Raw genomic sequence first — 72,089 nt, forward strand, 5'->3', positions numbered from 1 at the left:
ATGGCCCTACAATATATTTTTCAAATATAGCATGATAGGTCCACTTTAAGCAAAATATGTCACATTATATAATGACTGGTACATAGTTATCAATTTGAGAAAAAGGCCTTCAAAGTTTTCTCTTCTCTGGAATCCATCGGTCTTGATTGATTGTTAGCGGAGCAAATTATCAAAATAGTACGGAGGGAAGATATTTTGGTTTGGATTACTGGTCTGGGGGAAGCTCGCGAGTGTGCGTGTGTGTGTTTGTGTATTTTTGCGTATTGTATTTGTTTCCCGGGGAAAACACTCACGAGAAACACCGGCTGTTATGCCTGCTGTGACGTTAAGCTACTCCGTTCTCCGCTTGTAATTATGCCGTTACAAGCTTCAAAGTTGTATTTATCATCTGAATTTGCCGAAACAAGTTAAATATTCTTAAAGCCAAGACTTTGTTTATTTGAAATCAGATGAGAACAAACTGTAACGGACCCTGCCGTGTTATCTATGATTACTATATGCCTTACATTCATAATTTCAGCGGAGGGAGGGGAAGCGGCGCTGCGGAACAGCAGAGTGGCGAGGGAGAGCTGTCATCTTCCCTTTACAAGCTTCAAAAATGTATTTATAGTGTGATTTTGGAAATAAAAGTTTCATATTCTGAAAGCCAAGACTTTGTTTATTTAAAATCAAATAAAACACCCGAAAATCCACGTTTATTTTGAAATGAGCCCTTGCAACCTCCGACTGATTTCGATAGAGCGGGTCACATATTGTACTTTTAGAATCCAGAGGCCTGTACTAGGAAGCCGGTTCAACATAACCTGGATATGTTTGAGTTAGCCGGTTGGCCTAATCCAAAACATACGCGCTGTCGCTAAACGGTCCTACGACATGGGATTGCTCAAGCCAGCCGTGTCCAATCTAGTTAGGTGCGCGTACACATAAAAGGGGCGGGGTTAGCTACATTTGACCAATCACGGTTCTCCAGCCTGCGTTTAGATCCCAAGAGGCACAAACGACGTCTGGTAACCATCCCCCCCTCGGTGGAGGGCAACCTCCGGTTCTGGGGTCCCCGGATCACCTCCGGAGGGGGTCTCCACTGGGACGGGTGACCTCCTACATCACAATGTTCACGGACGCATCCAGAACAGGATGGGGAGGGACCTGCCTGAAGAGAGCTATAGGTGGGCGCTGGTCTCTTAACAGAAACACGGCACAGCAACCTCCTAGAGCTAGGGCAGTAGTGTTGGTCCTCCAGCATTTCAAGCCCCTAATTCAGGGGAGACATGTACTGGTCAGGAGCGACAACAGCACCACAGTGGCATACATCAACAAGCAGGGGGGAGTCCGCTCCACCGCCTTGTTGACCACAGCGGAGAAACTGTGGTTATGAGTTTCAGAGGTGGTGTCATCTCTGAGAGCCCTCCACATCCCGGGACTGGAGATTAGGGGGGCCCACCTCATGTCGAGGGACGGCCCCCTGCCAGGCGAGTGGCCGCTTCACCCGGAGGTGGTGAAGCAGGTCTGGGCCCAGTTCGGGAGAGCAGAGGTGGATCTGTTCGCCAGCCGGCGCAACAGCCACTGTGTGCTGTGGTTCTCCATGGCTCTGGGCGACGATCCGCCCTTGGGGGTGGACGCGTTCGCACACGAGCCATGGCCAAGAAATATGCTCTACGCCTTTCCACCGCTGCGTGTCATTCTCCCTCTGAGGCGAGAACGTCTGTCAGTCATCCTAGTGGCTCCGGATCGCGTCGGGGCGCCGTGGTACTCAGAGATGACACAGATGAAGGTGGGCAATGTCTCAAGAGGCAGGTGCAATCGGGGCATTACCCACTCTGGGCCTACCTCTCCAGGCTTGGCTCCTGAGAGGGACAGGATGAGTGTCCGACAGAGTTATTCAGTCTATCCAGGCAGCTAGAGTGGGATCCACCACAGCCTGTCACAGGCCAAAGTGGCTGGGATTCCTGCGATGGTGTGAGGAGTGGAGAATAGAGCCCCTATCTTGTGAGTTGGGCTCTATTTTGTTCTACTTACAGTTACTGGTGGACAGAGGGCTTGCTCATTCCACAGTGGAAGTGTATGCAGCAGCCATTTCGTCCTGCCATGAGAGATTTGGAGGCAGGTCAGCCTTTAGTCAGCCACTGATGTAGCAGTTTTTACAGGGCGTCAGGAGGCTGCGCCCAGTAGTGCGCGTCTCCGTTAGTGCTCGAGGCTCTGGTCACAGAACCATTTGAGCCTCTGGAGCTCTCCTCCCTGAAAGCACTGTCGTGGAAGACAGCATTGCTACTTGCCTTAAAGTCAGCCAAGAGAGTGTCCGAGATAACCGCTCTATCGGTGCACCCGAGTTGCTTGCTGATCCGGGGTGACCAGAGCGGGGCGACACTCAGGCCGAACCCCTCCTTTGTGCCCAAGAGCCTAAGGAGTGCGTTCAGGTCGAGGGCTATTCAGTTAGAGGGCTTTAGTCTTCCACCCCATAGTGGGGCCAGGGAAGCTAAACTGCACCTCCCCTGCCCGGTGCGTGCGCTAGCATGTTATGTGGAGCGCACCGCTGCCTTTAGACGCACTGAACAGCTGTTTGTGTGCTTTGGGGGCGGGGTGACCGGGAAAGCTCTGTCCAAGAAACGCCAGGCAGGATGGCTCTGTGAGTGCATCGCACATGCCTACGGACAGGCGGAGAGAGCCTGCCCCGCGGGGGTCCGTGCACACTCGGGCTGTGGCTGTGTCAACAGCCTTATTCAACGGCGTTAGTTTTTTTTTCTCCAATGGGGGGAACTGACAGAAAAAGTTTGAGAACCACTGTTTTAACCTAAGCATTTATCTTTTATTAAATTCAACCTAAAACAAACATAATGTACCTAACTTGTGCCACATGTAGAGTAACAAAGGTCAATATTTTCCTAACCCCACATTGCCTTAAACTAACCAAGAAGAAGATAGCCTGCATGTCGAAAAATCTGAATTAGTAGTGAGTAGGCTACAAAAGGGTGTGCATTACAAAGGGTCGCAACGGGCCCTGACCTTGCCGCCGGATTTGACGAGTTGGTAATGAAAATGTGCACTGATGGACATATGCTGCAAAACCTTTGTGTTTTCTTGTAGGTTTGAAGAAAACACCCGAAACTTTCTCCGTGCCTTCTCTACTTCAGCTTGTTAGTCCCTCAGCGTGCTCTCAATCTAATGCAGGTCAGCCATTGTTCATCTCCTCTGTTACGTTCCCACAGGACAACTATGCCCAAAGATCCAAGCAAAGAAAAAAAACCTGCCCACTCAGCAATCAGTGTGTCTCTGTGGGAGTCTGTCTCTCTAGCTGTGGGAAAGAGATAGAGAAGTGAAATATGTTTTGTATATAGATAGAAAACATTGTTATACTTTACACAATAAAACAATATCTAAACCAATGCTTTTTTTGCCAACACTTATGTACACTGTATATTAGTATTGACTCATTTTTAATGTTCAAAAACCTGGAAAACACTTTAAATTGCTAAAGTAAATGTGCTTTCTGCCAACCACAGCATCACTCCCTGCTGTTTTCACCTAGCTGCACACCGGTTAATAGCGGCTTTATCAAGGATTAGCATTTAGCATAATTAGCTTAGGGTTAGCTTTAGCGTAATAAAAGCACTAAAATGTTATTTGATGTTCTGTTTGTATCATTTTGGTCATCAGTGTCTCCAGACTGAAAATGTTTAACCATCTGACTAGAGGGTAAACCAGTGCAAATCATAACCAGAATAACAAATTAACACCTGTTTAAGCAACTTTTTTAACACACCTCCAAATCTAGCCTTATCATGAGTAGCTGTCGCTAAAACAACATTGATGATTCATTTTGGGTGTACAATGTTCCCAGATAAGCCATTTGAAGGTTAACCATTCTTCTTCAGTCCAAATAATTATTAATATTCTATAAAGATTCTGTCCCACTGTACTTTACATTCATTCTTATCTGTAATGAATCAGTACTTAAGGTATCTTTTTTATGAATAAAAAAACCGGTATCCAATTAAGTTCATTTCATTTTGCTTTGAATTATATATCTACTTTATATAACCTGTGAAATATATTCTTAACCAGTTTAAGAATGACGAATGTTTGGAGTAGTGGTCCCACACATGAATATGGCCTTGAGATGTCAAGTGTATTGTTCTTTCACTGTAAGTCAAGTAGTGTTCTGTTTCATCTGCAGGTTCCACAGGAACTGGTGAGTCACTTGAACTGGTTCTCAATCAGAATAAGTACAAACTATTTTCTATTAGTATTTATTGGTATGAAATCATATGCATTATCAATTGATAATCACCTCTAAATACAAGCCACATGTGGCCGATTCCATTCTTCCATATATCATTTGTGTCATGTTGGTATTATGTCCTTATGCGTCATTTTGTCCTCATGACATGAAAAATGTAACTGAAAAACACATCATGATGTCTACATTTTTAAATGCCAATGGTGATATATTACTACTGTGTCATACATACTTTTCCTGAGCATGACAAAGGAAGATTTTTTCTATCATCATTTCGCTATATTTATTTGTATTGAAGGCAAGGCAATTTAATTTATATAGCACTTTTCAGCACGTGACGATTCAAAGTGCTTTACAAAATAAAAACAAGACATTTAAGAACAAATACAGCATAAATACATTATTAAATGGCATTTAAAAACTGGCATAAAAAGAGATAAGATAATGAAAAAAATAAATAAACAGCAGGTACAGGTACAGTATACATGACTAAAAGGCATACTGTAGTGTGAGTATGAGCAGCTCAATTAAAAGCAGCGGCAAATAGATGCGTTTTTAGTCTGGCTTCGAAAATAGGAAGTGTTTCGGCGGACGTGCACGATTTGGCCAGTTTGTTCCAGATTGTTGGGGCATAATAACTAAAAGCTGCTTTTCCATGTTTAGTGGTTATTCTCGGAACAGAGAGCAGACCCAGAAGACCTGAGACTCCTGGATGCTTCATAGCGATGGAGGAGGTCGTCTATATACCTCGGTCCTAAGCCATTTAGTGATTTAAAAACTAGCAGTAGTATTTTAAAATCAATTATTTGGCAGACTGGAAGCCAGTGTAATGATCTCAGAACAGGAGTGATGTGATCCACTTTTCTAGTGTCAGTGAGGACTCGAGCAGCAGCGTTCTGAATCAGCTGCAGCTTTCTGATAGATGTTTTAGTGAGCCCTGTTGAATTGAAGACATTGAAATGACCATGATGTTAACAAGCTGGCATGCTTGTGGCAAGTCAATCAAATCTATATGCAATTAGACCATCTTAAAACAACAGTAATTTAATGAATAACAAAAAAAGAATTAGAGATGCAAAACTTCACCAAACTAAAAACAATGCATAAAAAGAACACAGACAAAAATAAATAAATCTACATCTGAATAGAGGGCTTCAGTTATTAAATGTACTTTAGAAAACCAATAAAAAAAGGATCATGAATTTCAATCAAAGGATCTGCATTTGAAATATTGCTTTTCTAAACAAAAAGTAAACTCACTCTTCATTTCACAGATGATTAATTTGGATCCTTTTGAGGAAAAGGCTACATTGTTGCTGTACTCCTTTTAGTGAAAATAACAGAGGATAATTCACATTTACTAAATATGTAAAATAACATTACAAATTAGACATTTCATGTATCGTTGTCTTGTTTGAATGTGTATAGAGAATACAGCTTCTGAAGAAGTTCAGTTCATTTATGATGAGCGAGCCAAAGAGAGACAAAGAGGGTATTCAAGCCAATAAAACATTTCTTACTCTGACATTTGAGTAATTATTCTGGCATTGAATCTGTAATAAAAAATAGAAAAAAACAACCACTCATCCCGAGTGGCTTCAGTATTCAAGGCTATTCTTTGAAATAGCAGTTCATGTTTAAACAGTTAACAGTTGTATACGTCACTTTTTCTGGCCTTGTCATTATGCACTCTTATTGGGTGTACCCCTGTGCTTTGACGCCTGGTGGCTTCCCTTTGGTCTGAATTAGTCATAAGACAGGCCAAAGCACAGTCCGAAGAAGGCAAACTCTAGATTGTATACAAGGCAGACAGGCAAGGGGTTTGTGGTTGTGCTACTTTTGCTGTTGTCTGACCTGCATTCTTTAAAATTAGTACACTAATCATTATCTATTCATAGAACCACTTTGGATTCAACACTTCCTCCTTCAAAATTGTGTTCCATACAACAACATGGCATCGCATTCTAATTTACGTTTAAAGGGAAGTGTGTTTTCCTCTTGGTTAAATTAATCCCACAAGGATTAATATACATTTGGCCGAAATACACACATGCATAAATTAATCGGTGTCAGAGCGAAGGGGATACCATGTTATCGCGCCCAATAATTCAGTGGTTTTCTCAAGGAAAACTTGGCAGTACCCAGGATGTGAACTAGCAACCCTCCAGCCACCAGTCAGCAAAAGGTTTATTTTTTTATTTGGTCCGGACTGGGACTCGAACCGGTGACTGGTCAGTGACCATACTGTAACCAAGACAAGTCCCTACGGACTGAGCTACTGCCGCCCAACGTAATTTTTGTATTTTACTTGACGTCATTTTAATTTTATCATTTAGTCAACGTTTACTTTTCTCTTCACAAAGGACACGACAAGCAGTCTTCTGGATCATATTTGCTTTTCAAACCCATTGCCATTCCAAATCGTCACAAATATCCTGTGTCAGAACCCCTTGGTTACGCATTGAGTAACCATATGCGTCAAACAATGACGTTTGAGTGCTTGGTTAACGTTGAGAATCTAAACAAAACGTCTGATTTATGCTAAAGCAACAGAACTACTTGGTTAGGTTAACTAAAAGATTGTGACTTGGGTTGAAAGTATCTAGTTACTTTACCTTACTTTAAATGGCTCAACATTGAGTATTTCCCCAGCCTTGTTGGTGAAAGTCGTGAGTTTGTTTGACCAATCCATAAAACCTAACCTCCCTACGTGGACCTATATATTAGAAGTGTGTTTTTGATACTTCAATTCTAACTTTAATCTCGGAAATAATTTATTTCTCTCGTACAGTAATTGACAATGCAGTTATGGTGTATGGGAATATAACTTTAAAGGGTGTGTGCACATGTAGGTTGGCATGCATGCACGTATATGAGTTTGAACTGTCCAACTCAAACGACCTTCACGACATGTCGGAGCACACAGTCCAGATCAAACAAACGGACAGCAGAGCAGCACCCTTGCCCATTTCCCCTCTCCGACCACAAACTCATACAATTCACCATTGCCCCCCCCCACCTGAAACCCCTGCCCACCCAGAAACATCACCTTCCGTAATCTACACTCCATTGACCATAACCATCTCTCCGAACTGCTATCATCTAATCTCCCCCTGGACGCAACCCTCAGCTCACCTGATGATCTGCTCAACCACCTCAACTCCACCCTACTCACCTCCCTCAACACTTTAGCCCCCCTCAAAAATAAAACTGTTACTTTCAAGACCTCCTCACCCTGGTTCACACCCGCACTGCGTAAAATGAAGCAGCGAGGCCGCCAACTTGAACGTCTTTCAAAGAAATCATCCCTCACAGTCCATTACATAAGCTACAAACTCCATCTCATTGCAAACAAAGATGCTCTTATTGCCGCTAAATCTGCCTACCTCTCCAACATCTTCATTGACCCCTCCCGTAACCCCAGGACCCTCTTCTCCACAGTTAACAAGCTTTTCAAACCCCGTGCTGATAACCTCCCTACTTCTACTTCCGCTACTTGCAGCTCATTCCTCCAGTTTTTCGCAGACAAAATTAACGCCATTAACCACTCCTTCTCAGCTCCATCTGATATACAAGCATCTCCCCCAACCTCCACCGCTACCACTTCTCCCCCCATCTCCCTTGACCTCCTGACTCCTCCTCCCCAGCGCCGCCTCTCCCAGTTCAACCTGGTGACCCCACTTGAAATACTCCATCTGATCGGTTTCCTCAAATCCCACAACCTGCTCCCTTGACCCTCTACCCCACTCCTCTCCTGAAGTCCTGCCTCCCCGTCCTCTGCCCCTATCTTGCTAACCTTTTCAACTCCTCGCTGTCCCATGGAACCGTCCCCTCTGCCTTCAAAACTGCTGCCGTTACTCCAATCCTCAAAAAACCTGGTCTTGATCCCTCCTCCCTCACTAATTACCGCCCTATCTCCAACCTACCATTCCTCTCAAAAACTCTTGAATGCATTGTAGCCAAACAAATTCACTGCCATCTCCAAACCAACCAGCTTTATGAACCCCTTCAGTCTGGATTTTGTCCTCACCACAGTACAGAAACTGTCAAAGTCCTCAATGACCTCCTCACCTCTGCTGACACTGGTTCCCTCAATATTCTCATCCTCCTCGACCTGAGTGCAGCCTTCGATACCGTGAGCCACAACATCCTGCTCACCCGACTCAGGGACATTGGTATTGAAGGTATTGCACTCAGATGGCTCCAGTCCTACCTCACTGAACGATCCCACTTCATCTCCCTCCCAAACCATTCCTCTGCCACAGCTTCAGTCACCCAAGGCGTTCCTCAAGGATCAGTACTTGGCCCCCTCCTCTTCATCATTTACATCCTCCCCCTCGGTCAGATACTCCGCCACTTCAACCTCGACTTCCACTGCTATGCTGATGACACTCAGATCTACCTCAGCACCAAATCCCTCCATGACCCACCCCTTACCCACATCGACTCCTGTCTGACAGCTATAAAAACTTGGATGTAACATAACCTCCTCAAACTGAACAGCAACAAAACAGAACTCCTCCTAATCGGCTCCAAATCCACCCTCAGCAAGGTCACTAACATAACTCTCACCATCGATGGCACCATTGTTTCCCCCTCCAATCAGGCACGCAACCTTGGCGTAATCTTTGACCCCACCCTCTCCCTCGAACCTCACATCCGCCAAACAGTCAAAACCTCATTTTTCCACCTCCGCAATATTGCAAAAATCCTACCCTCTCTCACCCGCCCTGCAGCCGAACGACTAATCCATGCCATCATTTCCTCCCGCCTCGACTACTGCAACTCACTTCTTTACGGCATCAGCACTACATCCCTCAACAGACTCCAACGGGTTCAAAATGCAGCTGCACGTCTCCTCACGCATACCAAATCATGGCATCACATCACCCCAGTCCTCAAAGACCTCCACTGGCTTCCTGTCTCCCATCGCATCAACTACAAAATTCTGGTCCTCACCTACAAAGCCCTCCACCATCTGGCCCCCCCTTATCTCACAAACCTTCTCACTCCTTATCAACCTCCACGGTCCATCAGATCCTCCGTAGCCGGACTCCTATCCATTCCCACATCCACACTCTGCAGCTTTGGAGACAGAGCATTCTCAGTGGCAGCTCCTAGGCTCTGGAATTCCCTCCCCCAAGATCTCCGTGACTCTGAGTCCCTCACAGTCTTTCAGTCCCGCCTCAAAACACATATTTTCAACTCTGTCTACTCATAAGCCCCCCCTCCTCTCAATCAACTTCCTCTTGACTGCCTTTTTATTTTTTACTTACTTGTTTGCCTGTCCTTGTTTGTCTACCCTCCCTCATACTGTAAAGCGTCTTTGAGTTGTGAAAAGCGCTATATAAATAAAATGCATTATTATTATTATTATTAATACATAAACCATCACTATAATACATATTAGTATTAACTAATCTCTAATTCATAACTCTCCAATAGAAAACTGCTTAAATACACAGGATGGAGAAAGGAAGGAGGAAGGGGAATATGATGAGTACTCGGAGAAAGAACAAGAAAAAAAGAAGATGTGAGAGGAGCACATACTTCTCAGATCTGCACCAACATGGACAGGGTTGTGAGACTTCATGGACAGTTCAGCTAAATTGGCTCTCGGTTGGAAGAGAACAGACAGTGTATTCATCTCACAAGAGGGAAGCAAGCCAATATGGCCATTAACTTGATATTTCCCTCACAACAATTAGCTCTCATACAGTGTCCGCTCATTTTTCAGTGCGTTCGACTTTCAATTTAGTCCTGTATATAAATAAGCAATGATTAAAGCAACATCATTTCATAACTGGTTTATAGAAGGAACACTCACTGGGGTCATTTCAACATTGCATTTCATATAGCATTATTTATCCTTTTCTAGTTATTCATTTTTAATCCCCAGGCACAAAGAAAAGATGTATGCTTGTTGCCAACCATAATCCACTGAACTTTTACTGTTTATGTGGATTTCACTAAGGACTATACATTCTGCAAATACCTCGCCAAATACCAGCAGTGGTCCTGGCTGGCAATTATAGTTCCAATTTTCTTCTGATAGTAGAATAATTGTATTCTTAAAACATGTATTATTGTTTTCTGCTGTGTCTAGGCAGGAGAGATAAGCAGCATAAGGAAGACACAAACAACCAGTGATAACACATGCACAGTGTTCTTATGTTAACCTTGCCGCAGTCTCTCACCAGTGACAAGCATGACTCACACCTGCGTCTTCTCTCATTGGTCAGTGACAATTCATGACTAACCTGTCCTCTGAGGACATTTGACAGCAGCTATTGATGGGCATGAATATGGGACAAAGGGTGTGTGTGTGTGTGTGTGTGTGTGTGATGATTCAGGCCAAAGAATGCCTAACCTCCTCTGCTCTACATTTCAATAAAACACGACCCAGTTGAAATAGTACAAATATTTTGTATCACCTTTATCAAATGTTTAAATACGCAGCCAAGCTATTATCTAGTGCTAATTTTAGGTGGATTTAGAATAAATCTCCAGAGACCTAAACATGTATTTGAATGTTTTCCTTTCACAATGCAAAAAAAAGAGATAAGCATAAGAGCCAAAACCTTGTTTTATTTGTATTGTCTTGATGAAGTGTTGTGTTTGTAGCCAATTAAATTGACATGCATGTGCTCAACCAATCAAAATCTGGGCCACTACATTTATGAATCATGATCTTCTTTAATATAGATTGTTGTAAAAATTATAAGATCAAAATATGTCACTTCAAATGATATTTAAGAACTATTTTACCTCAAAATTGTCTCTATCATGATTGGACATAATTAGAAATCTTAAAATAAAAAAACATGCTACATACAAAATACATATCAGAAAGGTAATTATTCCTAGAAAAAACAGTGTGCAAACAGTAAGGAGAATTCACTTTCAAGAGATTAATTGTTTTGTTAGTATCAAATTGCAAACTAATAATTGTGAATTTTTCCATTGTTTTGGAATTGACTTTATTTGGATTTGTCAACATTGTTTGGGCTGTATGCAATCTGAAAGATATATCTGCACCACTCAAGGCAGCACAATTGGTACACAAATAATGTATTTCAGATATATTTTTAAGTCTGTATTGATTTAAAAAGATTCAGTCCAGGATACCCCAAAACCCTTGCTCAAACATGTTCGGATATGTCTTTGTATTCACCTCTAATCACATTGTGATTTACAGTAGACCAGCAATCTTCTAGAAGCCACTTATCCAACTCACTATTGCACAACATAATTACATTTCCCTATCATTTAATGAAATGCTAATCTTTGGACAAGAATTAACATAGATCTGAGCCTTTGTTAAATTAATGCTATGAGCTCACCTCTGTGTCTTTATAGAGAGCAGAGCACAAATGCCAGTCCAGTGTAGCACAATCTCATCTATCTAAGGAGGAAATATCTGATATTACTTTCTTACCCTGCAATATTAAATATCCCCATTCCGACTTTTACATTTTTAATCAGCTACATTGAAGAAGTCAGTTAGACAAGCTCTTGGCCAGTAATATCTTCAGATTTACACGCGCAGGCCCATATTAGCAGCAGGTCATGCTTTAAATGATGCATCATAATTAATGCAGTGTCATGAAGAGGGCTTCTTCATTATGAAGCAATAATGCAGATTGACTCTTCCTCCACACTGTACCATGTCATATTCAGGTAATATAATAGCCTTTAACCTTTTTATTCCTCGTATAATTAACATTTTCCCACTCAAATGCGAAGGTGGATTAACCCTTTCACATTGCCTTTTCAGTTCATGAAAATGAATCGTACAATTTAGCTTGCTTAAAAATGGTTACAGCACAAACGTATGACGATTGCCAAAATCAAGAGTTTTAAAACTGTAGTCAACAAAGCAATGTGAGATGTCACAGTGACAACATCCACTTCTTATATAGACTCTGTTTGGATCACATGCAGTCACTCAAATGCAGATATTTACATTTCGTAGGAGAAAAGCTTTGAGTTTGAATTTGAGCGTCAACGACGGCGCTTCAAACTGTAGTCCGACAACAAAGTTACTTTCTGCACTTCCTGTATCCATTCAATTTTAGATTCCAATCATGGAGTCTATACTGTACATGACCATGAGACTATTTTATTCAATATGCCCGTCTCGTATCAAAAACAATACATCTACGATGAGAAAAGATTCATAATGTGTTTATGAGCGTTAACCACACAATCTATTCCCTGTGCAGGTTCAGTAGAGCTGTCCTTCAGTGAGCCTATAGTGACAATTAATGCAAATCGGCCTTGGTATGCTAATCAGGCATCTATTTTCAACAAATTGCTTATTTACTTACATAAAGACTTTTGATTTCCGTTCTTAAAATCTAACTGTCACATTTTGTTGCCTAAAAATGTCTTGTTCCGTTGTACTCAACTACATCTTCCTCTCTCAGTTCTGGTTTCAAGAGGACTTAAATGGCCTAAAAAAAAGATGGAAAATGCAAAACTCAAGGCTTCAAAACTGTAGTCCACCGACCAATGGGTACTGTCACAGTGACTTTCTCAACTCCCTGTATCCAGTCTATTTTAGATCCTATTCAATCAGACCAAACATGACCATGAGACTATATTTCTCAACATATTGCATCTTGTATCAAAAATAGTTTGTTACATCTCTGAGGAGAAAAGATTCATAACTGTTCTTCATACATTTATTTTGTTCTTGAGTGTCAACCACACAATCAATTCCCTGGGTCAAGGTTTAGTAGTGCTGTCTTTCAGTGAGCCTATAAAGACTAAACATCACTGAAATCGGCCATGATGTCTATTTTCCTCAACTTGCTCGTTGACCTTCATAAAGACTATAGATTTCAGTTATGGAAACTAATTGTCACATTTTGTTTGCCTATAAATGTCTTGTCAGTTCAGGTTCCAAGACACAATACATGGGGATGATAGTGACCAACAAGAAAGATGGCAGCTTCCAAAATGCCAAACTCAAGGCTTTAAAACTGTATTCCACTAACCAATTGGTGATGTCAGTGACTTTTTTTCCACTTCTTATGTTCAGTGTTTTTTAGATCCCAATCAGTGAATACATGACCATGAGACTGTTTTCTACCACACCGTGCATCAAAAATAGATTCAGCTACATCTCGAAGGAGAGAAATGCACACTCTGAACCACACAATGTATTCTCTGTGTGCAGGTTTCGTAATGCTGTCCTTCACTGTGCCCATAGAGACTAACCATCAATGCAAATCGTCCCTCGTTCTGCAAAGCGGGCTTCTATTTTCAACAATTCACAAAATTGTCAACTGGAAAAAGGTGTATTTGTGTGTCAGTGGGAATGTAGGCTACATTTTAAAGTAGTCATCTTCATGCCACTTTTAATAATAGTAAAAAACGCTTCGGAGAGCCATTTTGGCGAGATGTGGAGTCAGCGGAGTCGGTGTGAAACGCGGGGAGGGAGGTCTGAGACTGGCGATGTAGGAAGTTGGGATGTCACTCTTGGTTGTGCTGCCAAGTCAGCCGGTGCTTTCTTCTACACACTACAGCGAACACAACACAATCACACACACACACGTTTTCCTGCACCCTCTTTCTCAGTCACACACTTCAAACACCAGCCTCTCTGGGTGTGAAATAACTTATTTGCTGGCAGACTTCACATTGTGTAGTAATTGCACACCTTCATCTCTTTTTCTTTTCTCCCCCCATTACTGCTTGCCATTTTCAGTCATTCTCCACTTGTGTCGTCCCTAAATAGATCATCAACATAAAATGTATCTAAACTGCTGAGGATCTGCTGTGCAAAATGCTTAATTTACCTACATTCTTGTACATGTACCAACACTTGTTTTACTATAGAGTGCCTGACACTGTCATATTCTTGTATAGAAATGTAGTATATTTAAAAGCAGAGAACAGTGTTTGATTTGTTTAAGCAGCCCATGCATATGTTTCATGTAATATCAGAGTAATTGTAACTGAGTTCTTGACTTTCTTGAAAATAGCTGGGAAATGTGGGCGTCAAAGACATCCTTTCCTGCTTTCTCGTGATTTCTTTATGCACAGATATATGTCTAAAGGAAAACACTACATTCAGGTGGCAGTTGACATCAGAAAAATGTAATCGAATATATTTGGATGTGCATTGCTTTAAAAAAGTTTCCTGCAGATCAAGTATTCCCATTTCATTTTACCCCTGCTGATACAGCGCACATTAACTTTTCAATCTTCCTTTTTTATCTTGGGAAGTAGCCTCTTTATAAATGTGTTGTGCAGCGGCAGAAATGTTAAGAGAGTTTCATTTCTATGTTCTTTTATGGTTGTTTTGTCACTCACCATTTACCTGTCATACCAGGTTTCCTGATTATCCTCCTGTGTGTCTCCCGTGCTCATCAGCACCAGCCCCTCCCCTGATTATTTCCACCTGTGTCTTGTCGTTGTGTGTTTAAATTCCCTTGTCTCATGCCTAGGTCTCTATGCCTTACACTGGCTCCCTATAGAACACAGGATATCATTTAAAATTATTCTTCTCGCCTACAAAGCCCTTAATGGGCAGGCGCCATCTTACCTTAAAGAACTCATTATACCCTACTGTCCTACTAGGGCATTGCGTTCCAAGAATGCAGGGTTGTTGGTTGTTCCTAGAGTCTCTAAAAGTACAATGGGAGCCAGAGCCTTTTCTTATCAAGCTCCACATTTGTGGAATCATCTAACTCTCCACATAACAACAGCTGCCTTTCTCTTCACACAAGTAGCAACGCCGACAGATGCTGGAGACCCAATTACAAACACTTTCAGTTTCATAAGGGTGAAGGACTGCTGGCATGGGGGATTGGCTGTTAGAGTAAGTGTTAGTGTGTAGGGTTTATCTGGGGAATGGAGAAATCTTGCGAAGAGAGCAAGATTTAGACTGTGGATGTTTGATATACTGCAAAATATTTATCTGACTTTATCTCTGATAGTTTCTTATACTTAAGTGTCAATTTAAGGTTCTTAGAAATAATCTCTCTCCTGCTTTTGCTGACCACATGGCACTTCCTCCGGTCGTCAGAGTAAGAGAAAAAATAAATGGAAAAAGGTGTTTTTCTTCTGGCTTGAACTGTTGAAAACATTTTTACACGACATGATGGGTAAGAGAAGTTGTTTGGGGATGGAAGCTTTATTTGTTAGAGTGAAAACTATATAGCTTTCGCTGCACACGCTGTTGGAGCAGAAAACACTGTATCCAAAGCTGGATGGTCGCAGCGAGTAGAACTTCAATTTCCTCATCATTTTCTATTCCTGCTTTGATGCCATATCTCCTAGAGACGTTTCCATTCTCTCTCTGCATCTCCCTCGATGAGTCCAGGCTCGCCTCTAGAGCATCACGTGAAATCTTCCACTGCTCCTCTTCACTCCTTCTCGCCACAGGCTGTAGTTCAAGCTCGCCATTTTTCGCTGACACTTCCAAGGAAGCCGTCTTTTCTGTTTGAGCTACTTTTGGAGTTGGCTTACCTCCATCTGCCTGTTTCCCAGCAGGCCAATCTGCTCCTTCAGAGACTTTATCTCAGTAATTGCAGAGTTCAGGGCATCACGTAGTCCCTGCACAACTGATCAGCTTCACTGCCAGGCTACTGTACTGTTTTGTGCCAATCAAGTACAGCATTGCCCCAAATGCCTGAATAATAGAAACATAGAGTTATTGGCTATAAATACAGGCTTGTGTTGAGGTTCGATACAGTGAGAAACACAACTTGTATTTTATACACTGATGAATTTATAAAAGTCTCAAGTTAGCACTCGCATGTTGGCACAGCAACAATTTAGATTAATGCATGTTCTATGGAAAGTTTTTTTTAATTTGTATTAAAAGTTATCTTCCTTACCCAGCTACTAAATTACCAGAGCTATGCTTTCACAACCTTTTCAGATTTTTTATTGATTTTGCTTGGTTTAAAGTTTGGGTTATTTTTTTTATGGAACTTCGGTAAAGTTTGGGTCATGGTTTTCAATCATGCCCACGCACAGCACATGCTGTCTAGTTGCGAGGTACATATCATTTTTTGGCAGAAAAAGTGATATGTTTTGGCCTCCTGGGAGAAAAAAACAGATGGAACATTATCAACCGAAAAATCCTTCCTACGATTTAAAAACTATTCCTTACTGATATTTGTTTTAATCAAAAGATCTCAGGGGACCTCTCTATGATATAAGACATTTTATGAAATTAAAGGGCCTTTTGAAAAATAATTGAATAGGATTTATTGCAGCTTTAGACAAAATATGAAGAAAAGGTAGACTTGGAAAAGTGTTCGCCAACAAATGAAGCTCAGCGCAAGTTCTTTCAGGAAGAGTGGTATATATTGATTCACTCCACAGCTGCATATAATCAGCTCATCACGGGCGTTCTCTTTACCTCTTACATTTCACCTCAATCTCCAGCAGCCAATCACCGTGCTGCAGACAAACTTTAAAAATTCTCCTCTCTCCTGCAAGTCAGCTGTGATTTCAAGTGTTCATGCTGCGGCCCAATGATGCCCTGATAAAAGACCCTGCAGTGTTGGCCAACTCTCTAAATGAGTATTTCATAAATACTGCTCTGGACACTACTAAGCTGTTCTCGCGATCTGAGGTCTCACCTAGCCCGATTGTGGATGCACACCCCGTTTTTGACCTGGAGGAAATCACAGAGGTGGAGGTAACACATATAATCTTAGGGTTAAGAGGTTCTAAGGCTAGGGATGCAGATGATTTAGACACCAACTTTCTAAAAACACATTGACGGTCTAATGCAACCAATTACTATGTTAGTAAATCAATCTATCATCCTGGAAGGTGGCCACGGTGACACCGATCTTTAAATCTGGGTGTTTTGTGCTTTCTGTCTCCCTGCTGCGCAGGTGCACCTGGTCTGCCCCTGGCTCCTCCTCTGCGCAGGTGTTTCTAGTTGGCACTCAGCCAAGCTACAGTATAAGGAGAGACTGGAGGAGAGGGATCATTCCCTATCCCTATGCCGGAAGACTCTGTCCGTGGACAATCTCTCTCTGCTGTTTCGGATCAGTAGACCCCTTTTGTTAATGTGTCAATATGTGTACTCTGGAGGACCTGGTAGTATAGGTTTTCGCGGCTTTATTTTACCCGTAGTTTTTTTGTTGGATCTCTGGGTAGGGGAGGGAAGCTCTGGGTTCTACGGCCCGTGGTGTGGCTGGCCCATGCCCCCTTCTTCCTTTGTTTGTTTTTGCCAGTCCTCCAGACCTTGTTCATTTGCCGGTTGGCCCATGTGAGTAACGGCTGTGCTTCAAAATAAATGATCGCCGTTAAGTGCTGCGTGTTTTGTGTGTTTTCTTTTTATGTTGTGGATCTCCCCACGCGCCACTAATACGGAGTAGGGGGCGGGCCGTAACACTGTCCAATTACAGACCAATCAGCATCCTCCCGTGTCTCTAAGGTAGCTGAGAAATGGATGTCAAAACTAATCACCAAACATTTAGACAAAGGTTTTGCTCCACTCCACCCAATGCAGTTTGGTTTTCGTGCTCACCACTCCACTGAGACAGCTAACTTTCTTTGTGGAAAAGGTTAAATGTATGTTGGACACGAGCCCATATGTAGGTGCTGTTTCTTCCTTGATCTCAGGAAGGCTTTTGACACTGTTGACCACCAAGTGCTCCTTACAAAGCTGACGTATTTCAATTTTTCGGCAGATTCAATACAGTGGTTTGAGTCTTACTTATCGAAGAGAAAACTGTATGTTTTGGTCAACAGAGCCAAATCCCCCTACCTTGTGAACCCTGTTGGGGTTCCACAAGCTTCCATTCTTGGACCATTACTGTTTTCTCTGTACATTAATGACTTGCCTAATGTATGTCCTGAGTTGAATGTGCAAATGTATGCCGATGATGCGGTCATCTTTGTACACGGGAAGAACACTGACATTATCTCATCCTGTCTCTCAAATGCTTTGGACAAGGTTCAACACTGGCTGAACAACATTTGCTTACAGTTAAATGCAAAAAAAACAGTATGCATGATGTTCAGTAAACGACCAGTCAAAATCGAAGGATCCAATGTGTTTTTAAATGAAGCAGAATTAGAACTAGTCTCCCACTTCAAGTATCTTGGAGTCATAATGGACTCGACTTTTAAGAAACATATTAAGAAAGTATCCAATACCATTAAATTCAACTTGCAACATTTTAAACAAATTATACCTTTCTTAATTAACTGTCAATGCTGCAAAGTCATACCTCCACTGTATGATTCTATCCCACATTGAATACTGTTTGACAAACTGGTTGTTTGCTTGTGCCACAAACTTGAAACCCATAGAATAGCTGTACAAGAGAGCTATATCAAGGTGTTTGACAGAAAGCCAAATTCATACCACCACTGTGCCATCCTTGAAAAGCACAATTTCTTGAGTTGACAATTTTAAGTCTTTTAAAATTATGTTTTTTTTATAAATGTTTACATGGACATAATTTTCAGTTTCATTGACCTCCCACAGTTAGCTTTAAAATCTTCAAAAATGTAGATATGCTCCCAAATACTATTTATATCAAGCTAAGGAATTGATTTACACAACACTTAATTTACACTACAATACTCCATTGATGTTGTTATGATCTACTGAAGAAATAATTGTTCTGTTTCTTGTTTAAGCCATGTGAAAATCAATGCACATCATTATCAAAAAACATATTTCTCTATTTGATGTTTTTGAGCCACCAGAGAGACCAACACGACAATACAGATTAATTAGGCTGCTTATTTATACATTTGACTATTAACATGTAAAAAAACATTTTATCTTAACTCTCTCACTAGCTCAGACTGTTCAGTTAATAGCTGAGTCATATGTGTGAGGGAGGACCACTGCGTTGGTTGGATAAAAGGGTGTAGTCATGGGAAGAGAAGGAAATGTAAAGTAATGTGCCTTTTTTCTTCATCCTCGTGGAATTTTCCAATGTGAAAAATAATTCCAAGTTAAATGAGGCTGTTATAATGTGATGTCACTTTAAATATTTTGTCTATAATGAAGATCTACGAGGCTGAAATAAGAGGATTTAACAAACTGTATTTTACATAAGAGATTATAGGAAACGAATAATAGACATGAGTGAAAAGTCCAAGAAAGCAGCATTCCTAACTTTTACCATTCAAAAGGGCCAAACATATTCCTCTGCCAGAAAACATCTGAAATAGTTCAAACTTCTACTTTAAAAATGTATTAATTTGCTTTGCGTTTCCCCACACTCCTTTTTCCCTTTTAATGAGCAAAGAGATGATGATAGCAAAGGCTAGAAAGCAGAACGAGGTGGAGTCTATCAAACATACTGTAGCTGTGCTCGCTAACTTCACACACTTTATCCTGCTCGACTGAATGGAGTGGAGTGTTATTGCCCATGACAGGAGTCGGTTTCAGATGGAAATCACTTAAAAGGCACGAATCTGTTGAGGTTTGTGCCGGGTGAAAAATATCTAATACGTCTCGCTCCTCTTTCCCTATTGCTCTGAAGTCAAACCTTTTTTGTTTTTGTTGCATGCTCAATCTCCTCACCTTTTTCTTCTTTTTCATCCCCTTTTCAAAAAGTGGAAAGCACTCATGCAACATCATCCTCTTCATCACCGTCATTATCCTCATTGTCATCCTCTTTTTGGGTACATTCACAGCAGATTTTAATTGGCAACTTGAAGTAGCATCAGAAGTTGTTCGCTTCTCCCAAGTATGGCAATCCGCACCTCTTTCTCCAGTGCCAGTCGTGTCATTGCGGCTTAACGTGAGTAATTTGCCATTGAAGATCTCTCAACAAACGAGCGGTGTTCTATCTCTGAGTGTCTGAAAGTGAAGGTGTCACTGTGTGTGTAGCACTCCTGCTCCGGATTAGAAGCCTAGGTCGGGAACTGAGAGGACATGATGAAACACCACATGCTTTCTGTTCTATTCTAGCTGATAAAGCACAGGAATTGGTTGGGAAAAGTGACTTCCCTGGCACTTCTTGTACAGATCACAATCTTTTTCAGAGGCCTAGTTACAGAGTGCATGGAGAGCAGCTGCTTTGATATTTTAATGTTTGACTAACTTGCGCACTTGCTGAATATTTCTTAAGAAACTTGGAAAGGTTATGCAAGGACTCCTGGCACAAAAGTGACTAAATGTTAGCGCTTCATTAATTAAAATGACATATTTTCCCATTATCACAAAAAGTGTATTTATTTCTAATTTCCTAAAACATTCATAAATGAAATTGGCACAAGCAGACCTGGAAGCTTTACGCCAGGGCATGATGAAGATGCAGGCGCTTGCCTCAGTAAGTCCCTGGATCACTGTCAAATAAATTCCTACTACTTGACATTCCTCCATCTTTCATTTAAGCCCCAAACGGATGGCATTCATTTTTCACATATGTTCTGTTGCTCAGCCAACCATTACCTCCTCCCACTCAAATGTCCCTCTCATCCCAGTTTCTGTGTGATACATGTGCAAAGTAACTTGTAACGCTTGTATGAGCAGACATCAAAGAAAATTTTAACCTGAGCTAGACTTTACCATAAGGTAGAATCATACCTCATGTTGAGTTTCTATGCTTCAACAACATTGGAAATATGCTACATCTTGTTTTTTTTTTAATTAGATGTTGAAAACCACCAGCTTATAAAACATTTTGCAATTCCTTAGCATTTTTATTTCCTGGTAGTTTGACAAATACGAATAAAAACACCATCCACCCACGCCAACCGTTCCTTCGCATTCACATAATTTGCCACAAAAGTTGAACCTTTACTTCTATGAGTCACAACTTGGCCGTGTCAAAACACAAATACGCACACACTTAGTTTTGTTCCCATTATGTAAGAGCATGGGTATTCAATGCTTGGTTGTCCTCAGAGTTATTGCAGGTAGGCCGCCAAATATATTTTGTTTTCAAAAGTTATTATTTCCCTTAAATGATTAGTTTAGACCCCCCCACTTTTACTATGCGGAAAGTCCGTGAATCGTATCCACTCGCCGCACTTTGTTGAGCGCTGTGTCAGTGCTTCATATCAAATCCATTCCACTTGTTTATTGAGAGAATGCCCAAATCAATGAAACTCCGTACCATGTTTTCACTGCTACTTTGTACCAAGTCAGATTCTCACATAGCGCGCGCATGTTCAAGGAGTGTTGTCATAGTTGGACAGCTCAGATATATTGTATGAAGTGATGCCGGTAGCGGAGGTAAGGCACACACACCAAATGTTCAGGAAATGGTTAATACAGCGAAAATCAAAGCTGACGATCTCTTGGTTTGATATGTTTTCTCCCCCAGACAACATGGACATAAGAACATTGTTTTCGAAGAAGAGGAAAGTAAGTAATGAGCTGGTGGCAGTTAATCAGTTAACAGTGATGGCGGCAAAAGCGTCTCACATCTGGAGAGGAGTTTCGTCTTTATGTCATGATAGAGAGATTCAAATACTGAATAGTTTAGATGAGAAAAGGCATCGAAATGCCAAGTTACTAGTAAGTATCATGTAAACAGGGAACATGAATAACCCGATCTCTCTGTGCTCATGTAAACACCATATCCCCAATATGATCATAACCGGGATAATACTCATAAACGGCTTACTGATGTCCATGTAGAGACGCATTCAGTGTGTTTTACTTGACTGGAGCCTCAGTTCGATAAGAGATTATTTTTTTAACTTCGGTACTCTCTCTCAAAATGATAATGTGCATTATGTTTTAATTATACTTCTTATCATTCAGAAGCGTTTTGTGTGTGTTTATGTTTTACTGAGTGCTTATAGGCAATTTCCATCCCAGTATTCCGTTAACTATTTTCTGTGCACATTACATAGACTATCTAATATTCTACTGCTTGGGACTTTGAGTCTTCAAAATGTCGAATGTCACAGACTGGGACTTACTTTAGAGTCAGTTGTATTTACATTCAGTATGACTTGTTATGATTCAATGTGAAAGAGTATACTGCTCAATAAATAATTATCACTTCACCACCTCTCTTGACATCTAGGCGCTTGAGAGTGAGTCAGAGGCAGAATACAGGGACAGTGGAGAGAGGTCCATTGCTGAGGTGAGTGATGAAAGGGAAATGACAGTTTAGAGTAAATTGTGATGTGGACTCTCATCCCAGAATTGTAAGGAAATCAGTGGGGATATTGAACAGGAAACATTTCAGTCAAGGGGCATCATATGACCAATATAGACAGAAGAGCAACATTTAAGTCAATGATACCATTCCTAGGTGAACTTAACATCCATATGGAGTCAGAACAGTCTCAAACATTGTAGCCCCCCCTAGTAAATATATGCAATAAACCGTTCCAACAAGGTCTTTTCCCAATTAAATGAAAATCGAAGGTGATTCCGGTTTTCAAATCTGGTGATAAATCTAGTTTTAATAATTATAGACCCATTTCTTTACTACCACAATTCTCAAAAATCCTGGAAAAACTCTTTAACAACCGTCTGGAGTCATTCCTCAGCAAATTTAATATACTATGCCCCAGCCAATATGGATTTCAGAAAAATCACTCTACTTCTTCAGCAGTAATTGAACTGGTTGAAGAAATTACCAACAACATTGAGAGAAAAAATAAATACAGCTGGTATATTCATTGACCTTAAAAAGGCTTTTGATACTGTGAACCATACCATACTGCTACACAAATTAGAACATTATGGCATAAGGGGTCAAGCCAAATAATGGGTCAAGAGTTATCTGATAAATAGGCTACAATATGTGGACATAGACGAGGCAAAATCAAACAATCTTCCTATAACATGTGGAGTCCCTCAAGCATCAATTTTAGGTCCAAAACTGTTCCTGATTTATATTAATGACATTATCAACACCTCAGACCTGTTCAAATTCATTTTGTTTGCCGATGATACCACCATTCTCTGCTCCCATCATAATCTTGGTGATCTTGTTAAAATTGTGAATGCAGAATTAGAAATACTATGTAACTGGTTTGCAGTTAATACATTATCCCTTAATGTGGCCAAAACAAACTACATGTTATTCAATACAAAGTCTGAGAGTAGAAATTACTGTATTATACAGATTTGCAATACTGAGATAGAGAAAGTTGGTGCATATTACTGCTCCGAAATATGGGGAAACACGTACTCAACAAATCTACAAAAAATAATAACATCTAAAAAAAAAAGCATTACGAATAGTCTGTGGTGTTGGTAAATATGAACACACAACTCCCATATTTAAAAAAACTCAATCTATTCAAATTTGTTGATATAGTTAAGCTTAAAACAGTACTGATTATGCACAACATTTACCATAACAAAATACCTACTAACATTCAAAAGCAGTTCCAAACCACAGTCAGGAAATACCCAACCAGGCATCCTAACTGGTTGTACAAGCCCTCAAATCACACAGCTTATCCATAATCGGAGTTAGAAGGTGGAATGGACTTCACCCAGACATTTCAAGTATTACTAGTCATCAACAATTCAAAACTAAAGTAAAAACAATTATATTTGCAGATTACTCCAGCTAACAAGTATTTGATATTCCCAGTATTACTTATATATGGATTTACTTTTTTCTTGCCCTAACTTTTTCTTTTTTTTTTTTTTTCTCCAGTTTTTACATTACATTACATTGCATTTAGCTGACGCTTTTATCCAAAGCCACTTACAATAAGTGCGTTCGACCAACAAAATACAAACTTGAAGAAAACAGAATCATATAAGCACATCAGGCTTCATAGAGCAAAAACATTTCAAGTGCTACTCAACTGGCTTTAGATAAGCCAGCCCTTTATTAGTATATAAGTGCTTTGTTAATAGTTCTATCGCTCGAAGTGGAGTCGAAAGAGATGAGTTTTCAGTCTGCGCCGGAAGGTGTGTAAGCTATCTGCTGTCCTGATGTCAATGGGGAGCTCATTCCACCATTTTGGAGCCAGGATAGCAAACCCACGTGTTTTTGCTGATGGGAACTTGGGTCCCCTTCGCAGCGAGGGTGCAGCGAGCCGTTTGGTTGATGCAGAGCGGAGTGCACGTGCTGGGGTGTACGGTTTAACCATGTCCTGGATGTAGGAAGGGCCAGATCCATTCGCAGCATCGTACGCAAGTACCATTGTCTTGAAGTGGATTCTAGCAGTTATCGGAAGCCAGTGAAGGGAGCGGAGGAGCGGCGTGGTGTGGGAGAATTTAGGAAGGTTGAAGACCAGGCCAGCAGCTGCATTCTGGATGAGCTGCAGAGGTCGGATGGCACATGCAGTTTTCATTAGTTTTCTTTATTTCTTTGTACTCCTTAATTTCTATATGTTTTTGACGAAACAAATGCCATTATTATATTGATGCTAATGATGATGCACGGGAGGGCTACTCCCCATAAGCTATGCTTCAGCCCTCCCGCTTCTACTAATTTTGTTCATTTGTGTGTATGAATTATACGTTTTTGTTTTTGTATGATTTTAGTAGAATAAATAAAAATAATAATAATAATAATTAATAAATGCTCACAGAAGGATTTATATATAAATGACTCTCCACAACAATATCTCTCAATGCACTCACAAATATGTATTGTTGTATATAAATGTACAAAAAAAAAAATGGGCATTTAAACTGCTTTTTATTAATTCAAAGACGGCTCTGAATTAATAATCAAATATGTTTCCTTTCTTTACTACTAGATGAAATTACAAAATGTACCCATCATTTTCCTCATAGTATAGCCACATAAAAGTATCAAACCACCTGTTAAAATGCACCAGAATACAGGAAATCTATTTTTTTCTAATGTCCCCCCCACATTCAGGATGCTTCCTACGCCCATGCCTGAGACACAGTTTCGTGAATATTGTTGTTTTTTGCCCCGCGGGGGCACCGGGCTTAACAGGTTAATCCACATGATTCCTAAATACATGTGATTATATTTGAAAATAAATACAATTATAAACTTGATGGGCCTTAACGTCTATCACTGTGTATATCACCATTCAAACATGTTTAAAAAAGTTTAAGAAACCCCATCCCGCTCAGTAAACACTGTGAAATCTTGACTTTATTTGATCATTTTGAAATAATAAAGTAACGTTCGTATTTTGCCTTTTCATTAATATAATGTTGAACGTTGAAAACAAAGCAATTTGGCAGGTTTAGACATAATATGAAAAAATTACCTGATACGCATTTCTTGGTCACAATCAGTTAATTCCGTGAACGGCTGAATGTTGTGTCATGGCGAATGTTGTGTCATGGTAAATGTTGCGGCCGCAAGGCATTGTGGGACAGCATTTTCTCCTTCCCTTTCATAAAGGAAGGTCCAGTGTTTCCTAAACTAAAGGAGAATATTGTTACGACCCGCCCTCTACCAAGTGGTAGTGGCTCGTGGGGAGACCCGCAACATAAAATAAAACAAAACACACCAAACACGCAGCACTTAACAGCGATCATTTACACTGAACAAAAATATAAATGCAACACTTTTGTTTTTGCTCCCATTTTTCATGAGATGAACTCAAAGATCTAAAACAATTTCTATATACACAAAATAACCATTTCTCTCATTATTACTGTAAACCTTTGAATAAAGTAGTTAATCTACTATTAGTAGTTTGTTTAAACGCATTACTTATGTTGTTTTTTTCATTAACATAAAATAAATATCACGTACCCCCTGCAGTACTCCAACGTACCCCTAGGGGTCCGCGTACCCCCATTTGAGAACCACTGCCGTAAAGCATAACAATTTGCAACAACATGACCTATTTTCTTGTAGAAATAACACACTGGGCTATCCCAGGTCCCCAATTCACCTCTCCCGGCTTTTCCTCAACATTTCCTGGCCTGCTGGACTGCCATGGCACGTTAGTGGAGACTGGGATTTCCCTGATATTGTTGTCCACAAACCGGGCCTGCGATTAGCTCAAGATGCTGTTTGTTACATGCATCCAACTTCCCCCGAGTTAGATCACTAACAAACTCCTCCAAGTCAAAATCCATATCTATACGTTGAAACTCACCCTAAAACCAGTAACCAACTATTTAGGCAACTCTACACTGCACACAAACAAACAAAACATATGCTGTCAAGGGCCATTATACAAAAAAAAAACACTACTCACCACACCGGCACCCGCCCGAGACAGCCATCCCGGACGAGTCCCCATAAGTTATATCTCTCACAGGCTCCGCCCTCTACTGGACTCTAGGGGTACTATCTTATCCCGCGAGCATTCTCCCACTGAGACTTCTATAGACGTAGCCGGCCTTGGGCGGGCCTACCTGAATGCGTGCGCATCACACCGTATAAAAGGAGGCCTCGCCTCCTGACTATCATCCTTTTCTCTTCAGCAGCGGAAATGATTCCACGAGAGACGTTTGAAAGAAGAAGAAAGAGTTATCATACCTCCAGGGAGTCGCCACTTCTAGAGACCCGGGCCTGTCCTTCGTGCCCTGGCTGAAATAGCGGGCGCCGATCCCCACCACCTTTGCTTCGAGTGGTTGTGGGACCAGGATATGGCCGAGGCGGTGCCATTCACGTTCGCCATTCCTTCCGGGTCTGGTGTCCATGGAAGTCCACCGCCCAGGGCTGTACTCTCCCTGGATGATGATCATGGCGGCGGGTGTGTGGGCTACTCACTCATTGCTAGAGATGCGTATAAGTAGCTTGGTCGACGCCGCGTGGCACTTTCCAAAGAGGATCGTGTTGATCTCCTGGGAGCCCCCATGTTTACGGAAGGGCTCTTTGGATCGATCTCCTTGCTCACGGGATGAGGAGTAGTCGCAGCGTGGCTGCTTCTTGCCCATTCCCAGAGGAAGAAACACTGTCCTACACTCCCCGCCCCTGCTGTAAACCCCAGTATAGGGAGCCAGCAGGTGGCCACCACTCACGTGTGCACGTGAGTGGAATAAACCGAGTGCTGTCAAGGCACTGTGCGGGTTCAAGAGACGCTATTGCCGGCGTGCTGTTGTCAGATAACACACCTAGCCTGGTATAATAGCTCCGATTAATGCATTTCACCGTTGCAATGGGAAATACAGCGTTAATACGTGGGCGCGCGGCCCTCGTGAGAGTGGACCCCCGCAAGAGAACGGTGGTTTACGTTTGTAAACTCTAGTTCTGGAGTGAGGTGTGTGTGTGGGAAAAATGCATTCAGTAAAGACTATTGCATGTATCCCAGAGTAAGAGTTATTTCTCTCCACAATTCTACTTTTCCCTAATGTCCGTTTCAAAGAGACGGCATTGTGACGGCGCGCGCGGCCCCCCTCCCCCGAGGGCGGGCCACGGTGCGTTCAAAGACCTCAGTAGAGAGGTGAGACGAGGGGAGAGGTGCCCGCGGCGCCCTCCACCTCTTCGGCCCACCCCGTGGAACCAGCGTGCCGGCACTCACGGGGACGGGCTTTCCGTCTTTACGGATCTGACTGGCGGGGGGAGAAAATCTCTCCGCCCGGGAAGAGGGGGCGAATCCCGCCTCCTCCCTGTATAATGTACAGATCACTACGTTTTCTAATAATAATGAGGTTGATCTGTATCCAAATCTAAGTGTCTTTTGTTTCCACAAAGGCTACACTTACACACAATGTTAACCGTACAAATTCCCCATTCGCTGCCCCAGCTGTAGCTCCTGTAAAGGAGGTGGCTAGTGGGCATGCGCAGAGAGGGATGAACCGCAGGGAGTGCTATCTAAAGGAGAGCGCTATGCGGGTACAGGGACATTATGGCCGGCGTATTGCTGTCAGAGAACACACTACGCCTAGAGCAAAGACTCCAATGCAGTTTACCCGTAGTGGTAAAGGCTGCATTATGGCGGAGCCCGCACTCACACAAGAGCGCGTGGCGGTGCGTTCAGGGACCTTAGTAAAACACACTACGCCTATAAAGACTCCGATTAATGCTGTTTACCGTAGTGGTGAGAACAGCATTAGGGTGGAGCGCGTGCTCACACAAGAGCGCGGTGCGTTCAGGGTCCTCAGTAAATAATCGGCCCTTTTTCTGTGTCAACCCTCCATGGGCAAATATTCCCTTCGCGGGGAGTTTTTGCGGCAGAACGGGTCACCAGAGAGTATCACAGCTTCATAGCTGCTGCCCCACAGCTGAGGGCCTGTCCATTAACACAATGTTCTGGGGAATGGAAACTCAGCTGTGTGCTAACAAGGTGGAGGGACAGGAGGACGCTGAAACGGGGCTATTCACTCCAGTTTTGCAGCGTCCCACTGTACCACATGTCTATACACTGTACCACTGTATCACATTGACCACTGTCTTGTGGGTGTCCAACACTCACCTCTTTTTATGGGCATGCGAGAGGTAAATCTGTTCTCCCAGGAGGAATTGTGTTTCCTCTCAGCAGAGATTCAGGCTCTGGTGCAGAAACAGGCTGTGTCTGTTGTGCACCCTCAGCACAGATAAAAGGGTCTTTATTCCATACTTCCTGGTTCTCAGGAGGACAGGGGAATTCAGACCTATTCTAGATCTCCGCGGCCTGAATCGCCACATTTCCTGCAGGAAATTCCGCATGTTAACTATGAAACAGTTACTGGGGTTTGTGCAGCCAGGCGATTGGTTCACCACCATCGAACTGAAAGACGCGTACTTCCATGTAGAAATTGCTCCAGAGTACAGAAAGTGTCTGCGTTTTGCCTTCCAGGAAATAGCCTACGAGTACAACAGGCTGCCGTTCGGCTATTCCCTATCCCCATGCACATTCAGCAAATGTGTGGCCACAGCGCTTCAACCGCTGCGCGCCCACGGCATGAGAGTTTTCTTTTACTAAACGACCTCATAGTCATGGCTGGGTCCCGGGAAAAGGCAATGTTTTGCACAGCACAATTGATCACACACCTAACCAAATTAGGCTTTGCGATCAATTGAAAAAAAGAGCACCCCCATACCTCACCAACAGGCGTTGTAGTTGGGAGTGGTGCTCGATGCAGGCGCGCTATGCGCCACCCTGTCGGAGAGCAGAAGTGCGTCCTTTCTCCGGGCAGTTCACAGGCTGCGACAGGGGGCGACAGTGACAGCTTTAACTGTCATGCAGACTCTGGGTCTCATGGCGGCTACTCACATTGTGGTCACGCTGGGGTTACTGCATATGCGCCGCCTGCAGAGGTGGTTCTCCAGACTGCGTTTGGATCCCAAGAGGCACAAACAGCGGCTGATGACCATCAAAAACCTCCGGTTTTGGGGGTCCCCGGATCACCTCCGGAGGGGGTCTCCACTGGGACGGGTGATCTCCTACATCACAGTGTTCACGGACACATCCAGAACAGGATGGGGAGGGACCTGCCTGAAGCGGAGTCCGCTCCGCCGCCTTGTTGACCACAGCGGAGAGGCTGTGGTTATGGGCTTCAGAGGTGGTGTTAGCCCTGAGAGCCCTCCATATCCCGGGACTGGAGAACAGGGGGGCCCACCTCATGTCGAGGGGCGGCCCCCTGCCAGGCGAACGGACGCTTCACCCGGAGGTGGTGAAGCAGATCTGGGCCCAGTTCGGGAGAGAGCGGAAGTGGATCTGTTCGCCAGCCGGCGCAACAACCACTGTGCCCTGTGGTTCTCCATGGCCCTGGGCGACGACCCGCCCTTGGGGGTGGACGTGTTTGCACACGAGCCATGGCCAAGGAAGCTGCTATACGCCTTTCCACCGCTGCTTCTCATTCTCCTTCTCCTGGGGAGGGTGAGGCGAGAACGTCTGTCAGTCATCCTAGTGGCTCCGGACCGCGTCGGGGCGCCGTGGTACTCAGAAATGACACAGATGAAGGTGGGCCAGCCCTGGGCGGTTCCCCAGTTCTGGGGGGCGATGTCTCAAGAGGCAGGTGCAATCGGGGCGTTACCCACTCTCGGCCGTCCTCTCCAGGTTTGGCTCCTGAGAGGGACAGGCTGAGACAGGGTGGATTGTCTGACAGTGTTATTCAGTCGATCCAGGCAGCTAGAACTGGATCCACCACAGCCTGTTACAGGCCAAGGTGGCTAGGATTCCAGCGATGGTGTGAGGAGCTGAGAATAGAGCCCCTATCTTGTGAGTTAGGCTCTATTTGTTTCCTTCTTACAGTTACTGGTGGACAGAGGACTAGCTCATTCTACTATAAAAGTGTATGCAGCAGCCATCTCGTCCTGCCATGAGGGATTTGGCGGCAGGTCAGCTTTTAGTCAACCACTGATGTCGCGGTTTTTACAGGGGGTCAGGAGGCTGCGCCCAGTAGTGCACGCCTCCACCCCACAGTGGGACCTGCCCCTAGTGCTAGAGTCTCTGGCCTCGGGGCCGTTTGAGCCTCTGGAGCTCTCCTCTCTGAAAGCATTGTCATGGAAAACAGCTTTGCTTCTTGCCTTAACGTCAGCCAAAAGGGTGTCCGAGTTAACTGCTCTGTCGGTGCACCCGAGCTGTTTACTGATTCGGGGTGACCGGAGCGGCGCGACACTCAGACCGAACCCCTCCTTTGTGCCCAAAAGCTAAGGAGTGCGTTCAGGTCGAGGGCTATTCAGTTAGGGGGTTTTTAGTCTCCCCCCCCCATGGTGGGGCCAGGGAAGCTAAACTGCACCTCCTCTGCCCGGTGCGTGCGCTAGCATGTTATGTGGAGCGCACGGCCTTAGATGCACCGAACAGCTGTTTGTGTGTGTGGGGGGCGGTGTGATCGGGAAAGCTCTGTCCAAGAAACGCCTGGCAGGCTAGCTCTGCGAGTGCATTGCACATGCCTACGGACAGGCAGGGAGAGCCTGCCCTACGGGGGTTTGTGCGCACTCCACACAGGCTGTGGCTGCGTCGACAGCCTTATTCAACGGTGTGAGTGTGGAGGATATATGCACAGCGGCGTCTTGGTCGACGCCAGGCCCCTTCATAAGGTTTTATCTCTTGGACATGTCGGGCTCTTTCTCCTCGTCTGTGCTTGCGGGGGCAACACAGGACTGGTAGGGGGGGGGGTTGTGGGTCAGTTGGCATCTGACCCCCTCCCCGGACGTAATGCGCCTTCGCTGTTCTCGGGCCCTCTGAGGGTCCCGGGATGGGCGAGGGGCGCACTGGGCCCTTACAGGGCTGGAGGGCTGCTCTCCTCCTGCGGAGAGGCAGGAGGGGGGTAGCCCTCCACACTTTAGTCCACACACTCTGCACGGGGTCAGTGTTTGAGTGTGGGGCATGGGCTCTGGCGCTCTCCCTGTTATCCTTAGGGATTCAGGGAAGCAGGCGTGTAGTAAGCACATTCAGGGCCGAGGGGGCTCTCCCCACAATTGTTCAATTGTTATGATGTAAAGACTGATATTGTTCTATAATCGGCTGAAACTGTTAAGTCATGATGTGAAACGGTTAACAAAGAAAAAGGGACACTCAAGCTGCTGCTACACTTTATTTTATTTTATCTAAAATTAAGCACTTTAAGATGCACATATTTTTAAAAGCTATTTTATTTATTTTCTCTATTTTATTTGTAAATGCAGCCCGAGAGGAACATTACACATATCCACAGTATTTAAGTAATGTTAATTGACAATAAATATTGTTGTTTTTGAATTGTACTTTCTTTATATGATTGGCAGTCAGTTGTTGATTACATGCAGACGTTGATAAAGCTACAGGACACTTCAATATATATCACACTAATTCATGAAGCAAGTTAGACATTTTGATGTTCCGGACCTTTGCATGGGGAGATTTTCTCTAACTGGACCTCGTTGAATTTTAGTTGAATACCCCTGCCTTATAGTATTGTTATGTGGGTATTGTCCACAGTAATGACATTTACATGTCTAATATGTGTATTATGTAATTGTAAAGCGCTTTGAGCACCTGTAAATATATAGTATTATTATTATTGTGTGGATCACAGATGTCCCTGCGGCACTGCAAAAACAGAGTGTAGTGACTACAGGAGCAGTGAGAAAGAATGGTTGCTTTAATGTTACTTCTTTTTAGGCCAATTGTTTTACCCTACAAAATCATTGCTCCTACACAATACATCAGAAGTGCATACCCTGCACTCTGCCTTTGGGTATTCTTTAGGGAATGCAGAAACTGCAGTATCTAGCAACAAAATGTGTTATTTTAGCTTTTTTCCCCATTTTAACTAGTTTAAGAAGATAAGCTATCATTATGCTAAGCATAGCAGAATTTGGTTTCATCATGATATGATTAAGCTGCTGATAAATTGCCAATTCTCCAAAGTTGATATTGATGGGATCTTGACTTACCCTGAAGGGGTTCTTTTATCATGATGCCTCGTTGCACATTATACTGATTACATGGCTCCATACTAAATAAAAAAACAATGTGACTCACATTATTGATTAATATTGATGACTTCATTGATTAAAAATGAAGATATTTCTTACACTAAGAAATTCATAGTTTGTTCCACTGTCCACCAATCTGCGGCAACAGCAGCAGCGTAACTTAAAATGACTGCTGCTCTGATTGAGGTTTTCTGTCACTGTCCAGTGTTTTCCCACAGGAGGGGGTCACTAACAAACTCCTCCAAGTCAAGTACACCGAAGTGTACGGTGGCCCGAAGCCACGACACCGAAGTTTACGGTGGCCCGAAGCCACGACACCGAAGTGTACGGTGGCCCGAAGCCACGACACCGAAGTGTACGGTGGCCCGAGTCCACGCCTGACTTCGCAGGATATACATTTTACACTGACACATTTGAGCAAGGGCCTGGAATTTGGATACCTGCGTGCAGGAGATGAAGCCCGTTACAGGTAGGTGCAGCGTGAGACGAGACATTGTTCCCTGTGGGCGGGGGCCCACGGACTAGGACAGGAATGCAGTTTGAAATCCGATACCATGATGAGACCTGTATACGTGTAGATGTGTTATGAACCACCACCAGTTATATGCATAGATACCATAGTTAGGGTCTGAGAGATCTTTGGGAAGCCCGTACGGCGCTGATGTCCGGACGAATTAAGGTTGTGAAGGCGGAGGAGGACCACCGTCCTAGTTGTTGTAGGGATGAGGTAGAGAGACCTTGATTAGCAGCAGAGGTGGCTGCACCTATCCTGAAGGAATGCCCCGGGTATGATATAGGTGATAGGCCGGATTTAATGAGAACTTGCTTGAGGTAGAAATTGACGGGGCCATGACCCTGCGAACCACTCTCCCTGGAAGAAACCCCCAAAACCCATGAATGGGCGGCATCCGTGAAGAACCTCATTGAGTCAGAGGAACGCACGAGGTCATCGTAAAAGAAAGTAACTCCGTTCCAGTGGGCGAGCAGGAGGGACCAGAACCGTAGGTCTGAGCGGCAGCCTTCGTCTAAGAAAATGCAGTCATGGAGGTTGTCGACCGCTGATGCTGCGTCCAGGAGGCGGGAGATGAACGAGCGCCCCTGGGGGATGACGTGCATGGCGAACTTGAGGTGTCCGAGAAGGGAGAGCAACTGTTGTTTTGTGATAACTTGTTGCTCGCAGTATGACTTGGTGATGTCCCGGATGCGCTGCAATTTGTCGGAGGGGAGAGACGCCTTCATGTCTATGGAGTCGAGGATGATGCCTAAGAACTCTAAGCGTGTGTCGGGACCTAACGTTTCTCTTTGGAGAGAGGGACACCTCACTCCTGAAGCAGTGTTTAAGCTTGGCCAGTGAGATCCCTGAGCTGTCCTGTGGCGGGTCTATGGGGAGGAAGTCGTCCGGTTGGTGAAGGACGGAGGGGATTCTGACGATGTTCAGCAGGATCCAGTAGAGCGCTTCCGAGAAGGAATTGAAGATGCGGGGGCTGCTTCTGCACCCGAAGGTCAGGCGAACGGCGAAAATAGAGTTTGGACTCCCACTTAATACCGAACAAATTCCACTGAGACGGATGAATGGGGATGATTTGAAGGCATCGGTAATGTCCGCTTTGGAGAGCCGAGCTCCGTGCCCTGTGAACTTGATCATCATTATTGCATTATCCACTGAGGCATGGTGAAGGGAGAACTGATCTGGAGGGATGATGCTCTTGACGCTGCAGAATGGGCCGGAGCAGGGAGCGGATAGATCGAAAATCAGCCTTTTATTTACGTGTGGCTATTCCGATGGGATTTGAACGGAACACTGAGAAGGGGCAGGAGCTAAAAGGACCGATTATATATCCTTTGAGAAGTTCTTTGTCGATGAGCTGGGAAACTATGCTGGGTTCTTTAGCGGCTGACTGTAAGTTTCTTGCTACGAAAGTCACTGTGGGAGATGGGAGGACCCCTACCCTGAAGCCTTGGGAGAGCCCTGACGGGAGATAGTCAACAAACACGGAATCTGGGTGAGTAGATAGCGCAGCTGCTAGCAGAGGGATGTTAATGGGAGTGGAGGGGTGATATTCCAGAATTATTTTTTTTTTTGATGTTTCTGGCGCAGAGCCACTGTGACGGCCCGTCCACACGGTGGCGTGCGTTAAAGCTTCCAAACGCTTCTGCCCATTCACTTTGAATGGGGTGACGTCACTTTTAGCAGAACTGTATATTGGGAAGCGACGTGAAGCGTTTGCTGGCGTTGCTCGCTTCAAAAAGTTGAGCAATGTTCAACTTTTGGCGCCTCGGCAGAAGCGTCAGCCAATGAAATCCCGTTTATGCAAATCTGCCAGTACAAGCGCTAGCCAATCAGACCGCGTGTATGCTGGGAGAGACTACGCAGGTAATTCCTCATATTCCAAAAATTTGAGGGAAAATTCATTATAGCGGTAGTGAATCACCCGGTGCTGTATGATCAGTCTCTGTTAATCTACCGGGATACAAACCAGAGGAGCGAGGCATGGAGGGAGGTGGCAGAGACAGTGGGTGAAACTGGTAGGTTTTCGCCTGTTGGGGATTATTTTATTTTTTTTCCAGTTTACTTCGTTTTAACATTGCTATTGCTTTGTATGTCGGGGGCAAGAGATTCATGTGATTGGTTGTTGCTGCTGTGCGGACCAGTAGCGTAGGCAGAAATGTACTTTAGGGTGGGCCTGTAAAAATATAGGGTGGGCCAGATTTTTCTTCTGCGCATCACAAACTAACAACATTCCCGCCGGTACCGGTGGCAGATTACTTTTAGAATACTTCCTGTTCTTCTCTTTTTTCTTTCCTCTTCTTTTTATCTTTTCTTTTTCTTCTTCTTTAGAACTTTCTTTTCCATAACAGATGGGTATGTTTTGGTGAACGGGAGAGATGTATTTTACTGTTTTAATGGCTTATGAAGAGCACAAACACAACATTTTAGTGTCATTCTGGACAGCTCCCTCTCATCTGTACCGCACATAAAAAGAAAAACTCACCCAGACTGCATTCTTTGTACTGTCTTACAACCTTTCCTTGGAATAGTTTATGCATTGTAAGGTGTCCTTGGGTGCTTTGAAAGGCGCCCCTAAATAGAATGCATTATCATTATTATCTGAAACGATGTAATAACTTTTAAAACTTTTCCCAGTTACTTGCCCCATGCATTCGGCAGCAGCAGGCCATTCAGTTAGATTTGATCCCGTTATAAATGTCATCATTTCGACAATAAATAAATGCTACATAAACGTTATCTTCCACGTTTTATCTAAACATCTCCGTTTCTACCTTCCAATATATATTGAAAGAGAACTCTCTATCTCTCATCTGCGTGCGGGGCGGGGCCTCACGGACACGCTGCATCTCTCGCTCACAGATACGCTGCAGCGCTGTGCAGTGTGCACACGGTTCTGCCGGTAATGAATATTACATATTGTGAGGAAACTTTCCACCAATAATTCCAATAAGTATTCACTTCAGGTTTACGAAAGTAACTGCACTCAGATTACTCGTTTTTCAAATGTAACACCAGTTGAATATACTGATTTTTTTTCTGATTACGTAACACTGTTACATGTACTCCGTTACAACCCAACCCTGTGTAAGGGTGAGTGCAAACATTTTCGTTAAAACTAGTACCTGAGTGCAACGGAAGTTGAAGCTCCTGTGGCGGAGTCTTCCAGGGCCTGGAGGCAAGCATCGATATGGAGCTAGCCAGGGATTGCAGGGAGCCGGCCGCGCTACTCTCCATAAGGGGTGTGACACTCCCTGCCTGGCGAGCCTGACAAGGGGTGGATTTTGGAGGGGGACGGGATCCTGGAGGGCTCGACTTCCTGCCCTTTTTTTTACCTCCGCGGCTGCGGCCTCGTCCTGCTCTCTGGGGAGCTGACTGGAGCTGCTGCCCCGGACTGGGGAGCTATGCTGGAGACCTGGTCCGAGAGCTCTCACAGCTGAGAGAGAGTGAGGCCTGGGGCTGTGGGAAAGCCCTGCTGCAGGAGCCGGGCGATGAGGAAGTCTGCCTCTGTTGATAAGCCGCTGTGGGGAGCCGAACCGGGATCGGAGACTTCCAGAGAAGGTTCGTGTTCCGAATTGTCCGAGTTGGACATCTTGAGCTAGTTGTTTCTTACGGTTTTTCTCACGAGAAGGAGTATTGTAGTGCTACCATTGCGTGTGATCATCTGCAATGACAACTGACAGGGAGGAAGAGCAGGCATTTAAGGAATTTAGCATGTGCAGCAATTGGCTGCTGAGGGGTGATGCCCTCGTATTTAATGAGGGGGGAAGGGTGCCATAGAGTGACGTGTAAGTGACTCGTGTTAGGTCTTCCTTATTGAACTTGCGCTAAAGCTTTCATGGGCTGAATCTAATCAGCCCTAACTATAAGCTTTATCAAAAAGGAAGGTCTTAAGCGCACTCGGATAGGCTGTCTGCCGCCCGAACACAAACTGGAAGCTGATTCCACAAATATGGAGCTTGATAAGAAAAGGCTCTGGCTCCCATTGTACTTTTAGAGACTCTAGGAACAACCAACAACCCTGCTGTCACAATCTTAAGGAGAACCCAAATGCAGCACTCGAGAAACCAAGGGGAATTGGTAATAAACTTTATTGGAGATTCCACTGGATCTGAGGAATACCAACCGAGCAGTTTAATGCACCGGAGGACAGCGGGCAGAAGGTGAGTCAGGGACAGGCAGAGAGTCAGGGAGTAAGCGAGGCGGTCAGCGTAGATACAGGCAGGATCAGGGAACAGACAGAGCAGGCAGATCGAGGACAGGCAGGGTCGGAACCGGGTAGGCAATCTGGTATCAAACGCGGGAAAGACAAGCATGAGGCAAAGTACAATCTGGCAAAGAGTGTGTGTAAGGTGCAGGTTTAAATACTGGCAGAAGCTAATGGGTGCAGAAGAGAAAGAGAGTGAGCTAACGAGTGGGTGTGGAAAACAGGTGAGACAGGTGAATGGAAAACTACTGGTGAATGATGGAGCAGACTATGACAGAACCCCCCCCATTAATGGACGGCTCCTGACGTCCCTAAATGCTAATCTACAGAGGAGGGTGGGAGGTGGGATTAATACTCATCTGAAAAATTTATTTCGGCCTCCCTCTCCTGCCCCCTGTGGGAATCTGCGTCCTCATCAGAAGCCGGCCCCTCGCTGTCCTCCTCTGAAGAGCTGACGGTAAGAGGAGAGACTCTCCCTGTGTCTCTGCCCGTCGACGTGACAGTCTTAGATGGTTGCTCGGGATTACGCCGATGGAACTCCCTGATGAGCCGGGGGTCCAACACATGACGAGCTGGAACCCAAGCCCTCTCCTCAGGGCCGTAACCCTTCCAGTCCACCAGGTACTGGACTCCTCTTCCTCTGCGACGGGAACGAATAATTCGTCGGAGAGTGTACGTAGGCCCGCCGTCAATCATCTGGGGGGGTGGTGGGGGAGGGACCGCAGGAACCAAGGCACTCTCTCGGACAGGTTTGATCCTGGAAACGTGGAAGGTGGGATGGATCCGCAGAGTCCGAGGCAGTCTTAGCCTTACTGCTGCGGGATTGATTATCCTGACAATCTCAAAAGGTCCAATGAATCTAGATGCAAGCTTCTTCGAATCCACCCGTAAAGGAATATCCCGGGAGGAAAGCCATACCTTTTGGCCCATCTGGTAGACAGGTGCTTTGGAACGTCGGCGGTTGGCAGAGGAGGCGTACCGGTTGGCCGAACAAACGAGAGTTCTCCGGGCTTGATTCCAGGTCCGTCGACAACGACGGATGAAAGCCTGGACGGACGGACAGGTAACCTCCCTCTCCAGGGCCGGAAACAGAGGTGGTTGAAACCCGTAAGCACACTGAAATGGGGACAGCTTGGTGGCCGAACTGACCAGCGTGTTGTGGGCGTACTCGACCCAGAGCAGTTGTTTAGCCCAGGCCGCTGGGTGCTTGGAGACTATACAGCGTAAGGTCGTCTCCATCTCCTGGTTCTTTCTTTCTGTCTGACCGTTGGATTGCGGATGGAAACCGGATGACAGACTGACCGTGGCCCCAAGGAGCGTGCAGAATTCCCTCCAGAACACCGAGGTAAATTGAGGACCACAATCGGAAACCACATCAGTCGGCAGCCCATGGAGCCGGAACACATGGAGCAGGACCAGCTCCGCCGTCTCTTTAGCTGAGGGGAGCTTGGGTATCGGCACAAAATGAGCCATCTTACTGAATCGGTCTACCACCGTCAAGATGGCAGTGTGTCCGTTGGACGGTGGCAGACCAGTAACAAAGTCCAGAGAAATGTGAGACCAGGGGCGATGAGGGATAGGCAGAGGTCGTAGGAGACCAGCAGGAGCTTGGTGAGAAGACTTGTTTTGATTGCAAACAGGGCAGGCCTTAACAAATTCCCTGGTGTCCTCCTTAAGTGTTGCCCACCAGAACCTTTGCTGGACTACCTCCCATGTACGTTGGATCCCAGGATGGCAGGTGAGTCTGGAGTTATGAGCCAACTGGATAACATCAGACCTCAACGTCTGCGGAACGAACAGGCGGTTCGGAGGACAGGCACTGGGTCCCGGCTGGTCCTGCTGGACGGCCTTGACCCTCTCCTCCACCTCCCAGATGAGGGCGGCGACGAGCTGAGGAGTCGGAAGGATGGTGTCCAAGCCCCTGGGAATGTTACCTCCCTCTCCAAACTGACGAGAAAGAGCGTCAGCCTTAATGTTCCGAGAACCAGGGCGGTAGGAGAGGGATAAATTGAACCGAGTGAAGAAAAGGGCCCATCTAGCCTGTCGGGAATTCAGTCTGCGGGCCGACCGGATGTACTCCAAATTCTTGTGGTCGGTCCACACCAGGAAAGGTTGACTGGTCCCCTCGAACCAGTGACGCCACTCCTTCAGAGCCAACTTCACTGCTAGCAGCTCCCGGTTTCCCACATCATAATTTATTTCCGCTGGAGTCAAACGCCTTGAAAAGAAAGCACAGGGATGGAGTTTTTGGCTGTCCATTGCTCGCTGAGACAGGATGGCTCCCACCCCCATATCAGAAGCATCCACCTCCAAAACAAACTGTCTTACAGGATCGGGTAATCGGAGGATGGGGGCGGAGGTGAACCTGGCCTTAAGGTTCTGGAACGCCTCCTCAGCCGAGGAGGATCACTGGAACATAACCTTAGAGGAGGTCACGGCTGTGAGAGGAGCGGCCAAGGTACTGTATCCACGAATGAACCTCCGGTAGAAGTTGGCGAACCCGAGGAACTGTTGTAGCCGCTTCCGGGATTCTGGAACCGGCCAGGAAGTGACTGCATCAACCTTGGAAGGATCCATCTCGATGCTCCCCTGTCCCACGATGTATCCCAGAAAAGAGACGGAGGATGTGTGAAACTCGCACTTCTCCGTTTTAACAAACAGCGAATTCTCGAGCAATCTCCTGAGAACCGCCTGGACGTGGTGCACGCGTTCTTTCAGCGTCTTGGAAAATATCAGGATGTCATCCAAGTACACAAACACGTGTTGGTCCAACATGTCTCGGAGCACGTCATTTACCAACGCCTGGAATACTGCAGGGGCGTTGGTAAGCCCAAAAGGCATGACTAGGTACTCGTAGTGCCCCGAGGTGGTGTTGAAGGCGGTCTTCCACTCATCCCCCTCGCGAATACGTACCAAGTGGTACGCGTTACGCAAGTCCAGCTTGGTGAATATGGTTGCCCCCTGCAGCAACTCGAATGCAGAAGAGATAAGAGGCAGTGGGTATCGATTCTTGATCGTAATGTCATTAATACCCCGAAAGTCGATACATGGCCTTAGGTTCTTGTCCTTCTTCTCCACAAAGAAGAACCCTGCGCCAGCAGGTGATGAGGACGGGCGAATAATCACAGCCGCCAGAGAGTCATTGATATAAGTCTCCATGGAAACTCTTTCCGGAGCAGACAGGGAGTACAATCGACCCCTGGGAGGGCTGGTGCCGGGATGCAGGTCGATGGCACAGTCGTAGGGCCGGTGTGGTGGTAAGGAAGTAGCCCTCGACTTGCTGAATACTTCCTTGAAGTCCAGATATTCCGGTGGAACCCCTGTAACATCTGGAACTTGGCTGGGGTTCACCGAACGCTGAGGCGCGGCAGCCTGTTTCAGGCAGATCAGATGACAAGATGGACTCCAACCCAAAATGGCTCCAGTCTCCCAGTCAATGTTAGGGTTGTGGCGGCGGAGCCATGGATAACCCAGGATCAGCGGAATATGTGGAGACCGGAGAACATGAAACTGAATAGTTTCATGATGGTTCCCAGACAGGAGCATGTGAACGGGTACAGTCTGATGAGTCACTGTCCCCAGCAGGTGACCGTCTAAGGCGTTGGCTGGAACTGGGCGAGACAAAAGAACCCGGTCTATCCCCAACTGCAGCATAGGCTCTTCATCCATAATACTTGCGTCCGAACCAGAGTCAATAAAAACAGCAAGAGCCTGAGAGCTATCCGGTAATAGCAACCTGGCGTGGCTCAATGGTCTCTGAGCGGGAACAAATCCAGGGGTTTGGCTCACCAGTATGTTCCCCATTACTGCTGAGCCTTTTACCGGGCAGTGAGAAACAAAATGGCCGGCCCGGCCGCAGTAGAGACACATTTTACGACGTCTGCGATGCTCACGTTCCTCCAAAGTGAGGTTGGTGCGACCCATATGCATGGGCTCATCCCCCCCCTGGTTGCGGCTCTGGAGTGAGGTGAGGAGTCGCAGCCCAGGCATATTGAACTCCCTCCGATCGTCGCTCCCGTCTCCGTGTCTGGATGCGCCGATCCATGCGGGAAGTCAGTTCAATCAACCCATCCAGTGAATTGGGCAGATCAAACGACACCAGCTCGTCTTTAATGTAATCCGCCAAACCACGCAGATAGGCGTCGCACTGGGCTGCAGAATTCCAGTTGCTGAGGCGGCTCTGGGTGCGAAACTCAATGGCATAATCCACCACAGATCCATTACCCTGGCTCAGGTTCAGTAGTCCTCCTGCAGCGTCTGGACCCACAGACACGGGTCCAAACACCTTGCGCAGCTCCGCAGAAAAAGCGGGGAACGAAGAGCAGGCGGGTGTTTGTTGCTCCCATTCCGCTGTGCCCCACAGTCGGGCTTTCCCAGTCAAATGATTGACCGTGAACACCACACGAGCAGCTTCAGAAGCGAAAGTGTGTGGCTGCAGCGCAAATAGGATAGAACAGTTCGTAAGAAACGGGCTGCAGCCCTCCGGTTCCCCGGCGTAGCGCTCCGGAGTTCCCACCCGAGGCTCCGGGGTAAATCCCATCAGAGGTGATGCTGAAGCGGGTGTCGACGGCATAGGAAGAGGCGCTGGAGCGGCCACTCCTGCCACTAGCTGCTACACAGTAGCCGTTAGCTGCTGTAGCTGCGCAGATAAACAGGTTAGCGTTTGGTCATGTGAAGAGTTAGCATGATGAGCCTCGGTGGCCAGGGCGGCTATCGAGGCTTCCTGCCTCTGGAGAGCGTCATCAACTCTCTTGAAACGGTCCTTAGGTGAAGAGGAGTGCGCTGGGTCCATGTTCTGGCCAGATTGTTCTGTCACAATCTTAAGGAGAACCCAAATGCAGCACTCGAGAAACCAAGGGGAATTGGTAATAAACTTTATTGGAGATTCCACTGGATCTGAGGAATACCAACCGAGCAGTTTAACGCACCGGAGGACAGCGGGCAGAAGGTGAGTCAGGGACAGGCAGAGAGTCAGGGAGTAAGCGAGGCAGTCAGCGTAGATACAGGCAGGATCAGGGAACAGGCAGAGCAGGCAGATCGAGGACAGGCAGGGTCGGAACCGGGTAGGCAATCTGGTATCAAACGCGGGAAAGACAAGCATGAGGCAAAGTACAATCTGGCAAAGAGTGTGTGTAAGGTGCGGGTTTAAATACTGGCAGAAGCTAATGGGTGCAGAAGAGAAAGAGAGTCAGCTAACGAGTGGGTGTGGAAAACAGGTGAGACAGGTGAATGGAAAACTACTGGTGAATGATGGAGCAGAATATGACACCTGCATTCTTGGAACGCAATGCCCTAGTAGGACAGTAGGGTATAATGAGTTCTTTAAGGTAAGATGGCACCTGCCCATTAACCTGTTAAACCCTGAGCCTGTTTTTCAGGTTTCAGGCTCGAAAATGACATTCCCAGAACAAATGACTATAACTTCACTTCTAAAAGGTTTATATGAATAATTGTTGTTATCAAAGCAAGGTTACATATGTGAGTTGGATGTAGAAGTGTCAGAATCAATATAGATTTTTCTGTGTCAGAGTAAATTCAGATGGAACATAGCAAAAAAATGTAAATTCCTGTCTCCGCCTAAAGAAAACCCATTACTTATAGTGAAGACCAACCTTGAATGATGGGTTAGTAGCCTAAAAGCTTTAGGAATCCAAAGTATAATATATACCCTGTACCCTGTATCAAGATTGAGGCAAAACAAGTGACATTTGACATTTTTAGAGAGGTTTATGAAAATAAAGTCCAGGCGGAATAAGCTTTGGGCACATTTGGTTCCATCAGTGCCATTTGACCTTTTTCAGGTACCAGACTATAAAAATCATTGTATTACATTGAATCATCACTATAGGTATTCATTCCACCCAAAAAAAAAAAAATAATATTTGTTTTTAAATAATTTTTAAAAATATATATTTGTGTGTGTGTGAGTATGTGTACTAGGTGTGTGTAAATGTAGGTGTGTGTGTGTGTATGTGTAGGTATGTATAAGTGTAGCTGTGTGGGTATGTGTAGGTGTGTGTAGCTGTGTGGGTATGTGTAGGTGTGTATGTGTAAGTGTAGCTGTGTGTATGTAACTGTACCAACGCACTATACAATAAAACCACACTGTAGGTCATTGTGTGTAAGTGTACTTGCACAATAAAAAAAAACAGAAACATAGGTAACATTTGACTCCAACTGGGGCAGATTTATTTCAAACATTTTACCAACACACTATAGGCATGTAAAAACAAACATTTTACCAATGTACTATACAATAAAACCACACTGTAGGTTTGTAAAAACAACAAATATTTTACCAACACACTATACAATAAAATCACACTAGGTATATAAAAACAACACGTAATTTTTTTTAAAATAAACACTCGCAAAACGTTATACCTACCTGAACTTTATACCTACCTGAATGTTCCAGTATTTAGGTCGTGCCACTCCCTGAAACAGTTCTTTTTGACAGTGAAGCACAGAGGGACCTGGCACTTCCTGCAGTACACAGGTGTCTTCACCCTTTTGAGTCCAGCATCTAGGCCCCTCCTGCAGTTCTTCCTGACCTTGGTGGCATCTTCCCCATAATACTCGGACATGCATGTGAGTGATGGAGGAGGAGGAGGGGGCGGTGGAGGTGCAGGGCCTTCTGCAGGGCCTTCAGCAAACTCCAACAATTCTGCAGCAAGCTGCTCCCTGAAAGTCTTCTGGGTGTGTGGCTTTGTCCTGCTGGGGTCACTCCTCATCTAACAAATGTGGAAAAACAAAGAGATTAGATTAATTCACTTGCTTATAGGATAATATTGGACTATAAATGAATAATATTACACCAAATAAATAAGTAAACACATGTATATTCATTCACTGGCCATTCATTTAGAAAATGTAACTCCAAAAAGACAAGTAACACTATTTAGCATTTTGGCTAATCATTCCTGTTGGCTAAGCTAACACTGTGATGCAGTTCCACCAAACACAAAAGTAATATATAAAAAGGATAATATTGGACTATAAATGAATAATATTACACCAAATAAACAAGTAAACACATATATATATATATTCATTCACTGGCCATTCATTTAGAAAATGTAACTCCAAAAAGACAAGTAACACTATTTAGCATTTTGCCTAATCATTCCTGTAGCTTCTTGGCTAAGCTAGCACTGTGACGCAGTTCCACCAAACACAAGTAATATATAAAAACAGAGAGATTACATACCTTTCCCGTGGTGGAAGTTCAACATCAGAGTCACTACTGTCCGGATCCAGGTCTGGCTGGAGGAGATCTTCATCATCCGACGAAGAGTCATCTGGTATGAGCTATCATCAGCTAGCATCTCTAGCCCCTGCTCGCCTCGGTGGTGAAGCTCTCCCTTCTGGCTGGGTAATGCGTAATGGAGCCGGAGCGGGCGTAGTTTATACTACGCAGGATCATATCTTTGGAACCCATTGGTCGATTTGGGTGATTGACACCTTTTCTGAACCGTTAGAGCCAATAGAATCGAGTGACAGTTAGTAAGTCCCGCTAAACATTTACGTCAAGTAGAGAGAGGTTTGCGTAAACAGCACGTGAGACAGCATTAGCTCGGGACTGCGAAACTTTATACCTACTCTGCTGCCATGAATGTAATGATAGATTATCAGGAACAATTCTAAAGTGACTAATCGACATTGGATTAACCTTAAGAAGTGTTTTTATTCCCTTTAACACGAGCTTTGATCACAAAACAGCAACGGTAAGACATAGCCTAATTATTGTTATGGTTTTGAAAACTGTTGTTTTTTTTCTTCTCTGTTCTGGTTGATATCTCAGTGAGTTTGTGTCTTACAGTGATGATAGTTATAACAAAAATAATCTGTGGAGTATCAGCTTTCAGATGATATGTAGTTTTTGCAGAAAATATTAAGTTTTAAAGATCGTTTTTGCTAGTTAGCACCGGAAGTAGCATCTGCCCGTTTTAGCTAAGGGCTAATGCTAACGCTTCTTGTGAGACTTGTGTTTTGTTTCGGTAAAAATGGTTCATATAGTCAGTTAGCTGAGATTCTTCTCGTTAATCTGGTATAACACATTAATAGGTTTTTAAATATTAAGATGCCCTGAGACACAGTGTCGTGAAAAAAAAACAGGGTCCCCGCCGGGTTAAGGGCTTTGTAGGCGAGAAGAAGAATTTTAAATTATATCCTGTGTTCTATAGGGAGCCAGTGTAAGGCAGCCAGAACAGGAGTAATGTGGTCCCTTTTCCTAACTCTGGTTAGTACACGAGCTGCAGCATTTTGAATCAGCTGAAGCGACTTGACTGACTTATTGGTACACCCTGATAATAAGGAGTTACAATAATCCAGCCTTGAAGTAACACATTCTATATCTTTATAGAATAATTATCAGTAAACATCATAGCATGCATTTTGTTTAGCATTTAAACGGGATGATACATGTAGTTAATCTTTAATATGTGATAATTCATACTTCATAGTTCTTATCTCGAGGACAGTACTCTGGTACAAAGAACTGCGAGAATGTAAATGTGTAACTTCAGGGCAAATCTGACTGTAATATTTATTATTACTACAAAACTCATTCAACTTACTATCCTAAGCTTATTGATATCTGTAGTTTAGTCAAATCAACTGGTTTTGGATTTTCCCAACTCAATGGACCACTTGAGCCAACTTAGTTTTTTCTCTTTGAAGGGCAGTAATTATTCTCGGTTTTATAGTTGCTTACCATTTTTATTATGTAGAAAATATCCACAAGTCTACAGAGGCAATGATAACACATTTATATTCTGCTGCGATTCCTGATTAAGAACAACAAAGTGTTCTCTTCTGTGTTAAAGGATTACAAATATTTAATTAAAACAGTTATTTTTCAAAATCATCTTTCTAGTCATTTTTAAAAGATGAGGTAGACGTCCAGTTTAGCCTTTCTGACCAGAATTAGTATTACAAAAATATACACTTAGATAAGATGGACTTCTAATTTGTTATTATTTTCTAAATAACACACTTTTATTTACTCACCAATAACACACAATTATCCTTGTTTTTATTTATTTGTTTAATTCCATAATCTCTGGCTTTTTTGGCGTCCGTCAGGAACTGAATTTCAAAATAAAAATAAACGGAAACAGACGTAGGCCTATAAGGGACATTTCGAGCATCATTGTGATACACAGCCACTGAACTGATTAACATCACAGACGGAAAGGTATTATATCCGTCATTTAATGGTAAGCTATTGAAATTCTGATTCCATAGATGTGTCTCCCATCACCCAAATCCCCTGACTATTCTCTCAACTCAGTATTACATTCTTATATTCAAAGAAAATCAGTAATATCTTTAAAAACTACAAGTCATTTTCTATTAGCTGTGCACCGTTATGGTGTGAATACAATCTACCAATTGGATCAAATATAAAAGTCAGCCGAATTACTATTGATACTGCAAGGAGAAATGTAAGATGTAGTTTAATTGTCACATATTCAGTTTTGGTGGCAGTTCTTCAAGTTTGTCCAGAAGTCATCTCATCAGGGCTCTATAAATAAAGAACTACGGCAGATATGTAATATTTAATGCAACCGAACCGTGTATTACAATGCCGTTATGTGATGACTTCCAAAGAGAAAAGCAAGAACACTCGGAATAAAGTATTTATTTTTTTTAAATGTTTTCGGATTTCACATCTTATATACACCATATCCCAGCGTGCATTGCGGCTAAAACATCCAATCAGCAAGCTGAGGATCTTTCCTACGTCTGTTTCCGGTATTGTTTCTATAATGAGAGTTCACATTTATCCTACATTGAAGGGTGGAATTGACTACACATCTTCAGAAACATCATTTGCTTCAGATATAACTCATGGCAATATTGTAACCATTAAGGAAAGCCAACTGCAATAAAAACCCAGTTAACAAACACTAGGGTTGCGTTCCGATAATCCAAAAATCAGCTCCTAAATTCTAACCCTATCTCCTATTCCTTGACCTCTGAGTGAAACGTCACGGGGTTAAGGGATAGTGGATAGGAGAATTCAGGAGAAGAGACTGCGGTACTTTAGAGAATCCGAATGCACTTTCACTATCCGACGTGTTTATGATGCGCCAGCGGACGTCATGAATGTGCGTCTGCTGCTGTGGGGAAACTATGGAAACTACAGTTTTCTATACAGCGGACTACAACATGGATGTTTAATAAGAACAAGGGACTACTGTAAACTCATCTAGAGACTGCACCGTGCTCTGACGCTGTTGCTTTATGCTTTATGAATGGGGACAACAGAGAAACATATTCTTCATGACCAAAGTTGGAATTGAAATAAAAAAGGAAAGTGAAACTTATGCTCGTCACCCTCTCCCTCCGGTCCACATTAATACAAATGATCCCAATACGTATGATTGTATGAACTATGAAAAGATCTTAAAATCAATACAAATGTATTTATTATAAACGTTAGTCCTTAACATCTATCACTGTGTATATCACCATTCAAACATCTTTTAAAAGTTGAACAAACCCCACACAGCTCAAAGACTGTGTGATGTTGACTTTATTTGATCATTTCAGTAAAAACTAACGTTCATATTTCTCTTTTTGATTATAATACTGATGAACGTTCAAAACAAAGCACTTTGGCAACTTACCACATACGTTTTAAAATGCTTAATAAGCACCGTAACTTTCATGATATCATTTCTCGGTCATAATCGGTTGTTTCCGTGAACGGCCGACTGTTGAGTGACGGCAAATGCTGCGGCTGCAATGCATTGTGGGGCAGCATTTTCTCCTCTCCTTTCGGTTAGGGAGGTCCAGTGGTTCCTAAGCTAAAGGAGGTTATAAAGGAAGTTTGAAACCTCCTTTCCTTTCATTTGGAGAATTGGAACGGCACTTATCATGGCTGCCAGTGACGTACTTCCGGGTCATTTCACTCCGTTAGGAAGGTTCCTAAGCTAAATGGACTATCGGAACGCAACCTAGGTCAAGTATTTTTCCTTCAGTAATGAAGATGTAATTCCAATGTAGACACACCTGGGGTCGCTGTTCTGTCTGTTATGCTGAGCCATGCATTGTCTGGAACGTAAAAGGGACGAAGAAGACAAAGTGAAGTGACGTACTTCCGGTTACACATGCAAAAACAAATCGCTAAATAAAAAGATAAAACACTGGCATGTAATTTACGTTAGAATAAATAGAATGGTTTTGAATAATAGATGAGTAAAATCGACGTCACTTTACAGCCCTGCCCACTTTTGGGGAAACCAACGCTGTCATTTTGAACGGCGATCAAGCCTGAAGCCACAGAGATCTTCTTTTACTGTCCTTTCTTCTTAGAGGAAGTACAGAAACACGTAACTCTGGATTTGTTTTAATGTTTGATGTGCAATAAACGACACAGCAGCTTTTTGGCATGTTAAAACTATTATTTTCTGCCTCGCTCATGAGAGTAAGAGCTGGCGAAATTACAGCCTCGCCTACTGATTTCAAATGTGTGCTCTGAAATGATATTTATAAATGACTATTATCATTATTATAAGCAAGACAATAAATGGCAAAGATATGTAGAAAATAAACGTATTTGAGATACTTTCATAACAAACGTAACGTGGGAGTATCATATGCACGCAAAACTCGGCCTCAGATCTCAATGGGAATGGTTAGCATATCATATGCACGCAAAATTGGACTTCTGCATATCTATTGCACGCATTTCCAATGTGTAAAGTCGTGTCGTTTGTACGCAGACTGAAGAGAGTGGGTTGGTGTAGACGGTGGAAGCAGGGAGATGCATACACGTGTCTTGATCCCTGCCGAGTCGACGCACAACTGTTGATTGGTGTCAGTGCCAGAAACACTTTTTAGGAGCAATGCGCTCATGGTATAGATGTGGCGCATACATCTGAGTTCCTACTATTTTCCTTCAACCTATCCTATGGGAGTCCATCTACGTAGACACATTAGTTTTGCTGCAATAGGCTTAGACTGTCGGGGGACACCTTACTTCTTCCTTCTGTCTGTCTGTACCTGTGTACTCTCATGTTCCGAATAACCCAGCTTCCCCCAACATTTATTTTTGGTGTCTATCTACGCCGGGATCCTGAGTCGTGGCTGATCCTGTTGCTGCGGTCCTGTGTCCTGGATCCTGAATCATGTGTCCTGGATCCGGAGTCCTGGATCCGGAGTCCTGGATCCGCTATCCTGTGTCCTGGATCTGAGTCCTGGACTTCGAGTCGTGGCTGAACCTGTCACTGCCTGACTCATCATACTACTTCCCTGATGATTGTTGACATCCTCGTGGATTCATCTTCCTATTATAGACACATGCATTTCCATTTGGTCTACCTATGCTGTAAATGTATTATCTCTTCGATTTACACACGGCATCTATTGCATGTATGTCCGTCCTGGGAGAGGGATCCTTCCTCTGTTGCTCTCCCTGAGGTTTCTCCCATTTTCCCCTTTAACCTGTTAAGCTCGAGAGACCCCGGTACCGGGGCCCTCCCGCAACATCTTGCAGGAAACAGTGTCTGAGGGCATGTTAATTTAATAAACTATGAATGTTTTATATCCATGTAACGGGAAGAAACTCATCTAACTGATCTTTTTGTTTTTTAAAACCCACAATGCTAACGCTGAGCCTCTGAATTAGCAACGAGCGAAACATGCTAACAGATTTACTGCACCGAAACTCACTGATAAAACCTTATTATTTATCCATTCTGTACATCCAACCCATCAATCTGATCGTGAGATGACACAGAATCGAGGGGTACAGACATTATCATTCAATGATACGAACTCGTAACTTTATAAACAAAAACAGACATCAAAACATGTAGCGCTAGGTAGCTAACATGGCTTACCTGTGTCGTAGTCTGGTCAAAAGTGGTCTTCAATGGCATTACAACGATAACAACGCTGCTGTAGTTAATCCATAGGTTAATCCGATGTGTCTGTGTCCCTTTGAAATGATTTCTGATAATCCACAAGCAATAAACCTGCTTTTCCGTTTCCAGATGTAAGAGCTAGAGATAGGTTCGCTCTGATGCAAAACTATAGGTTACTTACGTAACCCCAGTTCTCAGAGTAACATGAAGTGAGATGTCTCACTATGGGATGCGCCTCATCGCGGAGCAAACAGAAGCATCAATCTCATTACGCCAATCCTGATTGGCTGGTGATCTTGACGTCAGCGTCAGGGAATTCACCCCCTATAAGTAGCTTGCGCCACGACGCATGCGCCATTCAAAATAAGCACCTATTCTCGCTTCACCATAGCAAGGAGGGCCGTCTGGTGAGACATCTCACTTCATGTTACTCTGAGAACTGGGGTTACGTAAGTAACCTATAGTTCTCATTCATAACACTCCGTTCGATGTCTCACTATGGGAAATTGTAGCTCCCGTATTGTCAGACGAGCTTATCACGAAAATCACCAAACCAACCAGAACTTAACAGGTAGAGCTCTGACTAAACCAGGTGCCCAGCACTGCTTGAGTCACACTGGGAGCAGAACGTCCAGCCTGTTAAGAGGCGGACAAAAGTGAGCGGCGAGGACCAGCTCGCCGCTGCACCAATGTCTTGGATGGGAGACATCCTGGACAGAGTCCAGGATGCAGCCAGACCCTGAGTCGAAAGAGCTCGCGGACCCGAGGGTGCCTGCGAACTCTGACTCGTATGAGCCCCAAAGCAATTGCTTCCACAAACCAGTGGGAGAGCCGTTGCTTAGTAACAGGCTTGCCCTTATAAGGGTTAGCCCAGGACACAAGGGGTTGGTCATTATGACAAAGCACCCTTGATCTGTCCCTGTACGTGCGTAAAGCACGGGCTGGACACGGCAAATCCGGCCGCTGTTCCCCGGAGGAATACAGTGGCGGGGAGGATGCCTCAATGTCAAATGTGGTACCTGAACCAACCGCCTTAAGATAAAGGCAGGGTTGGGCTTCAACCACACTCTGTTTGCCCTGGGGCGAACTGAGTGCATGAAGACTGTACAGATAGTGCATGAGTGCCACTGGCTCGCTTGGCAGCTGCCAGGGTCAGCTTCATGTCACACTGTATTCAGATTGTACCACTCACGGGCCAGGCCCATAGAGCCAAGCGCTCTGGGTGTGGGTGAAAGATCGCCCCCTCCGCTTGGGACAGTATGTCCCTGCGTAGTGGGAGCTGCCATGGCTGCCCGCACAGCAGCTGATATATCTCCGCTAGCCAGTACATAGCTGGCCAGTGCGGAGCTCTCAGGATAAGTGTGTGGCGTTGCTCTCTCACTCTGGCCAGAGTTGGGGGTATCAGAGCCAGGGGTGGGAACGCGTACAGAAGGCCCGGGGGCCAATTGTGCGCGAGTGCATCCACGCCTAACGGTGCATTTAGATCGCGCATCGAAAAGAACAGCTGACACTGAGCGTTGTCTTTCGATGCGAACAGATCCACCGCGGTTCTGCCGTAACGCACCCACAGCTGGCTCACAATCCTTGGATGTAGAGTCCAGTCTGCATAAAGTGGTATACCTCTGGACAGTAGATCTGCCCCGAGGTTCATCACTCCCGGTACGTGCGTCGCTCTCAGAGAGAGGAGACGTCTACCGCTCCATAGGATCAGTTTGCGCGCCAGTGTGTGTAACTGGAGAGAACGCAAACCCCCTTGGCGGTTAATATACGATATTGTGGTCGTATTGTCTGTCCTCACGAGGACGTGATGTCCCCTGAGGAAAGGCAGAAAGCGTTTTAGGGTGAGAAACACCGCTAAAAGCTCCAGGTAATTTATGTGCGCCCGCTGGAGGTCTCTGCTCCAGAGACCCCTCACCGGGCGACCTTCATAAATACCTCCCCAACCTGTCAGACATGCGTCCGTGGTGACCACTTTCCGTGAAAGGACAGCACCCATAGGCACACCTCGTACTAGAAAAGTCGGGTGCAGCCAGTGGCGCAGTGCCATTACGCATTTCACAGTAACCATCACTCTTTAGTGTTTAGGGCGGCCACCCAGCGCTGAAACTCCCTCATGTGTAAGCGTCCCAGTCGTACGACCAGGATGGCTGACGCCATGAGCCCCAGCAAGAGAACATGTTTGTGCAGCTGGAAAAGAGCGAGACAAGCTCTGAAAGCTTTCACTCTATCCGCTGACAAGCGAGCTGAAAAGGGCACCGAGTTCAGGTGTAAACCCAGGAAGAGTATAGTCTGCGCAGGGCACAACATGCTCTTCTCTGTGATTATTATGAAACCCAAGTTGAGCAGGTGCTTTACGAGGACATTTGTCTGCGTAACAGCCTCCTGCTCCGACTGTGCGAGAAGCAGCCAGTCGTCCAGGTAGGTCGCCAGGCGAATACCCTGTTGTCTTAACGGGGCTATCGCGGCTTCCGTACATCGTACAAACACCCTTGGACTGAGAGACAGACCGAAGGGGAGTACTCTGTATTCATAACAGATCCCCTGAAATGCGAATCTCAGATATTTCCTGTGTGGGTAATATACTGGGATGTGAAAATACGCATCTTTCAGGTCGACTGATGTGAACCAGTCGTCTTGTCGCACGAGCCGCAGCAGAGATGTGTGAGTGAGCATTCTGAACTTATATCTTTTTAGATATTTGTTCAGAGCCCTCAAATCAAGTATTGGCCGAATTCCGTTCCCTCCCCTTTTGGGAACGAGGAAGTACTTGGAATAGAAGCCGCCCTGACTCTGCTCGGCGGGTACAATAGATATAGCCCTCTTTTCTAGGAGAGAGAGAATCTCTCTCTCCAGAATATGGGCTGACTCTCCTCGGGCCTGCGAATGCAGAAGGCCCGAGAAGCGAGGGGGAGTGACAGCGAATTGGAGTCTGTAGCCCCGCGTTACTGTCTTGAAAACCCAAGCAGATGATGTGAGCATCTTCCACTGTATGCTCCTTAGAGCCAGTGGAGATGTCACGTCTCTTCCCCTCTGAGTCTCTATTTGTTGTGTTATGGGGCCCTCTAGTGTCTGAACACAGTGGTGCCCCTTTTCGACAATCCCCACCGACACTGCGCATGCGCATGACGGTGGTGCCTTCACAACCCCAGCCGGCACTGCGCATGCGCGTGGCGGTGGTGCCTTTAAAGCCCCAGCCGGCACTGCGCATGCGCGTGACGGTGGTGCCTTCACAGACCCGCCTGTAATCCGCCTTTTGAGAGATGGCGTAGCTGCTCTCAGAAGGGGAACAGTTGACGGGCTGTTTATTGGTTTTATTGTTTTTCTTATCATTTTTTTGAGCTGCGCCCTCGGCCTGAAGCCTGGATGCGTCAGCGGCAAATGTTTTATGACAGAAGAATCAACAAATTTGTGACATGTGTTTGTGCGGACTTGAGGATGGTGTTGAGGCATCTCTCGAGGCGGCGGGAACACATTTAGAGCTGGGGAACCGTGGACTTCCAGCTCTGTCACAGAGGGGAGAAGGAGGTGATGTCACGCCGCTCGCTTCTTCTTCCTCGACTGCTGGCCGAAATTCTGGGTTGGCTGCGCCTGAGCTGCAGCCGGAACCGGAGATTTTCTAGGCCAGCTCGCCCTCGTCTCCAGCCTGGGCTGGGGACTCGGGGCGGGCTGCGACCTCTGCGTTTTCGGTGTTTTAAACCGAGCAGGGTTCGAGGCAGCTTGGGCGAAGGACTGCTGCTGCGAAGACAGCGGCTGGACCCTTCGAGGGAGGCAGAGGTGGAGTGCCTCGTCCTCCTTCTTTTTCGACTCACACCTCCTTTGCATGGAAGCAAGAGCGGAGCCGAAAATTCCCTCTGGAACGATGGGCATATCCAGCACATCCTCCTTTTCCCGGTCTGGGATGTTGGTGAGGTTGAGCCATCTCGCTCTTTCCTGCACCACCATGATCCCCATTGCCTTGCCCGTGGCCTGGACGGCGCAGCGTTGGACACGAAGACAAATGTCTGTGACCGCTGCCATCTCGTCCAGAGTGGCTGCCCCCGGGTTACCCGACAGGTCCTCGCAGAGCTCCGCTTGGTAAGCGGTTAGCAGCGAGGACACATTCAGGGCCCTGGCGGACAACGTTGCGGCTTTGTAGGACCGTTCAGTCATTGTCGACTGAAATCGGTCCGACTTTGCCGGCAGCGTGGGGTTCCTGCTTGGTGACGGGCCCATCCTCGGTAGGAGGTGGGCTGCTACCAGCGGTTCCATGGGAGGTATGCGGAGCAGGCCGAGCTTCTCCATTCCGTCACAGTCTAGGGAGGAGGCACCCTGGATTGGGACCTTGTTTCTGAAGGGCCGGTCTCTCCACGAGACCGACACCTCATCCAACATCTCCTGGAAGACCGGAAGGAGTTGCCTCTTTGTCCGCGCTGCTTGGCGAAAATGTTTCCCTTCGTAGCGGGACCTGGAGGTCTCCTTGGCCATTTCAGGCCACGGGATATCGAGTCTGGCCGCGGCGCGTTTACACACGGCCTGCAGGTCCATGCTCAGACAGGGCGAAGCTGGTGTGCTATCGCCCGGGAGAGCAGCCCTCGCTCCAGGCTTTGCAGCCTGAGCCGATGACATGAAGATGTCCTCTTCATGTTCATCCGACTCGGACAGGAGGAACACCGAGGCGTCCTCTTCGTCCTCATCGTAGTCCAGCTCGAGGACATCCTCCGCGGGTGAGACCATGGTGAGGTCTAACCGGGAGCCCCAGCTCGGTAAAGCGTGGGGTCCCGTTCCCGCGTGTCTTGCCGTCACCGGGTCCCGGCCTGCCAGTGCGCGGGATTCCGGTTCTGCAGCCATCGCAGATAATGAGCCCCAGACCGACACGGAGAGGGGTTCACTTTCTGTGGTGGATGCCCCCGCGTCTTGACTGCCAGCCGGCAGGTCAGTGGACATGGGGGGGTCCTGCTCCGACAGGCTAGCTTGGCGTGCTAGCCGTCGGCGGAGGCTCTTCACGGTGAAGCGGACACAATGTCCGCACGAGCCGGGGTTGTCGATAGCGCCTCGGGCGTGTTCCAGCCCGAGGCAGGACGAGCAGACCTGGTGTGTGTCTGTGCCCGAGATCTTCAACCCGCAGCCACAGAGTCGAGCCACCGAGTCCCTGACTCCTCTGGTGTGAGGGAGAGAGGCGTCCATCTTGTTCGCCTCGTGGCGTGGAGAGGACCCGCTCTCAACAGGTAGGTTGGGAGAAAAAAAGGTGTTACCACCCTGTCCTTAATCCGGAGAAAAGGACGGTGTGGGTCTTTTATTCCCGGAGAATACTGACTGGTGTGACAGTATGCTCCTTTAATCCTTTCCTCCTCCGTGGGGAAGAGAAAAGAAAAAACGTCCTCGCTACCGTGGTGTCGATAGTGAGGGAGCGAGCTAACGCTAGCTTGAAAAAATCAGACCTACCTTACTTTACGGGGAAAGAGAACGGCGAGGTCGATTTCAATACTAACTGGCGTTAGTATTACCGTCTTCCTGCGAAGCAGAAGGAGTAGCCGGCGAGCGCCCGTCGACCGAAATGGTTATTTGGGTTCAGTCTGTGGACCGTTAAGCTTGTCCGGCTACCATAGAGATGTGCTCTGAAGCGAGAAGAGGTGTTTGAATGGCGCATGCGTCGTGGCGCAAGCTACTTATAGGGGGTGAATTCCCTGACGCTGACGTCAAGATCACCAGCCAATCAGGATTGGCGTAATGAGATTGATGCTTCTGTTTGCTCCGCGATGAGGCGCATCCCATAGTGAGACATCGAACGGAGTGTTATGAATGAGAACTGCATGCGCAAAGCCCCCACATTTTTGTTTTACCATGTGTGTGTGTGTGTGTGTGTGTGGGGAAATCCTCCTTCGATGCTATTGACTCTAACGGTCAGAAAGAGATGTCAATCAGCAAAATCGACAAAGGGGGGCCAGAGATATGGAAAATCCACCCAAATGACCCCAGAAGTGGTTTTCTTTTGCTAAATCTCTCTTCTAAAAAGGTCAGATTTCACTTGTTTTGCATCAATCTTAATACATGATACTTATTATATGTTGTACTTTGGATTCCTAAAGGTTTTAGTCTACTAACCGATCATCCAAGGGTAATTTTCACTATAAGTAAAAAATTATTTTTGGACGGACACTATAATTTACAGTTTCTTACCATGTTCAATCTGAATTTTCTTTAAATTAAAAAAACATCTATATTGATTTTGACTTCTCTACATCCAACTCACAGGTTTATCATTACTTTGAGAAAAAAGATTATTAATTTAACCCTTTTAGAAGGGAAGATATGGTCATTTGTTCTGGGAATGTCATTTTCGAGCTTGAGACCTGAAAAACAGGCTCAGGGCTAAACAGGTTAAACTGTGGGGTTTCTTTGGAAGTTTTTCCTTGTACGATGTGAGGGTCTAAGGACAGAGGGTGTCGTATTGTCATACTGATATTCTGTACAAACTGTGTCCACTGAGACAAATGTAACATTTGTGATATTGGGCTATATAAATAAACATTGATTGATTGATATGCAAAAATAAGTTGTTAACTTTCAGTGAAAAACTTTCAAGTCAAAATAAATACAAGTCAAAAGAAATAAAACTCTGAAGTTTTAACTAAGTATAAAGATCACCCAGACAAAAACCGAAATGTCCTTATATCAAATTGAAAATAGTGTGGATATGGTTAGAGTTTTTGTGTCCCTTACTAGCCTTTCAGAGCTTCTGTAACACTCTCCAGTGAAGGTCCTGCTGACTTCCAGTATAATCTGAATAATAACACACATGTTTGTGACATACACAGATAGATTCAATCATTTGTTAGATTTATAATACCACATGTGATATAAATGTGATTTTAAAGAGGTCCTGTAATCATTGACCTGTATTGGTCAAATGCATTCATAGATTGATCATTTTAGTTTATCTAGCCTCACCTTAAATGCCAGAAAAGCTAAATTGACTTTTTGTGTCCAGCCTTTAAGAGAGTTATATTTGAGTTTCCATTGCAGAAACATATTGCTATATATGTTTTAGGAGATATTGAAAAGGTAACCTTGAAACGGAGTGGCGAAGGGAACAACGAGTGACATTTTAGAACATCTCGGCGAAGGCACTTGCTTGCAAAGTCCTATTACCACGTTGTCTCCACATAATAGACTTAGATGATGGCTTAACAGTTTCTGCCGATGTTTGCAACAAGGTTGCAAATGAGGTCAGCTCACTAAGCGAAATTCCTCAGGGACATTACCAAACTGAAAACACTATTTATTTTTCGGCTAAGAGAAAGCACGAGGAGTGAGTCAAACTAATGAAAAGCATCTGGATTAGAGCCCACCATAAAAATGTGCCCTTTTCCCCTGAAACTCTCTCTTTCTGTGTAGACTGCTATTTTCTCTCTCTCACATGGTTACACAGTTACAGACACAAATTCCAGTCTGGCAAAAGTGCCTGGCTTTAGGGCTGAGCATATGGCCGGCGGCGGTGGGGGCATCGAGGGGTTAAGGGAAGGGAGAGGAAGAGCGATGGCACCAGAGCTGGCAAAGGAAATGCTTTACTGTCATTTGATATGCCAGATGGAACAGAGGGCACACACGCACACAAAACAAACAAACACCTATGTTATTAGAGTTAACTGAAACGTTCAGGTTTTGTCATTTCATGACTGAATAACAATGCTGAAAGAAGTAGACAAAATCTCTTTTATTCAACTTTTGAGACGACAGAACTTGAACAGACTGTAATGAGATGGCCGGTGCTTAACAGACACTAGTATCACGATTATTAAGCATCAAACATTATAAACATTCTTTAAAAGTTGTCTTACAAGCTTTTTTGTATATGATATGTAGCTACATACTTCCGGAACATATTACTTGGGGCAAATACATCTAAATATACTAGTCTGTCAACATAATTTTTCTAAAACTGAAACCAAACAAAGAATTGGAAAAAACTCCTTGAAAACTAACTGAAAATATATAATGAAATGATCAATTCACACATATTCTATACATCTGACGGCAACCTCAAGTTTACATTATTATTTTGTTGTGTCTCTTAACCCGCATTCCCCTCATATGTAGTTGTATAGAAGTCTGTGAAAAAATGACCCAAATGAGTTTATGGTATCAATTACTAGTTTACAATGTTCTTCAATACAACATGATGATCATTTTGTAGAGTATGTTCTCATTTAGAGTAAACTAACTACATGATAAAGTGGTATATCATTTAGGGCGGGGCTACAGTGACATGTTGCCACCACAGTGTTCTCGGTTGTTGGTGCTTTCCATGTTTTTCGTCTTACTTCAACTGTTTATTCCACAGTGTGTTTTTACTTCCTGAAGTTAATTGTAGAGTTGTGTTTTAAAAAGGTTTTCTTCAGCATTTGTTTGTACTTTTAAAAAAAACAAAGTTGCAACAACCAAAATGTCAAACTCTGTGCTAAAAAGAGTTTGCCAACAAACCAATGGGGGACAGTCACTATGAACACTTCTTAAACAGTCTGTAGTTTACACAAAGACCTGCAGTAGAAAATGCACTGGAGCATTGATTCACAGAAATCATTTGTGCAACACACATTTAGAAAAAGAATTGCTTGCACTCTGTTTCCTCTGTAAGCCGCACCTACAGATGCACTTTTACCCTTGGACATTGAATGAAGCTCACTCGCTCTGTCATGCTATATGAGGCATGAGATGTGTGATGAGTGTATGTGTTGGACAGGCAGCAGAGCTCGCCGGGTTATCGTGGCAGGCTCGTGGGCCTTGTCAAAATGCGTGTGAGAAAATACAGAGTGACAGATGTAGCCTTTCTGCTCCCTCACACTAACATGGTTATTCTCCCACCGCCCGCTTCACTGAACACACACACACACACACACACACACACACACACACACACACACCACACACACACACACACACACACACACACACACACACACACACACACACGTTCACTGTGACTTGTTCAATAGTTTCATAGACTCACAGCTGACTCTCCAGATTGGAATGTGGGAATTATTTCGGAAGACCAGATTGTTGATTGTTTAAAGCCTAAACAAAACAAGCGCTGTAAGAGAACGGGGGCCACTTGAGTAACTTCCATATTAAAAACCGCTCGTTTAAAATCTTACAGCCGGATATTGCTCAAGACAACAAATATCTCCCACCTAATCTTTTCCAAGATAATAAATCAAAGTCGTTTTAACTTTAATGAATTTCAACCACGTTCAGATTGCGCTCCGAGATTAAGCTCCTTTGAGTCCATTGAAGCGTATCTTCGAGGCCCCTATATCAATGTCACTTCCCTTTGCCACATCTTCCTCCAACACATTATCACCAGCATTGTCAGATACCAGTACAAATGAGAAAACAATGGGGAGATGAGAGCAAGTTGTTGAATATTCATAGGGAGGATAAGGATACAACTGGGACATTTTGGGGCTTTATCGGCACTAACAGGATCTAAGCCGTGGTAATTCATGCTAAATCCAAACCAAATCGGCCTCAGTGCTGTTTCTGTATAAGAAAAAAAGGAAAAGAAAATAGACTTGGGTTGAATCTCCCGTGTGCTTTTCTGATCTTTTTTCCATGTCATCTCTATCCCTGTTTCATTTATCACAACAAACTAGTTGAGATATCTCTCTTCATTGCCTCCGCTGTGTCGCTTCTTGAGCTGGAGGCAAAGAAAGAGGAGAAGGAATCAAGAAAACAAATGTGTAAAACTGTTTGTTTCTCGGGTAAAGGAGCCATAAAAAAATAAAATGAACAGCTTTGAGATTCATCCTTGTTGAAAGGCACAGATGCTTCTCTCACAGATAGTGAATATGCAACCTTGGGGGAGCGTCTCGTTGGCATATTTCTTGTTCTGACCTCATGGTCTGTTACTCCCCATCTAGAATGGTTGACCTTTGGAGACTCTGACTTAGTCGCCTCTCCAAACAGAGCGCTTCCTCTGAGACCAAACTAAAGGTATTAGTATTTGACTCCATGACCTTTCCCAAAGGCTTCTGGGTAAAAGGAAGTGACCCTACGTGGCCTATGCGTCTCTAGTGGATAAGCTGTGTCATTGTATGTCCATGTGTGTATGTGATAAATGCAGTATCAGTTTTTTTTAAATATCTGTCGGAAAACAGCAGATAAAGCTTTTCTTTTTGTTCTTGTTGGCACAGGGTTTGTCATACCAACGTTCAATAAAATCCACTCCAAAATATGTGTCTTGCTGTGTTTAGCATTAACAAATCAATACACAGCGAGGCTTTTGGCCACCTATCAGACAACATGAAATGTGATCAAGAAACGCTTTTGTTTGTTTGACCCTATGTCAAAGCTGACTTAACAAAACCTAAAAGTTAAAGCATATCACTGATATGACAGTGTGTTGTACATATAACACGGATGCAAACTCAACAAGATTGAAAAACTTGACAAAGATGCAAACCCCCCCACCCCAGACGACCTGGGGATGACCCCTAAGGAAGATTGATTTTTTAGGTTTGGGCCATAGACTGTATATATAAATGGACGTAGTGTCCGTGGATTCTGCAGAGTTGCCGTGAAGCCCTTAGTAGGTGGAGTCGGCCACTAACGGCTTGACAGCAACGTCAGAGTCTAATCCCGCCTGCTCCAAATAGAGAGGCGAAGTCCCTCCCCTTCCGGGAGCCTCCATGGGACCCCGGAAGCGGAAAATTATACATTGAAGTCAATGGAGAGAGAAAGGTTATCTTTTGATCCCGTTTGAATTGTGCCACGAATGACACATATGATGTTTGTCAATTTAAAAGAACATTTTGCAAGTCAAAAAAATAAAAATGTGTCGTAAAACTGTGAAGTTACACATTTTTTTGTGTGAAACCGCTCAGTGAATTACAGGTCTCTGGTCTCGCACAATATGCGTCACCATCACAAAGACGGCCCTCACGTTAGCAAATTTCACCTGTTTCTTTCAGAATGAGGCGAAAAGTATAAAACGAGGTGAACATCACTACAAGTATGGGCATGTTGAGAACTGTACATACACGAAAGGGGAGTTAGTCGGTTCTGTAAGAACCAGCATGCGGGACCGGCTTTACAAGGTTTCGGTGAGTAATATGAGTGCAATGTGTAACGTTAATGTCAGCTAGCTAACATTAGCTAACAAGGTACACTAACGTGTTTTGTTTTAGTAACTAGTTTTCTCCTTAAGAACTTCGTGGTCTCTGTGTATGCTGTGGATAACATTAGTGTTCACAAGAACAAGGTACACTCCCGTTTTTTGTTTTAGTTGCTCTTCAGATTGAAGCGGCCAGTTTTATATCGACTATACTGTATGTGTGATCTCCTTTTTCTCGTTGTGTCATTTGACTTTATTTGCTGTGTGTAGATTCAAGGATTTTGGTTATCTAGGCACAGCTGTGTGTGACTCCCTCTGGTACACTGGTATGTGTTTTCCTAATGTAGAGAGCATTGATTAATTAATAACTACACACTGAGTCTAGATCCTGACCAAATCCTTTTTTATTGTTGATCAAATGTTTTAAAAAAATGTATTCATACACATTTAGAAAAATACAATGTACAATCACAACCAATACAACACACATTACAAAAAATACAGAAAAAACAAACAATAACAACAATCAGACAAGAGGACAAAACTATGGACAAATAAACCCTCCCACCCCCAGATCCGGACCATCCTTGTATTATTGCTCATTCAATCTATTATAGCATGCTAACAAATGGTACTTACTTTATTTTTACAGATCTGCATGGGAGACGATGGCGCGATGCAGAGCGCTGTCTGTGATTGTGCACGGGGGATGTACAAATGCAGCCACGCTGCAGCATTGGCAATATTTGCCATGTGGCAGATCAGCTCCACAGATGTTGAGTGCCAGTGGAGGAAGCCTGGCACTTAAAAAGTAGTCCAGCCGGTGTCTCAACTTTACCAACAGCGAGAGGAGACATACAACCCACTGGCCAGAGACATCGCCAACTGTCAACTGGGGGGGTGTAAACGAGGCCGAAGGGGTGAAGGCTTTTGTGGAGGCCTATCAAGTGACAGTGTTCGAATCGAGTCTGGTCTCTTTGTGAGTGAGTCGGGTGTTTTGGGAGCATCACCCGATGGACTTGTGCAGCCATCTGCCCTGCTGGAGGTGAAGTGTCCACACAGCCAGAGGAACATGACCATCGCGGAGGCAGTCCAGTTACCATCCTTCTGTCTTCGTGAGGAGGGTGGGTCATATATTCTCAAGGAGAATCACCCATACTGGCACCAGTCCAAGGGCAGCTGCATATCACAGACCGGAGTCTCTGCTACTTTGTTGTGTGGACCACGAAGGAGGCGATCATCATCCCCATCCCCAAAGACCCTGCATGGCATGGAAATCTCCTCCTCCTGGAAAAATTCTACACCCAGCATATGCTCCCTGTGTTGGCCAGTAGAGAGGAGGACATTTAAATAAACATACTCGGAATTAACATCCTCGGACTCTGCGTTGTGTTTTGTATGTGTGATGGGGTGTTATGCAGGGGGGAAGAAAACAGGACACAGCAGATTGGGATTGTGGTGGAGATGCTGAGCAGTTATTTAATTGTTGCATGTAATTATTATTATACTCCGTGCTTCTTAGTTATTCCATCTTTTGCTTTAACATGAATCTGTATGTAACTCTATATTTACTTGTTATCTACCACACTTCCTTCTACATCATACACCATTATTATACATGATGGTGTATATAGGATATATATATTTGTATACATATTTGTAAATTGTATAATTTTATTTAAACGTCTTTTTGATCTCTCTGTCTATAAACACAAACTGAGTAAGATTGACAATAAAGTTGACTTTGAAAAAAAAATATATTCTTTATGAAAATAGTTGACTGTTGTCAAATGAATCCAAATGAAACGCTGGACTGAACTACAACTACGCCTTAAAATCTCTACGGACTGTTTTTCAGTGGGATGGCAAGTTCCTATCTTTAAACATTTATTAGTTTTTTCTCAGAACAGATTTGATTTTCTGAAGTTTTAATTTAACTTTGCCGACCATGTAAGGTCATTATTAAAAGGTACAATCAATTTGTTTAGGGTTGACTCAAATAATGAAAAACATTTCATTTGGATAATTTACTGACAGAATAAGAAACTCAATGATGCTCTACTCACCTGTTCCCTTTTTATAAAGTGAAACAGTTGAAACGATAGATTTGAATAAACTTAAAAACAACCTTCTCCAAAAGCTATCAAGGAATATACCGAATACTTGTTTTAGAACTTTATTACATATTTTTATATAAATAGTTTGAATGATCCATAATTGACAGAAGCTTGTGTTTACTGTTACTCATATATTAATGTATTTGTAACTTCAGTAAACCACTACCTCACTCATTTATTTCATTCATCACGGTTCAGTAAACTAAGTGATACATGAACCAGTTTAATCATTATAATAACGTAGGATTGCAACTCTTTGAAACTGTAGGTGGCTCTTAAAAGAGCCGTTGTGTTTGGGTGTGCTGGTCTCAGGTCAGTCTAAGCCAGGGGAAAGGCAAGTAAGTTTGGCCGTTGGCCAATTTTTTGCTGAGCCGCAAGATGGCGGGCCAGAACATAATCAAAGCCTAATTCAAGGAAATGATTTTGGTAAGAGGGCGCAGCGCCCCTGTTCCCCAGTTCAGAAAAAACTCTATCGCTGATGACCCTCCCCATCAACACTCTGATGCGCAGTCAGATCCGCTGATTGGTTCACTGATGATATAGGCGCCCAATTCAGAGCCTCTGGCTAGACCCGCTCAAAGGGAGGCTCGTCCTCTCTAGCCCCATTTCAGTCCCAAAGCCAGGGCTATTATCTGTATTTTAACAGACTTATCTTTTAAATTGAGGTGTATTTATTGTTCTCTTCAAAGTTTATTTTTCTCTGAAATTTTAGGGAGGATGGTCCTCCCTTTCCTCAATGGACGAGTCTCCACTGAGTAAAGTAGAGTTATTAACTAGGTAGCAGTGTTATTTAACATTTTATTCTGATAAGTATTGTCAAGTTCTCTGGGTTTTTGGCATTTATTTGAGTGTTTGCACATTTGAGAGGCTTGAGGGGCAACAGAGGACGCATGGACAACTGGAATCCTTTTCCTTTTCTTTATTTAAACTTTTCAAGGACACATTATATTCTTTCAGGTTGAAAACCTTTAAAAAATACCAAAGGACAAAATAAATCAATTACAGCATTTTGCTTTGCAATTTAATATATTATAACCTAAATTAATCAGTAACCAAGTATTTTACTCAAACTCAATGTATTTAATATATAGTTAAATAAGTACTTTAAGGCGAGACACGGCAGGCAAAAACATCGTTTTTCAAGTACTGGTCCATTTTGAGATTTTGTGCTATTTTGATTCCATAACATGTTTTCTTTCAGGCTTTTGGAAGGAAAACGTACAAAATACACATTTAAGTGTTTATTTTACTATAGTTTGTCTATTTGCGTCTGTAGATTTCTCCTAAATTCACCAAAAGTTAGCATTCTAACGTAACATAAAGTACCGCGACCGCTGTGTGCACCATGTCAACAGAGGTATCGCTGGAAAGCTCCGTCTCTCCTGCACAATCTCATCGGATCCAAATATGGTCATTTCCTTTGTATCTGCAACCAATCGTGAAAGCACAAAGGGGTCTTAAACCAAGAAACGAAATCTCATTGGCTGGTGTCAATTTCTGACAACGTGATTCGTTCAGATGCGTCACGTGGTGTGCTAAAACACTTCCTGGTTAGCTTTCAGCTAGAAATTGAAATCTCAAAATGCCAAAAGAACGGCGAAAAAAACGTTCACAGAGAAGACGACAACAATTGTTACTTGCACGAAGCAAGGTTATAAAAAAAAAAATGACCCTGAACATGAAATACCTTCACGGAGTACGTCGAGGCGCAAGCTGTCATCCAGAGAACAGGAGGGTTTAGCTAGCACCTCACTGCAATCTTTAAAGGTCGTTTTCTCAAAATGAGTTTTTTCTACTACTCTGAGTTCGAAATTTCAACTTCAGTAGCACGTAGATACACCAAACCTTCCAGTTATATTCCTATCAATATTATGAAGGCTTTTACCGAAGGGTTTGTTCATATATAATTCATAGCCTGAATTATACAACATTGTATACCTAAAAACATGGCGAAAATTGATATTTTAGGGCTGTTGACAGTATTTTCTGATTTATGGAATGATAAAAAGAGATATCCAATATCCCTTCTGTAAAAGCCTTAGATACTAATATGACTACAAAATGAAACAATCATTTTGAATCTGACTATATCCAAAGTTCAGATTTCGATTCCTGAAATGTGTTAAAATATGTGCATATTTAATGAGATAATGGATAATTTGCATATTTAAACATGCTATTTCAGAAACTTGTAATACAAAAGACAATTGCCTTATTGTAAGTAATTAACTGGATAAATTTCTAGCTGATACCTTTAAGTTAAAAAAATTACCCTATTCACCTGGGGTGTCTCGCCTTAATTGCCCTGGTTCCCCCCAATTGCCATATGTGACCCGCTCTATCGAAATCAGTCGAAAGTCGCAACGGCTCATTTCAAAATAAACGTGGATTTGCGTAAAAAACTAGTTTTTCGGGGTTCGGGTGTTTTGTTTGATTTTAAATAAACAAAGTCTTGGCTTTCAGAATATGACATTTTTATTTCCAAAATCACACGATAAATACATGTTTGAAGCTTGTAAATGGAAGATGACAGCTCTCCCTCGCCACTCTGCTCTTCCACAGCGCAGCTTCCCCTCCCTCCGCTGACATTATGAATGTAAGCGGATATTTCGGGACAGAATTTATTTTACCGTAATTTGAAACTTACCGGTCATGTTTCAATAATAATAATAAGAATGGTGTAGCAGAGTTTCCGTTAGCAGGTAATCACCGGACCATGACCGGATATGCTGATGTTTAAAACTCAGTTAATGGGGCTCATTTTTATATTGCTTCAGTTTATAATCGTTACAGATCGAAAAGTTCAGATTCATTTTTCAATAAATGATTCCACAAACAACAAACTACTTGTAGTAGATGAAGTACATTATTCAAAAGTTTACATTAACTTTGAATAATAACACGGGAGAAACGAATGCTCTCTTTTCCCCTCCCCCTCCCTCTCTCCTGACAGCCCGTCAGTTTCTCATGCAGCTCGCTAAACAGTGGGCGGGGCTTCAGGTGATTATGCAGAGCTGCATGTCTCCGTCAGACTCAGCAGCTGATCTGATCTCTCTCGGTCCGGTTATACTTCACTCACGTTTATATCGATCAGATCCAGCTCTCCTGATCGGCCTTTATAGAGAGCACCGATCAAACTATTAATAATGAATATCGGCCGATAGTGACCGGCGGCCGACCAATCAGCGGCTTTTATATTGTAAAAAATAAAAAATCTCAAAATAATATTTTATTAGTGATTCTCAAAATTACGGGCCAAATATTATTGCTGGCGGGCCAACAATGGCCCGCGGGCCGCCTGTTGCCGACCCATGGTCTAAGCCCTCTCTCCGCGGATACGGCGGGCCAGCTGGATGTCCTTGGTGACCCTCTTTGCTTGGTTCATCTTACTGGGGGGCAGCTACATGGATGTCGGTGCAGTCCACAATCATTGTGCAGTTGAAGGCAGAATTAATTTATTATTGACTCCGAATGAAGCACAACTTCATGTCATACAATACATTGACTTTATTTGTAATTGTGTAAAAAAATATGAGCATTGATTAGCAAGCAGGACCTGCAGGAACAGAGAATGGTGATGGATGGAGCTGGGAAGAGAGAAGAATAAAGAAAACAGATCAACTTTATTATCGGATATTAAAAATTCAATTTCAAAACAAGTTGCCGCTCCTACAGTTTTCTAGTATGTAAAGATGATTTCACATGACCTATGCAAAATATCACACTCAATACATGTGTGTCTCTGGGGGGTGCATTGTGCCTTTGATGTATATAAATAATATACCATAACCAAAACTATTACGTACAGTGGAAATCAGGTTGCCAGAGCAGGTCAGTGTGCATGTTCCTCAACGTCTCAGCAGTTACAGGTGAGGTAAAGAAAATAAAAGAGAAAAAGGTCAGTAACAACAACACTTAGTTTAAAGTAACAACACTTTGAATAATTATCTCTTCTAACAATTTTCTCTCAGTAAGCACACAACGACTGTCTTTCCAACAAACAGATTGACTCACCCTCACTGTCATCACAATGAAATACATCCAGAAGAATGTCATGCAAAGCTCCCTGAACTGCTTCCTTAGCACCCGGTGGAGGGCGCAGTAGGCTACTCTTCAAATGTTTCACGAAATACTTACCATCATGACTACTCTTACTGTTTAACATTTTGGTTTACTTCATGGTAAGGCTACTAAAAATGACAAGGCTAAGTAATGTAATGCTAACTAACGTGCTCGCTACTCGTTGCTACTAGCTAGGTAGCTAACTTGACTATGTTCCATGCACAGCATGTATATTACCTATGATATTACCTGATATGTCTGATCCAGCGACTCCTGGTCCTTTCATCAGACGGGACGCGATAGAACGAGCAAGTGGTATGATCACTTTTGTGATTACAACCTGGTACAAAGCACACAGGGATCTTGTAAAAGTGAACCAACCACTTGGAGCATTATCGCCGGTGACATCACTTACGCGACCCAGAATGGGATTTGTAGTCTTTGTAGTCGCGTATTTTTCATAGTCTTATATTTCAACAGTTTTACGACAAAATGTGACTTTTTTGACATGGAAATTATTGTTTAAGATTGACAAACATCAAATGTGTAGTTCGTGGCACAATTCAAACGGGATCAAAAGATACGTTTTCTCTCTCCATTGAATTCAATGTATAATTTTTCGCTTCCGGGGTCCCATGGACCGGAAGTAGATGGGCGTGACTTCGCCTCTCTATAAGGGCAAAGAGGCGGAGCCGAGGCGGGACCTGCTGCCTCCGAACTGGAAGTAAACAGAGCTAGCTCAGGCTAAGAAGCTAAGCTAACATGAAATACATGCATACCAAGTTACTGCTAACAGTGTAGTTCCCCTATATAAACGTTACATTCATAATCAAATGAGACAATCTGCAAGATAATTAGCTATATTTTGTTATTCTTAATGTTTGTCATTCACACGTTAAGAAAATAAGTACCGATACATAGCAGAACAATTGTGGCGATGTTCAGCTTAATAAGACTTGTTCAACATAATTTATTTAGCTAATACTACAGCAGGCGAACCAAGTCTGTGTTTCGCTGCATTCCTTGATCTCCAGTTATAACGGCGGACTCCACCGCCCGGACCTAACGGAGCCGCAGTGGGCTAGCTCCGGGACGACGGCTGGAGCTAGCCCCCTGCGGCTCCGTTAGCTCCGGCGGCCACCACTGGGATAATTGGGTCCCCTATTAACATTTGCTCCCGTTTAGCATTATGGGCGTCATAGCCATAGACTATAACAGTCTTACCCAAGGCTGAATCATAAACTAAAATGTATATGTATGCAGTGGCGTTTTTATATGTACAAAAGTGGTGGGGCACAAAAAACTTAGATGTCTATATATAAGCTTCTGCAGTGAGGTTCATGGCTGGTGAGGCTCTGACTCTTCAGGTTATATGACCTAAATCAAAATATCATATTATTTTCAAAAGCTTTTTTTGTCTGATGCTTCAATTAATTTTAAACAGACAGTTCAACAAAAGGATACCCAAAAAATGTAATTGTATCATTTAAATATTGAATTGTTCTCTCTTAGTAAGATCCCATTTTCAATCAAATTGCAGTCTTACCTTGACATGAAGATGAAGTCCATTTGCCTATCCTTCTGGACAAAAATCTCTATTACTTTTTTGTAAAAGTCCTCCTTATGTTCTTGTAGTTTCAAAAGTCTATCATAAATCTGATCTAATCAATAGATTTATGATTCGAAAATTATAAAAGTAGGGTAGACATGTGGATATTATCCGGCTGAACAAAACGTGCATTTATCTAACAGGTTTGTTTCCCACAGATCTTATTTGGAGCTATTTTCTAAAATCCTATGGAGAAATATCATTGCTTTTTTTGTGGAGGGAAGCCATGCGCAGTTTACTTCCGGGTTTTAGGACGCCTCCTGCAGCTCTCTCTCCTCCTCTTCACACACCACACTTTTCGCGGCACACGTACTTACAGCCAATCAGCTCTGAATTATGTGAGATGACGTATGGTGGGGATGGCAGCACTATGCCCCTATGGTCCTTATTTTTTTGCCACACACATTAAATAGGACAATACTCTAAGCATGCGCAGTGTAGTTTTTACAGTCACCATTGACTTAAACAGGGAGAGGGAGGGGCAGGATCGGGTTTTGTCCCACATGGCTCAAAACAGCTCAATAGGCACACACTGTAGACACTAATTAGAAGAACACAGACTAAAACAGCAATGTACAGACGAATCAGATGAATAAACATGATCTTAAAATATATTTTATATATTTTTTAATTAATCTTTTGCATTTTTTTGTAATCATTACTTTTTATACTTTCTGCTGACACTAGGTGGGGCTGTGCCCCACCTGCCCCTAATGACCAGTCGCCACTGTATGTATGTATGCATAAAGGGTTACGTCCTTAGCTGGCTAATAAGTAACAAGCTAAGCTACCAAGCACACAAACACCTGCAAACGGGGTAAACATGTATAATATTATCATTTTAGACTTCTTAGAAGTTATATTAGTACATTCAAGCGCACAGCACGACATTTTAATTGTCTGGTATTTGTAACAATATTCCCTAAAAGGCACAATCACCATGAACACGGCTAAAGCTAAAAGGTCAAGTACAGTACTATGACTAACTAACGTTGTAGCCTCTATGGTTGTAGCCTAGCAGAGTGGACAAGTTGCTGTTAGCTGACAGTGAGGCATGTACGTGTTCATCAAAGTGACCACGCCCTAATTTATGCAAAAACTTTAAGACCTAATATAAATAAAAGGGTCGCGTGAGAAAACAATTCACTCACAGATCCATAATCATGAAGGTGGAATCTAACTATATCAATAATACAAATGTATGGAGCCAGGGGTAGAAAGTTTAGAAACATGTTTTTTTCTGCTGTAAAGTTGGGCATTTTAACATGGGGGTCTATGGAAATTGCTCCTTTCTGCAGCCATCGCCTATCGGCCAATATATGAACTGCAGTGTGTGGCACTTCCGTATTGGCGTCCCGGCTCTTCCCCAGAGTTTGCCGCTTGGTTTGGGCATGTAAATTGGTCACCAGCAAGAGTAAGTTCTATTTTTCACTGGGGGTATACAGCTATTTACAACTATTCTTTGTCATGTTCCAAAAATCAAAGTTCTTTTATTGTGTCATAGATATGAACCTTGCTTGTAAAATAACATCAAAATAAAAGGGCCCTATTGTGCTCATTTTCAGGTTCATATTCGTATTTGTTGCCTCTGCTGTGACACGTTTTGATGCTTTAATGTCCAAATGCTAGTGCTTTATTTTTCTCATACTGCTTTGTGTTGCAGCACCTCTTTTCTCCCTCTGTCTGAAACCAGAGCCCATTCTGCTCTGGTTAGCTGGCCGGCGCTGTCGTAATTGGTCAACTGATGTGTCAGAAATGTCCCGCCCCTTAGTGTGGTAACCGTGACTGGGGTTACCTTTTTTTTTAAAGCTATACGGACAACGCCACCTCCTGCTAAGGGGCAGGAGGAACCCGTGGACCCTCAATTAAAGTTGATGTTGTGAACCGATTTTAAATCTTCCCTTAATAGGTACAATTGACAGAGGCATGAATTCCAAAAATATAATGCAGCTTTATTTAACACGTATGAAAACAGTTAAAATGTCAATTCATGTAAAGGGTTTAAAAAGGCTAATATAATTCAACATGTATATGTTACAAGTTACCGTCCTCAGTTGGGCAGGTCTGGTCTGCTGGGTCGCAGTGCCTGTTAACGGTGAAAAACAAGAAAAATTACTTGAACGCGCTGTCTTTAAACAACTCTCCTGTTATCTCAATCAGAACAACCTTCTGGATCCGCACCAGTCTGGTTTCAAGGCAGGTCACTCCACAGAAACTGCTCTCATTGCTGTCACGGAGGAACTGCACACTGCCAAAACTGCATCCCTCTCCTCTGTCATCATCCTGTTGGACCTGTCTGCTGCATTCGATACGGTGAATCATCAGATCCTCCTTCGCACTCTCCAAAAACTTGGAGTTTCAGGCTCTGCACTTTCCCTCCTCACCTCATACCTGAAAGACCGTACCTACAGGGTGACTTGGAGAGGGTCTGAGTCCGACCATTGTCAATTAACTACGGGGGTCCCTCAGGGCTCTGTTCTTGGTCCCCTCCTCTTCTCCCTGTACACAAACTCGCTCGGATCAGTCATTAGCCCGCATGGTTTTTCTTACCACTGCTACGCTGACGAAACCCAATTAATTCTGTCCTTTCCCCGCTCAGAGACCCAGGTCGTTGCACGCATCTCTGCTTGTCTAGCTGACATCTCTCAGTGGATGTCTGCTCACCACCTCAAGCTCAACCTTGACAAGACTGAGCTGCTCTTCCTCCCGGGAAAAGATTGTCCCACTCTTGACCTAACAATCAACATCGGCACCTCAGTTGTTTCCCCGACTCAGACTGCAAGGAATCTGGGTGTGACCCTAGATAACAACCTGTCCTTCACTGCAAACATCGCTGCTACAACCCGTTGCTGCAGATACACGCTTTACAACATCAGGAAGATACGTCCCCAGCTGACTCAGAAAGCGACTCAGGTTCTGGTCCAGGCTCTCGTCATCTCACGCCTAGACTACTGCAACTCCCTCCTGGCTGGTCTACCTGCATGTGCCATCCGACCTCTGCAGCTCATCCAGAATGCAGCGGCTCGTCTGGTCTTCAACCTTCCTAAATTCTCCCACACCACTCCGCTCCTCCGCTCCCTTCACTGGCTTCCGGTAACTGCTAGAATCCACTTCAAGACACTGGTACTTGCTTACCATGCTGCGAATGGATCTGGCCCTTCCTACATCCAGGACATGGTTAAACCGTACACCCCAGCGCGTGCACTATGCTCTGCATCA

This window comes from Gymnodraco acuticeps, unplaced genomic scaffold, assembly GCF_902827175.1.
Source record: "Gymnodraco acuticeps unplaced genomic scaffold, fGymAcu1.1, whole genome shotgun sequence".
Classification (NCBI taxonomy): Eukaryota; Metazoa; Chordata; class Actinopteri; order Perciformes; family Bathydraconidae; genus Gymnodraco; species Gymnodraco acuticeps.